The 72089-nt window shown below is 39.9% G+C and overlaps 1 protein-coding gene across 2 annotated transcripts; it reads left to right on the forward strand.

The window, feature by feature from the left end:
• The first annotated feature begins 942 nt into the window (after positions 1 to 942).
• Positions 943 to 7800, forward strand: LOC128640279 (uncharacterized). Of its 2 annotated transcripts, XM_053692746.1 has the most exons (3): positions 943 to 1297; positions 2279 to 2414; positions 7190 to 7800. In XM_053692746.1, the coding sequence occupies exons 1-3, from the start codon at positions 1076 to 1078 to the stop codon at positions 7204 to 7206; spliced, it is 375 nt and encodes a 124-aa protein (XP_053548721.1). In that variant the 5' UTR covers positions 943 to 1075; the 3' UTR covers positions 7207 to 7800. The 2 variants fall into 2 exon arrangements, with proteins under 2 accessions (XP_053548721.1, XP_053548719.1); XM_053692744.1 differs by lacking the exon at positions 7190 to 7800 and having other exon boundaries at positions 2279 to 6582.
• Positions 7801 to 72089: the final 64289 nt, after the last annotated feature.

The following is a 72089-nucleotide window of genomic DNA, read 5'->3' on the forward strand; positions in this document are numbered from 1 at the left end:
TATTAATAAAAATATATATTATAAAAACAGCACTTTTGGGATCAGGTTGCCCTTCTAACTATATTGTTATTAATAAGGTTATCAAATGCTTCATCCAATTAGATGACGTATAATGAGTTTTGACTGTGGTTAACCATTTTCAGGAGTGGAAAACACATCTGAAACGGTTATTTGTAGCTTAATGTTAAATTATTTACCTATGAGTCAAATCATCTCTTTTGCTCAATGCCATTTAATATAAGATGTTCTGGTTTCCTAGGGTAAGTAGCTTGTGTGCACATTTATTTTTTTGTAAATAGTTTTTTATTGAGGATTTTCAAACAATACAGCAATAGGTGATAGTCACAAAACATACACTCGTAAACTAAAAAAAAACCATTCCAAATACAAGTATAGAATATATTGACATTAGAAATTGAAATAAGAAGTGACATGAGCTTCTGAATCCTCCTTTTTATAATAATAAGAGCTTATTGGGGGACTACTGAGCAGACCACGTATGGGTCAAATAGCCATAAAAATGATGTAAGCATGGTAGTCACTAGGGGGGTCCCATCTGGCCCCTATGATGAATATATATAGGGGAAGTGGGAGTAGTCAGCGGGCAGAGAGCCGCTTTAAAATAGAGGGAAGTAAAAGAAAGTGAGGGGAGGCGGAGCCAACCATATCAGAACCGTAATATATCTGGGAAAATGGAAAAATGAGCTACTGACATGCGCAAAGGAGGGAATATATAAGGCATCATGAATGAGTAATGTATAATAAAATAGTAGAGTGAATTTGAAGTGCTACACTCAAGACTTCTCTTGAGATAAAAAATAGCGCAGGGATTGAATATGAACGGAGCGACATAAGGGCTGGGCTCCTGGCTGGAAGGGCAAGGGGGAAGGGAGAGGGGGGGGGGGGGGGGGGGGAAGGAGTTAGGTTAGAAAATAGGGAAGTATAAGATAAGAAGGAGAGGAGGGACTGAAAAGCAAGAGATAGGAAAGGGGGGTTGGAAAAGGTACATATAGGGGGAACAACAGGAAGTGGCTTTAGTACTAACCTTTTTTGTTTCAGGAGCTGCTTGTAGCTGATGCAGAAGAAGTTGCTGAAGATGACGGCCAGAAGCAGGAGAATTCCCAAACGGTTCCTTACAGATGATGAGACCCTCTGGAAGACGAGAGCAATCCGGGCTCAGAAGAGATTGAAGCTCCTGGAAAAAAGGCAGGGAGAGAAACAGAAGAAGCAGGAGACGGTCTTGGAGCAGAAGGCAGCGGTAACCCCCCCTGAGAGAGAGCGGATGCAAGAGGGTAACGTGAGTATGAAAGACAGGGCTGAGGCAGAGGAGGGGGCCAATTCTGATGTGAGTATGGGGGAAGTGGCGTTATTTAGTGAAACGGACCGGTCCAGCAGTCCGGAGATTCCCTTAGGCCAGGGGGGCAGTATGGGGTGCAGGCGGCGGCAGGCAATGGCGCCTCTAGGGGGCAGCAAGCAGGGCGCGCGGCGGCGTAATTGGGGCCTAGAAGATGAGGGCCATAGTAGTAGAGCAGGCGGCAGACAGTCCAGGGGCAGGGTCTGGCTTAGCAGTGAGCGGTCTGGTAGAGGCGCAGTTGCGGGCGCGAGTGGCCGCCATAGGCGCAGCAGTATACCCCCTTCCTCCCCCTCCCCCTCCCCCTCTTCTTCCCCAGTCAGTGAGCGCGATATGCGCATGCGCACGCCGATACGGCGTGCGCTACGTGATGACGTCATCATGAAGGGGGGGGCGGGGGCCGCACGGTGCGAAAGGGATGATTCCGTTGCAGCAGGGGTAGTGGAGAGAGGGCGTCAGTCGCCGGGAAGGGGAAATAAGCACAAGGTATCAAGCGGTGCGGGTGGGAAGACGAGCAGGGAACCAAGAAGGAGGGAGGAATTAAGGAATGCGGAGGCAGATTGCTGGGGACCCGGTGGTCCAGGCACACACACATGCGAGTCAGGGGAGGAGTGGGAAGGCCAGGACAGAGCTAGAGCAAGGGGTAAGGAAAGGAAAAAGTACTGTGAAGTGTACAGAAGAGGGGCGAATAGCAGGAGGGCAGCAAAAAGGGTCAGGTTAGAAGAGAATAGTGTGGAGCGCCCCAGGATGATTAGGGATACGGAGGGGTATACATATGTGAGGGTAGAGGAAGAAGGGGAGGATGAAAGGAGCATTAGGGATACAGGGAATGGGGGGCGCAGCAGTAAGAGGGCAGAGCACATGTCGGTGAAACAGGTTCAAAGAAAAGGGGGGGATGGTACTAATGTAAATATGAATATGTTGCAGAAGAGAGACAAAGTGGGTAAAGTGAACAATGGAGCAGGTGACAAAGAGGTCGAAGGGAGCACGACAGGGCCGCAGGGAATGGCGGCAGCAGACAAGGAAGGACAAGACGGGCATCGTGTGAGCCATAAGAAACACGGTAAGCAAATGTATTATAGTGACAGTAGTGAATCTTCGTCAGATAGTTCCACGGATGATGACTTTGAGGATGATAAGCGTAATGGGAGGGGGCATAGAAAAATCTTGAAAATTGTAAGAAAGTTATATGCTAAGCAAGAGAAAAATAAGGTGGTGAAGGAAGGGTATGAGGACGGGGACAGCAGTGATAATGTGGTGAATTTAGACGATGAAGTAGCAGCGACCAAGCTCTTACCCCTTCCCACACATTTAAAAGCGAAGGTTGTTAGGAAAGCGCAGAGAGGACGGTATGTGGATGTGTTTGAAATGACTAGGGAAGCTTTGGCGGTCAAATCTAATGAGGGAAGGGGGAGAAGGGCAAAGCAGACATTTCCAGAATGGGTGAAAGGGATGGTCATATATGCAGAATGTTTTCTAACGGCCAATCCAGATAAGATGAAAGGGGTGCTGAGATACATACATTTAATAGCGGAATGCTACACCACATACGGGGGTTTCGCATGGAAGGATTATGATAGGGAATTTAGGAAAGGAAATATACAATTGGGAGGTAAAGGTAGGAAGGATTTTGGGGTAAAAATACTAGATACATGGACGAGGGTGATGAAGGTCCCTGAAGCACAAGGTAGGCCCATAGGGCAAGGGAAAACATTCAGAACAGAGGCAAAGGAATGCTGGGCGTTTAATGACAAGAGGTGCGACAGGGGGAATTCATGTAAATATAAGCACGCATGTAGGCATTGTGGCGGAGCGCACCCAGGAGTGGATTGTAGGAAGGGTAATGCCAATAACAATAGCAAGTTTTCCTTTCGAGGGCACGGGGGCAACGGTAGCGGAGGAGGAATGGCGGGTAATGGCCAAAACACCGCTGAGGGTAGATAGGATCATTGAGGAATTGGCAATGTACCCGCTGAAAGAGGAAAGGATTTTGTTAACAAACGGTTTGCGTGTAGGTTTTGTGGTCCCAGTTAAAACAGAAGTTAAAGGGGCTATGCAGGCGAGAAATTTAAAATCTGCAGCAGAATTTCCAGGAGTACTAGCGGAAAAATTGAGGAAGGAGGTTAAATTGGGGAGAATGGCAGGGCCATTCAAAGAGAAGCCGTGTGCTGACTTGATTGTGTCCCCCCTGGGAGTAGTTCCCAAGAAAGAGAAGGGTAAATACAGGATGATACAGCACCTGTCCTACCCCAGGGGGAATTCAGTCAACGACGCAATTGACAAGTTGGATTCTTCAGTGCAATATCAATCATTTGATAGTGCGGTAAGAATAGTGAAACGGCTTGGAAAAGGGGCGTTGATGGCAAAGATAGATGTGGAATCTGCTTTTAGGTTATTGCCTTTGAACACAGCTAGTTTTAATTTAATGGGTTGTAAGTTTGATGGTGATTATTACATAGATAAGTGTTTGCCCATGGGGTGTTCGGTTTCTTGTTCAGTTTTTGAAAAGTTTAGTTCATTTTTGCATTGGTTGTTTACAGAAAAAACAGGATGTGAGAGTATGTCTCACTACTTAGATGATTTTTTGGTGGTAGGCAGGAAAGAGACAGGGGAATGTAGAATCTGGAAGGAAGAGCTAGAGGCAATGTTCAAACAGTTGGGAGTGCCAGTAGCAGCGGAAAAGTCGGAGGGGCCGGGTACGAGGCTGGTTTTCCTGGGTATCATGATAGATTCCGCAAAGGGGCAATGCGAGCTCCCTGCGGATAAGATTGAGAAGGCGAGACATATGATAAAAACGATGTTGAAAAGGAATAAGGTGACTCTTAGAGAAATGCAGAGATTGCTGGGGGTTTTGAATTTTGCGTGCCGGGTAATACCGGTGGGTAGATTATTTAAAAGAAGGTTGGAAATGGGGACAAAAGGGGCAAAGCTGCCCGAGCATATGGTGCGCGTCAATAAGGAAATGAAGGAAGACCTCAGAGTGTGGGAGGCATTTTTAGATGAATTTAATGGTATCAGGATATGGGAAGAGGCAAGGTCAGTGGAAGAATTGGAGTTGTTCACAGATGCAGCAGGCAGTGCGGGGTTTGGAGCGTATTTGCAAGGTAGATGGAGCGCGGGCGAATGGCCCGCAGATTGGAAGGAAAAAGGGTGGATAAAGAACATGACTTTGCTTGAATTGTTTCCCATTATAGTAGCGATAGAGCTGTGGGGCCATGTATTAGAGAACAAAAGAATCATCTGTTGGTCCGATAATAAGGCAGTAGTGGATGTAATGAATAATTTGTCGTCATCATCTAACCCGGTTATTAAGTATTTGAGATATTTTGTATTAAAGTGCCTTAAGCACAATATTTGTTTTAAAGCACAGCATATACCAGGGTACAGGAATATTGTAGCAGACGCACTGTCAAGGTTTAAATGGGAAATATTTAGGAAGGTGGCTCCAAGGGCAAGGAAGGAAGGTGAACCCTGCCCTGTTCTTCTTTGGCAGATTGGCAACAAATAGACGGAATCAGGGAGATGGTAGAGAAGTCCGTGGCGCCAAAAACGTGGGCCGTATACAAGAAGTATTGGGAGCGGTGGTGCGAATTTAACAAGATTATAGGTCGCGAGGAAGAAACGGTTTTTCTAGAATGGCTATGGGTATTGAAGCAAGGGGGGGTGAAGAAAGGGCAGTTGGGCACAGTACTGGCGGGGGTGTCGTATTTTGCGCAGTTATATGGGAGAAAGGATATAACAAAGAGATTTGTGGTAAGGAAAGTATTCAAGGGGTGGAGCGTAGGAGAGAAGAAGCAAGGCGATAGAAGGGAGCCGATAACAGAGGATAGGTTGGCGGTAATGTTAGCAGTGCTCAGCAAAGTATGTTTCAATGACGATGAGGCATTGGTATTCAGGGTAGCTTTCTCTTTGGCTTTCCATGGGGCATTGCGCATAGGGGAATTGCTGGCGAGGAATAGGAAAGACGTGGGCGGTGGTGTAAGGCGAGAAGATGTGAAATGGGGCGTGCGAGCAGTGCTAGTTTTAATTCGGAAATCAAAAACAGATACGGAAGGAAAAGGGGTATGGGTGTCAATGGGGAGGACAGGTGGCGCGACTTGCCCGGTGGCAGCAGTAAGGGATTATGAGCTAACAGCAAGGGCAGAGGGCCCGCAATTTGTTAGGCATAGGGACGGATCCGGCGTCACGGGTTTTCAGTTTAGGAAGGTATTGGAAAGAACGGTAGAAAGACTGGGTTGGTCAGATGCATACTATGCGCCGCACTCATTCAGAATAGGGGCAGCAACCAGTGCGGCATCTAGAGGATGTTCGATCGAGCAGATTAAAAAAATGGGAAGGTGGAAATCAGCAGCATACAAGTCCTACATCAGGCCAAAAGGGGGCGTTTGATTGCGATTAGGGATGCGAAGTCATGGCGCCAACCGGAATGAATTTAATTCTCCAATTTTCTTTGTGATTTGTTACAGGAAGAGCACTAAGGATATGGGTGGTAGGGCATTCATACGTATACTGGGCGCAAGTTAGGGCTGCGACATTGGCAAAAGGGACACATTTGGGATTTAGATACACCGAAGCCAGTGTTAGGTGGATAGGAAAGAGAGGAATGAGGTGGGAAGAGTTGGTAAGCACAATACAGCAGGCAAGGCAGAGATGGGGGCGCCCGGACGTAATGATAATACATTTAGGAGGGAATGATATTGGAGCATACCCTCTGAGGGAACTGGAAGAAAGTATAAAAAGTGTAATGGGGTGGTTGGCGATAACATGGCAAGGAGTAAAGATAGTATGGTCAAACATAATATCAAGGTTGGTTTGGAGGAACACTGACACGCAGAGAGCGGGCTACAGAGCAAGGAGGAAGATTAATTTGGTAGCGGCAAAAGCAGTCAGGGGGATAGGTGGAGCGGTGCTGGAGCACCCATTGTTGGCGGCAAAAAGGGAAGAGATATTCAGGCGCGACGGAGTTCACCTGAACGAGGCCGGTAATGACCAGTTTTTGGAGGACATCAGGAGAATGTTGGAGGAAATGATCAAGGTAAGGAAAGGTCACGGGAAAAGTTTAAAGGTGTTTGGCAGAAAGAGTATTCTTTGTTGGCGGTGAAATCGGGATCTGGCACGTAGGCAGGGCTTGCGAGGGGCGGAGGGGATCCTGTAGCATACCCAGTCTAAGTCGTGATTCGGTGGTCTAGCTAAAGGCTGGTATATGCTGCAGGTTCGCTCCTCCCCTTTTGCTCTGCCACAGGGGGGGTTTGTGGTCCCCCCCCTGACACGTGGGATCCAAGTTCAGGTTATGCAAATGCTGACGCATTTTTGAGTGTTATGTTGATTAAGGGTATGTTATTACCCAGGGTATGTTATTACCCAGGGTATGTTATTACCCAGGGTATGTTATTACCCAGTGAGAAATTTTTTGAATTTAAATTAAATTATTAAATGTGACCTTTCCATATTTAGCCAAACTCCTGTGTTGCGTCATTATTTCAGGTTGCCAGAATGGCAGAGGTGGTAATAGATGGTGGTGTTCAAAAGGTGTGTCATTTGGGTGGAAAGTATATGGAAGCTAAATGGAGCCTCTAAGACCTTAAAAATAGCGCAGGGATTGAATATGAACGGAGCGACATAAGGGCTGGGCTCCTGGCTGGAAGGGCAAGGGGGAAGGGAGAGGGGGGGGGGGGGGGAAGGAGTTAGGTTAGAAAATAGGGAAGTATAAGATAAGAAGGAGAGGAGGGACTGAAAAGCAAGAGATAGGAAAGGGGGGTTGGAAAAGGTACATATAGGGGGAACAACAGGAAGTGGCTTTAGTACTAACCTTTTTTGTTTCCCTCCCACCCTCCCTAGATTCAAGAGAGCAGTAAGGACAACTACGCGGAGAGGTCACAACCAGAGATATCGAGAGAAATTGGCATGGTTAGGGGCACGATGTCAGCTACTTAGTTGGATCGCAGTAAGACCGCCTGTGCCCCCTAATAAAGGGAATCGAGAGAGCTGCAGCTGGAAGCTAGCGGGTGACTCGAGCGGTCTATGCTAGCCGAAAGCGTTAAGATAAGCAAGCAGCCATATAAGAGAAAAATTGATAAGTTGTTGCGGTGAAATCGGGATCTGGCACGTAGGCAGGGCTTGCGAGGGGCGGAGGGGATCCTGTAGCATACCCAGTCTAAGTCGTGATTCGGTGGTCTAGCTAAAGGCTGGTATATGCTGCAGGTTCGCTCCTCCCCTTTTGCTCTGCCACAGGGGGGGTTTGTGGTCCCCCCCCCTGACACGTGGGATCCAAGTTCAGGTTATGCAAATGCTGACGCATTTTTGAGTGTTATGTTGATTAAGGGTATGTTATTACCCAGGGTATGTTATTACCCAGGGTATGTTATTACCCAGGGTATGTTATTACCCAGTGAGAAATTTTTTGAATTTAAATTAAATTATTAAATGTGACCTTTCCATATTTAGCCAAACTCCTGTGTTGCGTCATTATTTCAGGTTGCCAGAATGGCAGAGGTGGTAATAGATGGTGGTGTTCAAAAGGTGTGTCATTTGGGTGGAAAGTATATGGAAGCTAAATGGAGCCTCTAAGACCTTATGGCCGCAAGCTCCAATTAAAAGCGGCACTAAGGTATTATAGTATATAACATCAATAACAGGTTGACCGAACAATACATCTGCATCCTTTTATAAGCTATTACTATAGATAGATATAGTAGAATGTGATATTAAGCCTACATCTGAGTTATCGCATGAGTATACTAGAGAAGAATGCTTTAATGGATACCTAATCTTGACGTAATATTAGCGAGAGACTGATAGCATACTTGGATAGAATACAGAGGTATACAGCGCAAAAGAGGGAGTCTGAGAGAAATGCCCATATTAGTAGCAAAGTGGTACTTTACATAGATTTATAAATCTCTTATGTCATATATGTGAATTAGTAAAAGCTGGGGTTTTCTCCTAGGAGTACATTTTTGAGTTGACCCAGTATAAAGTCTGGGCTTTATCCATGTTGTGTGAAGGGATAAACCTATAGGCAATGAACATTAACTACAGATGACATAATCTATAAACATTATAACCGTGTAAACAGGAGGAGCATGGTAAATGTCCCAAAACAATAGCTTATGTAATGCATGCCAGGGGAAGCATTTGGGGATGGAGTTATAGATACCTAAGAATAAGGTAATATTGGTAATAGAACCTTATATATGGGAGGTTTGCCAAAATTTCAGCATGGCAAGCAGTATTCTCAATGGCAGGTTGAGGGTGCATTATCCTGACTACGGACAAAACTCTATCCAAACTAAGTATCTTAGGGTAACCACCCAAAGGACCCTAATCATAACACGGAGGTTAGTCCCAAACTAGCCTGAGGTTAGACTCGCTAAGTGCAGGAAACCCAGCCACAGCCTAGGCTTGAGGGACAACAACTAAACTATATGATAAGGGATGACAAATGTGCTAAGGACTTTCAGAGCAGTAGGGTATAAGCTTATCAGTATTTAGAGAACACAATATGCTTAAGACTGTTAGGGCTAAACATGCCAGGCTTAGGTCAGTACCAAATCACATATATGAGAACAAGATGGACAAGCGTATAAAACGTTTCATAGACCCACCTAACCTATAAGAGGTAAGTAGGAATTAAACATTAAAAAGTGGTACGACAAAATCCTCCAATTGTGCAAAATTTAAACATGGGCCTAACAGACAGGGGTTACTTTGTAAACTTATAAGGGCCTTGGAGAGATTGATTACCTTTATGAACTATTTTTAGGAACTAAGGTTGTGGAGCTTATAGTGAGAAAAGAGCAGTAAAGTGTCAACTGTCCTAAGTCTAAATTCCTCAGACTCAAGGGTCGTTTTTTTATGGCAATAAATGGCTGGCAAACAACATTACCTCAGATTGAGCTCCCTTAATCAATATCATGGTAAACTAGGTACAGAGTAAAACTATATTAGAATGAAAACTTAAAAAAAGTAAGTCTCTAAATTATATAGTTATCCTAGTACTCCTTTGTAGTATAGAGCCTATGTATTAATAGAACATCTGTATCATATGAAAAATAGAGAAATAAAAGTATTTTTGTTGAGACGTATTGGTCAGTGCATGTACTTTCCCTGAATAACAAGGGCATTATAAGGCTTTGTTGCAAGCAGGTAACCCTAGTCTCTAGGTGCAGGTATGACTAAAACATATAAATCTTAGGTAGAGTCTGTCTCCATAAAGCCAAATTATGCTTTTTGCAATAATACACTGGTTATTTCAATAAAAATAGTAACATCATAATACGTATTTTAACCTGTGCTAGTATAGTAAAATATAAAAAATGAAAAATAGGGTTAAGTAGCATTAAATGCCTGCATTACAGTGATATGTTAATGAGCTGGGTGGAGTAGGTTAAAGGTAACAGACAGACCAGGATAATTGTACTATACATCTCGAGTCACATCAGAGGCTTACAATCCCAGTTTCCATGTGGTATTGTATAAACATTGGTAATAGGCAGTACTATAGGTAAATATGTCCTAGCAAGGAAAAATTATGTACCAATATTTACATTAATAGAAGCAATTATAATAGTATGCAGAACAGAAACTGGGGTAGAATAGTTCAACATTTCAAACCTAGTGAAGAACAAAAATCAAGTCTTGTTAAACAATGTTCCCTAAGACCCCAAGTAGTAGAACAGTCTCTTTACTTCAGGTGGCAATGTAGTTTTAAGCCCAAAAGAAACCATATAGCCGAAATGAGCAGCAGCCTCCGCCTAACCCACTCCAGTAACATCAGTCTGATCCACTGGTTGCATGCAGCGAGACTGGAGCCCAAAGCAAAGAACTAGGACGCCACCCCGCAAATGCGTGTGGCCAAGTAGGTTACCGTCCTCAGTAGTGAAGAAATCACGATAGGTAAAGGTAAGTAGTTGCCGTAGGATCTCGCCAACAGTTAATGCCCCAGTGGATGAGTCTCCCCGACTCCTGTGAACATAGATACTCGTGGCTCGCTCTGATCCCCAAGTTCCTTCCTGCATAGGGATAAATACCTTAAGTGGCAGGCATATATTCTCTGTTAGTTGCCCGTAGCAGTCTCCTGTATCAGCCTGAATCCCGAGAGTGTTGGGTGTGAGAGTCACTGCCAGGCTTGGGTAAGGAGGGAGAGAGAGCTGGGGATTCTGCCTGGTGATGTTCTGGATAGATATTACTGCACCCGGTGTAGCGGTAGCAATGTGGGACAGGTCAGCTGTACTTGGCTGCATCAGGTCACCACTTGTAGTTCCAGGGAGAGTGCTGTTTAAGCCCAGTCTGAATTGTCTCTCTTGCGGTCGTTTAGGAGCATGTTGAATAGGCAGTGAGTCCTCTGTTTGTCTTGCCGCATGGGAGCCGTAGCTGGAAAGGAAAGAAACGCCATCTTTGTTGCGCATCTCTATATTAGTAGACCTCAGGCTGCAAAACTGACTGTCAGTCTTAGCAATTAGACCCTCCAGTAGAGAAACAAGGTGTGTAGAAAGCTCCTCCATCCTAAGGGCAATATAAGGAAAGTATATATAAGCTTCCAAAACGCCACAAATCCAGGTTATAGCGATCAAACTTCGGGAGCTCTGTAGAGGTATGTCTCGGTGCTTTAGTAGTTGGCTCCGCCCCCCGTGTGCATTTTTTTAAATATTGTGGATGTAAACCCCCAAACCAAATTAAAATAATATACCTTACAATGAGCTACAGTATAACAAGGTAAAAGCCTCAACAAACCACGTGCTTTTGTATTATCCCATACAGTAAGGGGAATTTCTAGAGTGGTCTAAATTACATTTTCCAGAAACAGGTTGAATGAAACATTAAATAATTGACTTGGAAAAGTCTCTCTTTCCCACAAGCAACAACATTTATTAAGCTGTTTTTATTTGTGACACAGCTTTTTTAAATGTGATCTCACAAAATGAATGAATACAGTAAAAAAAAGTCTACATGAAACTGTGCAGGACCCCTCCTGGTAAATCATTGTACAAACAACTAAATCATAACTACAGACATTACAAGCTAAGGAATTAATGTTAGATATACGGGTGGTGCTGTAACACAGGCTTATAGCTTTAGATCAGCTTTGAAAACCATATGGATAAATGTGTTTCACGGATGAGCTGACAGTGCTCGCCTGTTTTATTAAAGCAATGGAACTGAAGCAGACACACCAGTCAGTACACATGCGCCCCCACTGCCTGAAACAAATGTGTGTTGTTGGTTAGTTTTCAATAACCTGCAGCAACCATCACACAGTTATACTTTAGCATATGCAAATATCTGTACTATGTTTCTAATGAAGATTGCTATCAATAAGCAGCTGTCATGTAATAACTATGCTGCTCACTATTCACAGAAATTGAATACAATACAAAGTTTTTTTTCCCATAATAATTAATATTTTTTCATTGAGCCAATGATCCACTGTACAAAAGGAACATAATAAAAATAAATACACAGAATACTTACAGAGTTAATCTCTCAATATTACCACATGTATTAGACTATTTCATGGAAGGGTGTGAAATGATTGTATTTGGTTTACAACCATTATTGCTTGAAAATGCTTTAAAGACTTATTCTCCAGATTAATAGTGGACTGGTCTCACCATATTATCTATTGGAAGTATCACTGCTGTTCAGAGATAGTGAAAGGACTGAAATGTGACAGGAGTGTCATGTTATTTTAGCAATATGTAACTGGCAATCACAAATACAGAGGTCTTGCACCAGCTTGTTATTTCTAAGGTTAAAGTTCTACTTTATACGTTCATTAGCCAAATAGATGCCATATTACATGTGCACATTCTCAACAGTCACATTATTGTCCCCAGGCCTTGCTTGTACAACAGTAAGTTAAAAGAATATGAAACCCACATTTTTCTTTCAAGTGATTTTAAACAACTTTCTATATATTTCTATTATCACTGTATCTTTGTTCTATTTGTATCTTTTGTTGAAAAGCAGTGGCATAAGCTTTAGACCCGTCCATTGCATGAGCACTATATGGCAGCAGTTTTGCAAGAATGTTATCCACTTACAAGATCACTAGATGGCAGCACTGTAAGAATGTTATCCACTTACAAGATCACTAGATGGCAGCACTATAAGAATGTTATCCACTTACAAGAGCACTAGATGGCAGCACTATAAGAATGTTATCCACTTACAAGATCACTAGATGGCAGCACTATAAGAATGTTATCCATTTACAAGATCACTAGATGGCAGCACTATAAGAATGTTATCCACTTACAAGAGCACTAGATGGCAGCACTATAAGAATGTTATCCACTTACAAGATCACTAGATGGCAGCACTATAAGATTGTTATCCATTTACAAGATCACTAGATGGCAGCACTATAAGAATGTTATCCACTTACAAGATCACTAGATGGCAGCACTATAAGAATGTTATTCACTTACAAGATCACTAGATGGCAGCACTATAAGAATGTTATCCACTTACAAGATCACTAGATGGCAGCACTATAAGAATGTTATCCACTTACAAGATCACTAGATGGCAGCACTATAAGAATGTTATCCACTTACAAGATCACTAGATGGCAGCACTATAAGAATGTTATCCACTTACAAGATCACTAGATGGCAGCACTATAAGAATGTTATCCACTTACAAGATCACTAGATGGCAGCACTATAAGAATGTTATCCACTTACAAGAGCACTAGATGGCAGCACTATAAGAATGTTATCCACTTACAAGATCACTAGATGGCAGCACTATAAGAATGTTATCCACTTACAAGATCACTAGATGGCAGAACTATAAGAATGTTATCCACTTACAAGATCACTAGATGGCAGCACTATAAGAATGTTATCCACTTACAAGATCACTAGATGGCAGCACTATAAGAATGTTATCCACTTACAAGATCACTAGATGGCAGCACTATAAGAATGTTATCCACTTACAAGATCACTAGATGGCAGCACTATAAGAATGTTATCCACTTACAAGATCACTAGATGGCAGCACTATAAGAATGTTATCCATTTACAAGAGCAATAGATGGCAGCACTATAAGAATGTTATCCACTTACAAGATCACTAGATGGTAGCACTATAAGAATGTTATCCATTTACAAGAGCAATAGATGGCAGCACTATAAGAATGTTATCCATTTACAAGATCACTAGAGGGCAGCACTATAAGAATGTTATCAATTTTCAAGAGCAATAGATGGCAGCACTATAAGAATGTTATCCATTTACAAGAGCAATAGATGGCAGCACTATAAGAATGTTATCCACTTACAAGATCACTAGATGGCAGCACTATAAGAATGTTATCCACTTACAAGATCACTAGATGGCAGCACTATAAGAATGTTATCCATTTACAAGATCACTAGATGGCAGCACTATAAGAATGTTATCCATTTACAAGAGCAATAGATGGCAGCACTATCAGAATGTTATCCATTTACAAGATCACTAGATGGCAGCACTATAAGAATGTTATCCATTTACAAGATCACTAGATGGCAGCACTATAAGAATGTTATCCATTTACAAGATCACTAGATGGCAGCACTATAAGAATGTTATCCACTTACAAGATCACTAGATGGCAGCACTATAAGAATGTTATCCACTTACAAGATCACTAGATGGCAGCACTATAAGAATGTTATCCACTTACAAGATCACTAGATGGCAGCACTGTAAGAATGTTATCCATTTACAAGATCACTAGATGGCAGCACTATAAGAATGTTATCCATTTACAAGATCACTAAATGGCAGCACTATAAGAATGTTATCCATTTACAAGATCACTAGATGGCAGCACTATAAGAATGTTATCCACTTACAAGATCACTAGATGGCAGCACTATAAGAATGTTATCCATTTACAAGATCACTAAATGGCAGCACTATAAGAATGTTATCCATTTACAAGATCACTAAATGGCAGCACTATAAGAATGTTATCCATTTACAAGATCACTAAATGGCAGCACTATAAGAATGTTATCCACTTACAAGATCACTAGATGGCAGCACTATAAGAATGTTATCCACTTACAAGATCACTAGATGGCAGCACTATAAGAATGTTATCCATTTACAAGATCACTAAATGGCAGCACTATAAGAATGTTATCCATTTACAAGATAGATGGCAGCACTATAAGAATGTTATCCATTTACAAGAGCACTAGAGGGCAGCACTATAAGAATGTTATCCATTTGCAAGAGCACTAGATGGCAGCACTATAAGAATGTTATCCATTTGCAAGAGCACTAGATGGCAGCACTATAAGAATGTTATCCATTTACAAGAGCACTAGATGGCAGCACTATAAGATTGCTATCCACTTACAAGATCACTAAATGGCAGCACTATAAGAATGTTATCCATTTACAAGAGCACTAGAGGGCAGCACTATAAGAATGTTATCCATTTGCAACAGCACTAGATGGCAGCACTATAAGAATGTTATCCATTTACAAGATCACTAGATGGCAGCACTATAAGAATGTTATCCACTTACAAGATCACTAGATGGCAGCACTATAAGAATGTTATCCACTTACAAGATCACTAGATGGCAGCACTATAAGAATGTTATCCACTTACAAGATCACTAGATGGCAGCACTATAAGAATGTTATCCACTTACAAGATCACTAGATGGCAGCACTATAAGAATGTTATCCATTTACAAGAGCACTAGAGGGCAGCACTATAAGATTGTTATCCACTTACAAGATCACTAAATGGCAGCACTATAAGAATGTTATCCATTTACAAGAGCACTAGAGGGCAGCACTATAAGAATGTTATCCACTTACAAGATCACTAGATGGCAGCACTATAAGAATGTTATCCACTTACAAGATCACTAGATGGCAACACTATAAGAATGTTATCCACTTACAAGATCACTAGATGGCAGCACTATAAGAATGTTATCCACTTACAAGATCACTAGATGGCAGCACTATAAGAATGTTATCCAACCTTGACATATGTATTTTTTTCATGTAATTGGCAAGAGTCCATGAGCTAGTGACGTATGGGATATACAATCCTACCAGGAGGGGCAAAGTTTCCCAAACCTCAAAATGCCTATAAATACACCCCTCATCACACCCACAATTCAGTTTTTACAAACTTTGCCTCCTATGGAGGTGGTAAAGTAAGTTTGTGCTTAGATTCTAAGTTGATATGAGCTTCTCAGCATTTTGAAGCCCGATTCCTCTCAGAGTACAGTGAATGTCAGAGGGATGTGAAGGGAGTTTTTCTCACGGAAGACCTGTTTCATAGGTTCTCTGTTATCGGTCGTAGAGATTCATCTCCTACCTCCCTTATTCAGATCAACTATATATTCTCATATTCCATTACTTCTACTGATAACTGTTTCAGTACTTGTTTGGCTACCTGCTATATGTGTCTTTTGGTAAGTATGTTTTCATTATTTAAGACACTCTCAGCTATGGTTTGGCGATTTATGTATTAATATAAAGTTCTAAATATATGTATTGTACTTATATTTGCCATGAGTCAGGTTTATGTATATTTCCTTCTGCAGACTGTCAGTTTGATATTTAGGAAAACCATTTTTTAGGAAAAAAAATTTCTTACCTGGGGTATAGTCTTTTTTTTCAAATTAACTGTTTTTTCATTAAATTTCACTGGCAAAATTAGGCTCGCGAGGGAACAAAATACCAAAGTATATTGCGTCATTTTTGGCGCAAGATTTTTTGGCACAAAGTTACGTTCGATGACGCAAAATTCTTCATTTCCGGCGTCTTAGTTGACGCAGAGTTCCTTTCACAGGTTGCGTCTTCAATGACGCTAGTGTGTCATTTCCGGATGTTGTTAGCACCAAAAAAATGTCTGTTTGCGTTGTGCATCATACTTAGCGCCAAATATTTTCATTATTTAAAACCCCATTCCTATATGCCTCTTGCCTTTTTCTCTATCAGAGGGCTATGCTGTTTGCATTTTTTCTCATTCCTGAAACTGCCATATAAGGAAATTGATAATTTTGCTTTATATGTTGTTTTTTCTCTTACATTTGCAAGATGTCTCAATCTGATCCTGTCTCAGAAACCACTGTTGGAACCCTGCTGCCTGATAACAGTTCTACCAAAGCTAAGTGCATTTGTTGTAAATTTGTGGAGATTATATCTCCAGCTGTGGTATGTAATACTTGTCATGATAAGCTTTTACATGCAGAGAATGTGTCCATCAGTAATAGTACCTTGCCTGTTGTTCCTTCAACATTTAATGTACAAGATATACCTGTGAATTTAAAAGATTTTATTGCTGATGCAATTCAGAAGGCTTTGTCTGCCATTCCAAATAAACTTCAAATAAACGTAAAAGGTCTTTTAAAATTTCTCATAAAGTTGATGAAATTTGAAATGACCGACAACATACTGAATTATCCTCCTCTGACGAGGATATATCTGATTCAGAAGATCCTTCATCAGATATTGACACTGATAAATCTACTTATTTATTTAAAATGGAGTATATTCATTCTTTGTTAAAAGAAGTGTTGATTACATTGGATATTGAGGAAACTAGTCCTCTTGATGTTAAAATTAGTAGACGTTTAAATTCTGTTTATAAACCTCCTGTGGTTACTCCTGAGGTTTTTCCAGTTCCTGATGCTATTTCTGATATGATTTCTAAGGAATGGAATAGGCCTGGTACTTCTTTTATTCCTTCTTCAAGGTTTAAAAAATTGTATCCTTTGCCAGCAGTTAGATTGGAGTTTTGGGAAAAGATCCCCAAAGTTGATGGGGCTATTTCTACTCTTGCTAAACATACTACTATTCCTATGGAAGATAGTACTTCCTTTAAAGATCCTTTAGATAGGAAACTTGAATCCTATCTAAGGAAAGCCTATTTTGATTCTGGTCATCTGCTCAGGCCTGCAACTTCTTTGGCTGATGTTTCAGTTGCATCAACTTTTTGGTTGGAAAGTTTAGCGCAACAGGAAACGGATACTGATTTGTCTAGCATTGTTTGCTTGCTTCAACATGCTAATCATTTTATTTGTGATGCCATTTTTGATATCATCAAAATTGATGTTAAATCTATGTCTTTAGCAATTTTAGCTAGGAGAGCTTTGCGGCTTAAATATTGGAATGCTGACATGGTATCTAAGTCTAGATTACTATCTCTTTCTTTCCAAGGTAATAAGTTATTTGGTTCTCAGTTGGATTCAATAATTTCAACTGTCACTGGGGGAAAGGGAGTTTTTTTGCCTCAGGATAAAAGACCTAAGGGAAAATCTAAAGCATCTAACCATTTTCGTTCCTTTTGACAAAATAAGGAACAGAAAACTAATCCTGCCCCCAAAGAATCTGATTCCAATTGGAATCCTTCTTTAAGTTGGAGTAAATCCAAGCCATTTAAGAAATCAAAGCCAGCCCCCAAGTCTGCATGAAGGTGCGGCCCTCATTCCAGCTCAGCTGGTAGGGGGCAGATTAAGATTCTTCCAAAAAATTTGGGCAGATTCTGTCCAAAATCAATGGATTCAAAGTATTGTCTCTCAAGGGTGCCGAATAGAATTCAGAGTAAGACCTCCTGTGAGAAGATTTTTTTTCTCTCACGCATCCCAGCAAATACAGTAAAGGCTCTGGCTTTCCTGAAGTGTGTTTCAGGCCTGGAGCTTTCAGGGGTAATCATACCAGTTCCATTTAAGGAACAGGGTCTGGGGTTTTATTCAAATCTATTCATTGTCCCAAAGAAAGAAAATTCATTCAGGCCAGTTCTGGATCTGAAAATTTTGAATCGTTATGTAAGAGTGCCAACTTTCAAAATGGTGACTATAAGGACTATTCTGCCTTTTGTTCAGCAAGGGCATTATATGTCCACAATAGACTTACAAGATGCATATCCTCATATTCCGATTCATCCCGATCATTATCAGTTTCTGAGATTCTCTTATCTAGACAAGCATTACCAATTTGTCGCTCTTCCCTTTGGCCTAGCGACAGCTGCAAGAATCTTTTCAAAAGTTCTCGGTGCCCAACTCTCTGTAATCAGAGAACGGGGTATTGCAGTGTTTCCTTATTTGGACGATATCTTGGTACTAGCTCAGTCTTTATATTCTGCACAATCTCACACAAATCAACTTGTGTTGTTTCATCAAAGACATGGTTGGAGGATCAATTTACCAAAAAGTTCTTTGATTCCTCAGACAAGGGTCACCTTTTTAGGTTTCCAGATAGATTCAGTGTCCATGACTCTGTCTCTAACAGACAAGAGAAGATTAAAATTGATTTCAGCTTTTCGGAACCTTCAGTCTCAATCATTCCCTTCAGTAGCTATGTGCATGGAAGTTTTAGGTCTCATGACTGCAGCATTGGATGCGATCCCCTTTGCTCGTTTTCACATGAGACCTCTCCAGCTTTGTATGCTGAACCAGTGGTGCAGGGATTATACAAATATATCACAATTAATATCCTTAAATTCCAATGTTCGACTATCTCTGACTTGGTGGTTAGATCACCATCGTATAGTTCTAGGGGCCTCTTTTGTTCATCCAACCTGGACTGTAATCACAACAGATGCAAGTCTTTCAGGTTGGGGAGCTGTCTGGGGATCTCTGACAGCACAAGGGGTTTGGAAATCTCAAGAGGCGAGATTACCAATCAATATTTTGGAACTCCGTTCAATTTTCAGGGCTCTTCAGGTTTGGCCTCTGTTGAAGAGAGAACCATTCATTTGTTTTCAGACAGACAATATCACAACTGTGGCATATGTCAATCATCAGGGTGGGACTCACAGTCCCCAAGTTATGAAAGAAGTATCTCGGATACTTGCTTGGGCGGAATCCAGCTCCTGTCTAATTTCTGCAGTTCATATCCCAGGTATAGACAATTGGGAAGCGGACTATCTCAGCCATCAGACTTTACATCCGGGGGAGTGGTCCCTCCATCTGGATGTGTTTTCTCAGATTGTTCAGATGTGGGGTCTTCCAGAAATAGATCTGATGGCTTCTCATCTAAACAAGAAACTTCCCAGGTACCTGTCCAGGTCCAGGGATCCTCAGGCGGAAGCAGTGGATGCGTTGACAGTTCCTTGGTGTTACCAACCTGCTTATATTTTCCCGCCTCTAGTTCTTCTTCCAAGAGTGATCTCCAAAATCATCATGGAACAATCGTTTGTGTTGCTGGTAGCTCCAGAATGGCCTCACAGGTTTGGTATGCGGATCTTGTTCGAATGTCCAGTTGCCAACCTTGGCCACTTCCATTAAGGCTAGACCTTCTGTCTCAAGGTCCGTTTTTCCATCAGGATCTCAAATCATTAAAGGGACAGTCTAGGCCAAAAAAACTTTCATGATTCAGATAGAGCATGTAATTTTAAACAATTTTCCAATTTACTTTTATCACCAATTTTGCTTTGTTTTCTTGGTATTCTTAGTTGAAAGCTTAACCTAGGAGGTTCATATGCTATTTTTTTAGACCTTGAAGGCCCCCTCTTTTCAGAATGCATTTTAACAGTTTTTCACCACTAGAGGGTGTTAGTTCATGTATTTCCTATAGATAACACTGGGCTTGTGCACGTGAAGTTATCTGGGAGCAGGCACTTATTGGCTAAACTGCAAGTCTGTCAAAAGAACTGAAATAAAGGGGCAGTTTGCAGAGGCTTAGATACAAGTTAATCACAGAGGTTAAAAGTATATTAATATAACTGTGTTAGTTATGCAAAACTGAGGAATGGGTAATAAAGGGATTATCTATCTTTTAAAACAATAAAAATTCTGGTGTAGACTGTCCCTTTAAATTTGAAGGTATGGAAATTGAACGCCTAGTGCTTAGTCATAGAGGTTTCTCTGACCCAGTGATTAATACTATGTTACAGGCTCGTAAATCTGTTTCTAGGAAGATTTATTATCAAGTTTGGAAGACATATTTCATGGCGTTCTTCTTATAAATTCTCTTGGCATTCTTTTAGAATTCCTATAATTTTACAGTTTCTTCAGGATGGTTTGGATAAGGGTTTGTCTGCAAGTTCCTTGAAGGGACAAATCTCTGCTCTTTCTGTTTTATTTCACAGAAAGATTGCTAAGCTTCCTGATATTCACTGTTTTGTACAGGCTTTGGTCCGTATCAAGCCTGTCATTAAATCAATCTCTCCTCCTTGGAGTCTTAATTTGGTTTTGAAGGCTTTACAGGCTCCTCCGTTTGAGCCCATGCATTCTTTGGATATTAAACTACTTTCTTGGAAAGTGTTTTTGCTTTTGGCCATCTCTTCTGCTAGAAGAGTTTCTGAATTATCTGCTCTTTCTTGTGAATCTCCTTTTCTGATTCTTCATCAGGATAAGGCTTTTTTGCGGACTTCTTTTAAATTCTTACCTAAGGTTGTGGATTCTAACAACATTAATAGAGAAATTGTTGTCCCTTCTTTGTGTCCTAATCCTAAGAATTCTTTGGAGAGATCCTTACATTCTTTGAATGTGGTAAGAGCTTTGAAATATTATGTTAAAGCTACTAAAGATTTCAGGAAGACTTCTAGTCTATTTGTTATCTTTTCTGGTTCTAGGAAAGGTCAGAAGGCTTCTGCCATTTCCTTGGCATCTTGGTTAAAGCTTTTGATGCTTCAGGCTTATTTGGAGTCAGGTCAAGCCCCGCCTCAGAGAGTTACAGCTCATTCTACTAGATCAGTCTCTACTTTGTGGGCTTTTAAGAATGAAGCTTCAGTTGATCAGATTTGCAAAGCAGCAACTTGGTCTTCTTTGCATACATTTACTAAATTCTACCGTTTTGATGTATTTGCTTCTTCGGAAGCAGTTTTTGGTAGAAAAGTTCTTCAGACAGCTGTTTCAGTTTGATTCTTCTGCTTATGTTTTAAGTTTTTTTCTTTTATTTATGAGAAAAAAATAATTTTTTGGTTGTGGATTTATTTTTTTCAGCGGAAAATGGCTGTTTTTATTTTATCCCTCCCTCTCTAGTGACTCTTGCGTGGAGTTCCACATCTTGGGTATTGCTATCCCATATGTCACTAGCTCATGGACTCTTGCCAATTACATGAAAGAAAACATAATTTATGTAAGAACGTACCTGATAAATTAATTTCTTTCATATTGGCAAAAGTCCATGAGGCCCACCCTTTTTATGGTGGTTATTTTATTGTTTAGAGCACAATTATTTCCACATTCCTTTGTTGATGCTTTTTACTCCTTTCTTTATCATCCCACTTCTTGGTTATTTTTTAAACTGAATTGTGGGTGTGGTGATGGGTGTATTTATAGGCATTTTGGGGTTTGGGAAACTTTGCCCCTCCTGGTAGGATTGTATATCCCATACGTCACTAGCTCATGGACTCTTGCCAATATGAAAGAAATTAATTTTTCAGGTAAGTTCTTACATAAATTATGTTTTGTTATATGTATCCCTTTTTAAAGCGGCAATATGGTCACCCTACTAAATGGTGTCAGTGGTTAAAAAATAGTACACAAGAATTTCAAATGTGCAATAGCTACAAATAATAAAGATATTTGTGATTATATTTGGCAGCACCATTACTAAAAACTGCCCATTAATTATGATTTTACCCTTTGATTTTTGGTTCCATGCAAACATTAGATCTATAGTGTAATATTAGCGTTAGACCATAGGATGCACAGCTATAAAAGAACAGAAACTACAATAAGAAAATCTTTCAATGCATAAGAGCATTCCCTTAATACACTATTGCTTGCATAGGACTGTGTTTTAAACGATGCATTTTATTATTGCACTTTTACATCTAAAGATTGGACATTGTTCCAGCTGCAGGCGATGAGAAAGTCATTACCTCAGCGGGTTTGCAGTTTTAGGAATCTGTGTCTGTCACAGCTTATGTCTAGTTTTTGAAAGCATTTTGCTAATGTCTAGTGTGTAATTACCCTAGCACTGTGTCCTACAATTATTATTTCTAAATAGGTGAAATGAAAGCTGGTTTTAGGCTGTGAAAGCTCTGTGTTTTGTGCTGTAATTATTAAAAATATCAACTAGTGTTGCTTTTATAAATGTGTATTTACACTTCCAAAATTATGCAACAGACGCACTGTATATTCTTTTCATTGTATAATTAGTTATTTTTTTCTCTCCTTTAGATTTCCTGTACCTTATTAAGGTATTTGTTTTATTATTTATTTGTTATTGTGAAATTGTTCTCTGGTTTTCCATGCTGGGAGCAGTTAAACGAGTAGCATTTTGTTATCAAATATATATTCTTTATATTTAATAATTTTATTATCAAAAGCATTAGAGATGATTTGTTTACATTGCAAATAAGTCAGGAACAAAATAAATATAACAAAATCCATATTCAAATGAATTGTTAGGCGAGGGGTTAAAGGGACACTGAACCCAAATTTTTTCTTTCGTGATTCAGATAGAGCATGCAATTTTAAGCAACTTTCTGATTTACTCCTATTATTTATTTTTCTTCATTCTCTTGCTATTTTTATTTGAAAAAGATGGCATCTAAGGTTTTTTTTGGTTCAGCACTCTGGACAGCACTTCTTTATTGGTGGATAAATTTATCCACCAATCAGCAAGAACAACCCAGGTTGTTAACCAAAAATGGGCCGGCATCTAAACTTACATTCTTGCATTTCAAATAAAGATACCAAGAGAATGAAGAAAATTTGATAATAGGAGTAAATTAGAAAGTTGCTTAAAATTGCATGCTCTATCTGAATCACGAAAGAAAAAATTAGGGTTCAGTGTCCCTTTAAACTCATCATTTATGGTTTTAATTAACCATTTAGCTTCAATGGTTTACAGCAGTGTTTCTCAACCGCGGTCACCACTTACCCCTAACAGGCAAGATTTTCATGATATCTGAACAGGAGAACAGGTGAAAATCAGCTGATCAGTTGCCATGGTTACTAACCTGCTCTCACCCATCAGCTGATTATTTCACCTGTGCTCTAGTTCAGCTATAATGAAAATCTGACCTGTTAGGGGTACTTTTAGCCTCAGCAGACTGCCCCCTTATTTCAGTTCTTTAGACAGGCTTGCAGTTTAGCCAATCAGAGCTGTCTCCATGGTAAATTCATGTGCATGAGCTCAATGTTATCTATATGAAACACGTGAACTAATGCTCTCTAGTGGTGAAAAACTATCCAAATGCATTTAGATTAGAAGCGGCCTTCAAGGTCTAAGAAATTAGCATATGAACCTCCTAGGTTTAGTTTTCAACTAAGAATACCAAGAGAACAAAACAAAATTGGTGATAAAAGTAAATTGGAAAGTTGTTTAAAATGACATGCCCTATTTGAAACATGCTGAGTCAACCTTCTGATGAAAATCTTCGGGTAATAAATAGTCCTCACTCTGCTCTGTACATGTTTATTTTTTTGAATCACACATTATTTTGTAGCAGGTGGGACACGAGACGTTTTAGAGGATAGTTAATTTCCTTTGATATTTTCTCTAATTACATTTCTTGTAGTCCCTTTGTAATAACATCTTTGTAAAAAACATCTTTCTAATTTACTTATATTATCTAATTTGTTTTATTCTCTTGATATTCTTTGATGAAAAGCATATCTAGATATGCTCACTAGCTGCTGATTGGTTGCTGCACATAGAAGCCTCGTGTGATTGGCTTACCATGTGCATTGCTTTTTCTTCAACTAAGGATATCTAAAAAATGAAGCAAAATAAATAATGGAAGTAAATTGTAATGTTGTTTAAATTTCTATTCTCTATCTAAATCATGAAAGAAAGATTTTGGGTTTAGTGGCCCTTTAAGAGGTATAAATTCCAATACTGCCAATATCAAATGCTAGCACTGTCCGGTCAGCACAGCCTCTGTTTAGAAAATAAAAAAAACCTGGGCATGCTTCTTATCTCCAATCCTTTTGTACAAGCCAGATTTTAACAAAGTAATTCAAATATTTTACTTTTTCTACTAAAGTGATCAATTCAATTTACGTCTTAAAGGACCAGTCAACACTGTAGAATTGCATAATCAACAAATGCATGATAAGAAGACAATGCAATAGCACTTAGTCTGAACTTCAAATGAGTAGTAGATTTTTTTTCTGACAATTTTAAAAGTTATGTTTATTTCCACTCTCCCTGTACCATGTGACAGCCATCAGCCAATCACAAATGCATACACGTATATTCTGTGAATTCATGCACAGGCTCAGTAGGAGTTGGTGACTCAAAAAGTGTAAATATAAAAAGACTGTGCACATTTTATTAATGGTAAATTGGAAAGTTGTTTTAAATTGCATGCTCTGTCTGAATCATGAACTTTAATTTTGACTTGAGTGTCCCTTTAAATAGATTGAAACAATAGAACTGCTTCAGTAGAAATTCCAGCAACCCTGACATGTTTGCATCCCTGGGGGTTAACACTGTGAATTTGTAACTGCAATAGCTCTTCTAACAGTTTAGGTTAATTACATTAATTGTAAAGTTTGGCAAAATATATTAAATGCATTTATTGTTTTATACTTTTTTTTACAACTTTTTATAGTGTGATCCACTAAAATAAATTTTATGGCTTTGGGCCATGATTGTATAGAAAGGTGACATTGGCACCAAACATTACAAGATAGAACAAGAAAAGATTTAGCATCAAATCTAGCCCCCCCCCCCCCCTAACTTTTGAGTAATACATAAATTGTAGTACAATCTAATGTACTATGACTATATAGGAATATATTAACCTTTAAAAACATGAGAGGGATGATTATCATTTGATTCTCGCTCCAGCACAGCATCAACAAACCATCTTCATATTACCAAGGCTGTGGTTGCTAAAATGATCTAGAAATAGGTTTTTAGTTTGTCTGTAATTCAAGGATTTATGGGAACCAACATGATTCCAATGCATTTCACAGCTTGCACTGATTTTACGCGCACTGTTAATCCAGGTGTTTATCCATTAAAAGAACCAGAACAGATAAAAACAAGACTTGGTGTGATCTGCAAAGTACATTTTTATTAAACTTGCAATTGTATTGAAAAACAGAACTAATAGGGGGTGGACAGGAAGGGGTGGTGCTTGTAGGGTTAGGTTTGGGCTCCATCCTATTGAACCACCACTCCTAAATGGGGAAACAAGGAATCTGTATTTGTAATGTGGTATAAAGCAACAAAGAAGTACAGTAACATTATTTGGTTAGAGGGTTGTAATACTGCACCCACACACTGAAAGTGACGAGGAGTGCATTGTTAATATATTAACTTATTCAAAATGTGAAAGGAATTAGAACTGGACATACCATTCCTTGATAGTATGTAGGAATAATCAAGATGTTACTCCTCTATTTTCTTCTGTGTTCCCACAGCTTTTATCCCATTATATATTATTTTTGTTCTTATTATTGATAACCTACCACCAGATTCTGTAGCTTCTTTCTTCTCTTCCTTTCACACTCTCTCTGTGTCACTTCCTCTTCACCCTTTGCTACTTGCTAATATGATTGTTTACAATATTTCTCTTTCTTGGAAACACCAGTGGAATTACTTTTTACTGTCACACATTTTAAATTCATATCTGTGACTACCGAAAGTTCCCCGTAATAAAATATAATACAATTGTACATAAGCAAAAATGACACACTGAGACGGTGGAGTCTATTCATAATGAGGTGAATTTAAACATTTCAATCCTTGCCATTAAAGGAATATTATACCCAAAAATTGTCTTTTAGTATTCAGACAAAGCAAACAATTAATAATAATAATAAAAAAAAAAGATTCCAAACACCACTATTTTCCAAGTAGTATATGGTTCCCCTATTTGTTGAGAGTCCCCTCTGAGATGACTTGGAGACCAATTACCATAACTTGATTTCTCTATAGGAAGTCACTGTTATCACTGTAGTTGAGACGGTTTAATATGTTGTCATGGAGCCTCCCGGCTCTATATTGTTTCACTCCCCATTTCCCCCCCCCCCCCCCCGTGGCCCTCATTTGCACCATACGATTGGTCACTGTGTGGTATATGCTCTAAAGTTACGCTCTGTACTCTCTCCCCCCCCCCCCCTATTTATATTGTTCATTTTGATGAGCTCAAGGAATCAATTTACCCTTGGTAGGTACACTGACTCCTTGTTAAGCGGTGTATAGTGCCGCTAGTTTTATCTTATACAGTATAGACTTGGTTTAATATAAGTTTCTATTTATAACCTGTGCTGCCTTTAATACCTGTGTTATCCAGATACCTGGCCTATCTCTGCCCTTACTGGGAATATCCACCCATTGGACATCTCAAGTATTGACTACACGTGGTCGCCTTCAGGTAGGCGGAGAGAGATCTCATTCTTTCCTCATACTTTTCTCTACCTTACTGCTCCTTATTCCACTTCTCCCCGCTCCGCACCTTAACCTTTTCCCCACCCTCCTCACCATGGAATCAGCTCCGACTACCCTAACTTCTGGTTCAATAAATTGTAAAGGCCTTAACTCCCATAACAAACGCAGCCTCCTGAATAACTTTATGCACGCTAATAGAATCAAAGTTATCTTTGCGCAAGAGACCCATTGGATTTCTACCTCACCTCAATTTTTAAATCCTCCCTTTATACTCACATCGTTTCGGCATCATACTCGGACAAGTCGAGAGGTGTGGCCATTTTCATTCACAAAAAGGTTAGTTTTGAAAACATCTTTCTAGAAACAGACCCGGAAGGTAGGTTCCTTGTCTTAATTTGTAAAATAGACGGACAACTCTTCACACTTGGTAATATGTATGCCCCGAATCACAGCCAACCTAGCTTCCTGAAATCCTTGCTACGGAGTATTGACAAACTTAATAAGATCCGGGAGACTGCGATTAAACCCTGCTCCTGGTCAGATCATGACACTCTAATACTTTCCCTAGACTCTACCTTGAGTACGTCAGCCCGCCCGAGTTGGAGACGGTCAGACCGTCTCTGGTCTGACCCGGAATTTATATCCCTAATCCAAAACTCTATCCAAGAATATTTGACTTTTAATTCTGACTCTCCTACATCTCAGCAGACTATTTGGGAACCCTAAAAGCTTATATTAGAGGAGTTTGCATCCATAAGCAGGCCTGCATCACAAAAGAGAAGGGCTCCCCAATGGGCCTTCTTGCGGCTAAACTGCGAACTAAGGAAACGCTAAATAAAGCTAATCCCACCCCTGAGATTTCCCTAGAGATAGAAACCCTCTGTAACCAGCTTAACCAGAACTCTCTTAGCGTGTAAACTTCGAGGTAGGTGCTTGAGTTCCCATATCATGTCTATAAACTGGAGAGGTCACTAGGTCACCTCGCCTAAAGATATTGGTGAAGCTTTCTCGTCCTATTACTCTGAACTATACAACCTCCATAAAAAGGAACCTGGAAACCCCCTTTTTTGAACCAAAATAAAAAGTTTTCTGGTAAAGCTGGACCTCCCAGCCTTAACTGAGGATAAGGTGAGTTTGCTTATGGCTCCCCTGTCCGTGACAGAGTTAAAGGGAGCTATCGACCAGCTTAAAAATGGTAAAGCCCCTGGACCAGATGGTTTCCCGGCCATGTTTTACAAAACTTTCCGAACCATCCTCACACCACTCCTTCTTAAAATGTTCTCAGAAGCTAGAGACAGCGGAGCTTTTAGAAAAGAGTTACTAGAGGCCACAATACTGACCGTACCCAAGCCAAATAAAGACCCTTCCCAGTATGGCAGCTACCGCCCTATTTCACTCATAAATATAGATGTGAAACTGTATTCCAAAATATGGGCCAATCGGTTGCGTCTTCTTACCCCTGATCTACTTAACCTGGATCAAGTGGGATTTAAGGGGGCAGAGAAGGCCCAGACAATACTAGAAAGATTCTGAACATCTTCTCAGAGGCTAATAGGCAGAAGGTACCCATGCTGGCCCTGTCTCTTGATGCAGAGAAAGCTTTTGACAGGGTCAGGTGGGAGTATCTTTGGGAGGTCTTTTTACAGTTTGGGTTCCCTAATGAAATTATCAAAGCCATCCAAGCCCTGTACAGCTCTCCATATGTTAAAGTTAAGGGGTTAGGTTTCTGCTCTCCGGTTTTCCCCATATCCAATGGGACTAGACAAGGCTGCCCATTGTCCCCTATCATTTTTGCATTGGCAATTGAACCTCTGGCTCAGGCCATCAGACAATCGCCCCTAATTCAAGGTGTTCGCCTAAGTAGCTCCGGCGCAATTCAGGGAAGAGGAGGGGGAGAAAAAAATAGCACTATTCGCGGATGATATTACCCTTTTTTTGACGTACCCATTGGGCTCACTTCCTGCCCTATTCGATCTTATTACTCAATTTGGCTCTTTGAGCTATTATAAGATTAACTTCTCCAAAACATAAGCATTACCTATACATATTCCGCAATTTGAACTAGAAACCCTTTGCAAGGCTTACCCATTTACCTGGGCGTCTGAGACTCTCACCCATCTAGGAGTCCAATTGGGACCAGACTTAAACATAGTAAAAGATAAGATCTACAATAAACTACGGGAGATCAGGAGTTCATTAAATTCCTGGAACTTTCGCGAGGTCTCCTGGCTGGGAAGAATTGCATCCGTCAAGATGTCAATCCTCCTAAAGATTCTTTATTACTTTAGATGCTTACCAATAAACCTACCCAAGGAGTGCCTAGAGAAATTTAATGCCCTAAACATGAAATATGTGTGGCAGGGGAAAAAACTACGCCTAGATTACGAGTTTTTGACGGTAAGGCTGTGCGGTGCTAACAAGCCTTTTTTTCTTACCGCTCACTTAAGCCAACGCTGGTATTATAAGTTTTCTTCAAGCCGGCGTTAGCCTCAGAAAAGTGAGCGTTGAGCAAAATTTAGCTCCACATTTCACTGTACACCAGCGTTGCTTACGGTAAGCTGGCAAAACGTGCTTGTGCGCGATTTCCCCATAGGAAACAGTGGGGCTGAGCTGGCTGAAAAATAACAGAGCCCCATTGTTTCCAATGGGGAAATGAATGTTATGTCTGCACCTAACACTCTAACATGAACCCCCGAGTCTAAACACCCCTAATCTTACACTTATTAACCCCTAATCTGCCACCCCCGCTATCGCTGACACCTACATTATATTATTAACCCCTAATCTGCCGCTTCGGACACCCCCACCTACATTATACTTATGAAGATAGAAGATGCCGCCTGGATGAAGCCTTCTGCCGGTCTGGATGTCCTCTTCTGGCTGGATAGGATGAAGACTTCGGACCCTCTGGAGGACCACTTGTGCCCGGCTGGGTGAAGACGTCTCAAGGTAGGGTGATCTTCAAGGGGGTAGTGTTAGGTTTTTTTTAAGGGGGGATTGGGTGGGTTTTAGAGTAGGGTTGGGTGTGTGGGTGGTGAGTTTTAATGTTGGGGGGGTATTGTATTTTTTTTTACAGGTGAAAGAGCGGATTACTTTGGGGCAATGCCCTGCAAAAGGCCCTTTTAAGGGCTATTTATAATTTAGTATAGGGTAGGGAATTTTATTATTTTAGGGGGCTTTTTTATTTTATCAGGGGGATTAGATTAGGTGTAATTAGTTTAAAAAATTGTAATTCTTTTTATTTTCTGTAATTTAGTGTTTGTTTTTTTCATAAATTTAGTTTATTTAATTTAATTGTAATTAATTTTAGGTAGTTTAGGTAATTAGTTTAATTATAGTGTAGTGTTAGGTGTAATTGTAACTTAGGTTAGGGTTTATTTTACAGGTAAATTTGAATTTATTTTAACTATGAAGTTAATAACTATTTAATAACTATTATACCTAGTTTAAATAAATACAAAGTTGCCTGTAAAATAAATATAAATTCTAAAATAGCTACAATGTAACTATTAGTTATATTGTAGCTAGGTTAGGGTTTATTTTACAGGTAAGTATGTAGTTTTAAATAGGAATAATTTATTTAATTGTAGTAAATTTATTTAGATGTATTTAAATTATATTTAAGTTAGGGGGTGTTAGGGTTAGGTTTAGGGGTTAATAAATGTATTATAGTGGCGGCGACAGATTATGGATTAATAAATTTAATATAGTTGCGGCGACGTTGGGGGGGCAAATTAGGGGTTAATAAATATAATGTAGGTGTCGGCGATGTTGGGGGCAGTAGATTAGGGGTTCATAAGTATAATGTAGGTGGCCGCGGTGGCCGGAGCGGCAGATTAGGGGTTAATAATATAATGTAGGTGTCAGCGATAGCGGGGGCGGCAGATTAGGGGTTAATAAGCATAAGATTAGGGGTGTTTAGACTCGTGGTTCATGTTAGAGTGTTAGGTGCAGACATAACATTCATTTCCCCATAGGAAACAATGGGGCTCCGTTTTTTTTTCAGCCAGCTCAGCCCCACTGTTTCCTATGGGGAAATCACGCACAAGCACTTTTGCCAGCTTACTGCTACCGTAAGCAATGCTGGTGTACAGTGAGATGTGGAGCTAAATTTTGCTCAACGCTCACTTTTCTGAGGCTAACGCCGGCTTGAAGAAAACTTATAATACCAGCATTGGCTTAAGTTAGCGGTAAGGAAAAAAAAAAAGGCTTGTTAGCACCGCACAGCCTTACCGACAAAAACTCGTAATCTAGGCATAGTTTTTTTCCCCTGCCACACATATTTCATGATTAGGGCTTTAAATTTCTCTAGGCACTCGGGTAGGTTTATTGGTAAGCATCTAAAGTAATAAAGAATCTTTGGGAGGATTGACATCTTGACAGATGCAATTCTTCCCAGCCAGGAGACCTCGCGAAAGTTCCAGGAATTTAATGAACTCCTGATCTCCCGTAGGAGTTTATCGTAGTTCTTCTCTTTTACTATGTTTAAGTCTGGTCCCAATTGGACTCCTAGATGGGTGAGAGTCTCAGACACCCAGGTAAATGGGTAAGCCTCGCGAAGGGTTTCTAGTTCAAATTGCGGAATATGTATAGGTAATGCTTATGATATTACCCCTTTTTTTGACGTACCCATTGGGCTCACTTCCTGCCCTATTCGATCTTATTACTCAATTTGGCTCTTTGAGCTATTAGAAGATTAATTTCTCCAAAACATAAGCATTACCTATACATATTCCGCAATTTGAACAAGAAACCCATCGCGAGGCTTACCCATTTACCTGGGCGTCTGAGACTCTCACCCATCAAGGAGTCCAATTGGGACCAGACTTAAACATAGTAAAAGAGAAGAACTACGATAAACTCCAACGGGAGATCAGGAGTTCATTAAATTTCTGGAACTTTCGCGAAGTCTCCTGGCTGATTAGGGGTTAATAAATGTAGATAGGTGTCGGCGATGTTAGGGATGGCAGATTAGGGGTATAATAAAATTTAACTAGTGTTTGCGAGGCGGGAGTGCGGCGGTTTAGGGGTTAATACATTTATTAAAGTGGCGGTGATGTCCGGTCGGCAGATTAGGGGTTAAACATTTTAGTTAAGTGTTTCCGATGTGGGGAGGGGCCTCGGTGTAGGGGTTAATAGGTAGTTTATGGGTGTTAATGTACTTTTTTAGCACTTTTGTTAAGAGTTTTATGTTCCGGCGTTAGCTTTAACTATTGACTTTTATATGCGGTAGGAGTCTTGCCAGGAGAGGGTCTACCGCTCACTTTTTCAGGCGATTGTAATACCGGCGTTAGACAAATTCCATTAAAAATATGGGATACGCAATTGACGTAAGGGGATTTGCGGTAAGCTAAAATCACGGGAAAAAGTGAGGGGTAGACCCTCTCCTGCCTGACTCATAATACCAGCGGGCATTAATAAGCAGCGTTGGGACCCCTCAATGCTGCTTTTTAAGGCTAATGCAAGACTCGTAATCTAGGTGCTAGTCTCTAAGAAAACACTACAAAAACTCTTCCACCTAGGATGAGTTGCCCTCCCTAACTTATTTATCTATTATGAAGTAGCCCGCCTAACACATATCTCTTTTTGGGGTTCCACAAGTAGTCCCAAGGATTGGAAAAAACTAGAACAATTTTCCCTTCCTCCGGGACTTCTCCTGGAAGACCTGCCATGGCTTCTGGACTATCATGTCAAGCACCTTAATATTCAAAACTCCATCATTAGACAGAACTTAGACATTTGGAAGTCTATCAGGCATTACACTGAGATAGCCCCTCACCCGTCCCCAATACACTCAGTTCTTGGGCTTATACGGGGACTACCGAACTCTCATGCTATGCAATGGAGGAGGTGGGAACTATCCTGTGTCGCAGACTTATACTCACAGAACACTTTACAACTAGCTGACACGATCCCAAGGCGGGCGTGATCTTATACCACCTTGGTTCCAATTCAAAAGTATCCAACTACATAAGTTCCTCATCAGTTGGGGTTTTTCTACCTCAAACTTGCGGCAATGCTCTAGTTGGGAGAGAAGTTGGCAGTCAGGCCTCACCCTCTATCTGTATACTATAGCTTGATCATGAGAAATGTCGTCTCTGGAGATATGTGGCAACTGAAGGCCTGGGCACAGGACCTAAAATGCATCATTACTGGAAAAACCTGGGCAACCGCCCTCTCCCTAAGTCTACACTACACTGCGCTAACTCAGTAGAGTTGCAAGTCAAGATTTCACTTAGATGGCACTATACTCCCCTGAGACTGGCACAAATGTTTCCATACCACTCCCCTCTATGCTGGAGAAAATGTGGACAAATGGGAAATGATCTTCACATATGGTGGGCATGCCCATGTCTAGATAGTCTATGGGATGAGGTGTTCAGGCTGTGAGGTTCTGCTGGAATACTACTCCCGAAAGACCCTAAAATTGCTCTGCTACACATTTTTCCCACAAAAATACCAAAACCCATGAAACAATTAGCCATTTTCATTTTTGTGGCAACCAAGGTCTCGATAGCTAGAGCCTGGCGACGACCGGAACCCCCAAGTATTGCTTCTATTAAGAAAATCTTGGAGACATTTGCCGTTATGGAACAAGGCTTCTTTTGGCATCTGAACAAAAACGTGACTCCTATTGGAGGATCTGGGATTTATGGCTCCATAGACAGGAACCAGCATCAGAATGATAGAGATCTATATAGATCTAGGACATGTGATCTGTCTGCCCAATAGCTGTAATGAAATTCCACCCTGCTAGCTGAACCTATCCCCCACCCCTTCACCCACACTCCCTTCTGCTCTCCTGCTAACATGCTTCTCTCACTCTCTTTTGGTTTCCTCTCTTCCTCTCTCTCCGCCTGTCGACTGTTGAGGACTGACTCGGTGGGGGTGCGACTGGGCCCCCGGTGTTCTCTCATATGACCCTACACTATATAAAATGTTTCGTATCCCGAGAGGCATCTTCCTAGACTTGGGCTGTGGTGACTCAAGCAAAGTCAGTTAACAAACTTGCTACATATTGACCTACAACACAGGACCATTTTAATTGGACTAAGTCTATTTATACACAGTTCAGTTGTAAAATGAGGTACCTAAGATTCATGCACAGTAAAAATGCCACATTTGTTCATTGCTCAGTATTTAATGTTCTACTACTACTTGGTACCTATAACTAATGTAACACCCGTCCCAACCTGTAACCTTTTGGGTTTGACGGGAACTGTATCTGCATGCATATTTGTACTTCAATTTTACCTATATAAAATTGATATATATATAAAAAAAAAAAAAGATTCCATTTTACTTCTATTATCAAATTAGCTTCGTTCCCATGATATTCTGTGTTGAAGAGATACCTAGGTAGCATCTGGAGTACTACATGACAGGAAATAGCACTGCCCTCTAGTGCTCTTGCAAATGGATAACATTCTTGTAAAACTGATGCCATATAGTGCTCCAGAAATGGGCCGGCTCCTAAGCATCCGTAACTGCTTTTCAACAAAAGTTAGAAAGAGAAAATAATATACATTAATACTAGAAGAAAATTAGAACGTTGCTTAAACTTGCATGCTCGATCTGAATCATGAAAGGAAAAAAAAATTGGGTTTCATATCCCTTTAAATTATACATTGTGAAGGACTAAATCCAGTGAGTATCTCCTGCAAGAAGAGCCTAGTTAATGCTGCATACAATTCATCTGCAGTTCTCCTATTTTAGATGAATTGTACACATCATTAACTATGCAATGTGAAGGGCAAACTCTGTTCTTCTTGCAGCTCTAGGCCTCCTTGTTACCTTTTTTTTCTCTTGCACTTGTATTCTTGGTACACATTCACAGTTTATTGTACTTTATCACACTCCTCTCTCCTACTCATCAGTCTCCACCGTTGTTTTCTGCACTGTTGGTCTGGTTTATTTCTTCTTATCACCTCTTTTGCTTTCTTGTAGACATGGGCATTTGGCAGTTTTGTTAGCTGCTGAATGCGGAAGTAGAGGGCCCCTCGGACAACAGAACCGGATCTGTATACCAAATACTGCCGGGACAAGCTGAAGCAAAACAGAATCACCAAAACTCTTCCTGCCAAATCTTGACAATAACCCTGGGAAAAACATAAATTATACTTACCTGATAATTTTCTTTTATTCTGTGGGAAAGAGTCCACAGCCGCATTCATTACTTATGGGAAATAAGAACCTGGATACCAGGAAAAGGCAAAGACTAAAAGGGTCAGTCAATTCCAAAAAAAACTTTCATTTTTCAAATAGGGCATGTAAGTTTAAACAACTTTCCAATTTATTATTATCAACACTTTTGCTGTGTTCTCTTGGTATTCTAGTTGAAAGCAAACCTAGGGAGGCACATATGATAATTTCTAAGCCCTTGAAGACCGCCTCTATTTCATTTACTTTTTACAGCAGGGGAGAGCAAGCTCATGTAGGCCATATAGATAGCATTGTGATCACGCCCGTGGCTAGTGGCAGACACTGCACTAATTGGCTAAAATGCAAGTCAATAGATAATAACTAAAAGTCATATGATTAGGGGCGGTCAGAAGATGCTTAGATACAAGTTAGTCACAGAAGTAAAAAGTGTATTAATATAACAGTGTTGGTTTTGCAAAACTGAGGAATGGGTAATAAAGGGCTTATCTATCTTTTTAAACAACATTCTGGTGTTGACAGTCCCTTTAAATACTCCTCCCACCTCCCCTATCCCCCAGTCATTCAGTCGAGGACAAGGAACAGTGGAAGAAGCATCAAGGTGAAAGGGTACCAGAAGATAAAAAAAATAACAACAATGCCTCAAAAACAAGCGGGGGGTTGTGGACTCTTTCCTATGGAAGAAAAGAAAATGATCAGGTAAGCATAATTTATGTTTTTCTTCCTAATGGGAAAGAGTCCACAGCCACATTCATTACTTATGGGAAATTTATACCCAAGGCAAAGAGGACACAGAATGTCAAAACGGTAGGATAAGAGGCAGACCACAAGAAGGCACCACCCAAAAAACACATTCCCTTCCTTCAAGGTTGTATCAAACAAACTAGACCATGACAACAAGTCAAAAAACTTCTCGAATGTCAGAACCGCTACAAGTAGCAAGGACCACAGCCCTCCACTGAGGCTGCAAAAGAACACAGTGATACACCCCCGGCCCGATGTCTGAAGCAGAACTGCCATGGACCAGCCCAAGCGCTTCCGACATACAGACCCTCAGGTCTAAATGAAGTATGTGTTTTTTTTTTTTTTTTTTTTTTTTAAAAATGAACAACTGAACCAGCAAGTCGCACTAGACCAGCCAGGCAAAACGTACGTCACTAACAAGTACACAAGCAACTCCGGACAAAATCCGGAAACAATTTCTATAAAAGAAAGTAAGTCGAGCAATCCCAGAATTCCCATAGGGAAGAAAAAAACAGAAGTAAATAATCCGGACCGGATAAAAAAAAACAAAACACAAAAATGGGCATCCGCCCAGAAGGAACTATGTCTCTGTAGTACCTGACAGACAGAGACCTTAACCTTCAGAAAAATGACTGGGAAAGCTCGCATTAGACTGACCGGGGAGAAAAAACGTACTCCATTAGCCTACTGCACAGAACCCTGAGAAGATCCCTGATGATACAGTAAAGGATCCCCCAATAAATCAAACAGACGTCGCAATAGGACGCGCAACTGCACTTTCCTGTAGCAAAAAGAACATGGGGGCACAATCAATCCCGGGGGAAACACAATGATGCCATTCACGGTCTGAACACCCGGGATAGGCAGACAAGCACATAAATGCAATGAAACCTCAGGATACTACAGGCGAATCAACTTCATTAAAATGAAAATGTCCCGCCATCTCCGGGGTAAAAAATCCATCGCGCGGAGGACACATTAACATTAGGGTCACCCGCAAAGGTAAAAGGAGTGTTCGGTGGGGAAGGCACCTCCTGAGGAACAGAGCCCCCAGGAGCCAATGGCTGACAAGGTCCAGGGTCCCCCGAGCCAGAGGGACCCGACACCATGCAGGCACGAGAGACAAGATTGGCAGACTTGCGATAACAGGACCAAATTACAGTCCTCATCAAAGGACGAATCTAAATCAGATATGAAAATAGTCTCTGCATTAGAATCCTCCATGGCTAAGACTTTAAATATAACAACGCAATATGGAAAAGAAACTGGTACCTGACACCCACGATGGCTGGGGCACTCAACACCTCCTATGGCCAGGCCTTAGGGAGCAGACTCTTTCCTCTGTCGCCACTCGGTCAGGGATGCAGAAGGGAGAGAAGACCCACTCAAGCATAAACACTCATGGTTACCAGATGCACCACAAAATCCAAAAAGCAGGCCACTCACAAGGCGGCAAAACTAGGCCCCTGAAAAAACTAGCAAGTCTGAGAAAAGGAAAACCGTAACTCAAGGTCAAGTCTAGCAAAACGATAAATTCCCGCACACACACACAGAATGATCACATAAGAAATATGATAAACCCCATCCCATTCCCTAATCCCCCTGATAAGGAAGATAATCCCTTGATTCCCAGAACAAAAGCAGAATGAGCCTCAATGAGGCCCATACTGAACTGTCATAACAAATTACATTACAGCAATGTAATAAAATGAAACAATCTTACCAGAATCCACGCTGTGGAACAGGAACACGGCCCTTCAAGTGTGACGAATTAGTAGCAGCGCCTCCGCCATGGACTTGAGAGAGAGGACAGCAGGTAGCAAAGCAAAGTTCGGCAATGCCAAGTGCTGAAAAGGAACTGTGAATACGAGTCGGGATGGTGTTGCAGGGGAAGCTCCCACTGCATCTCCAGAATCTCACTTTCGCCCAGGCCCTCAGCCAAGAGACCAACCAGACTACTTCAAACTCCCGTCTCATGTTGAAGGGTAGCACCCTCCATAAGAGACAAAATATAAAAATAAATTAAATACATTGAATTAAAGTATAATAAAAAACTTCTGACACTTCTCTGCCAACCTCCTGGGACGAAAGGCAAAGAATGACTGGGGGACAGGGGAGGTGGGAGGAGTATTTAAGCCTTTGGCAGGTGGGTCTTTGCCTCCTCCTGGTGGTCAGGTTCTTATTTCCCATAAGTAATGAATGCGGCTGTGGACTCTTTCCCATTAGGAAGAAAAGACCAGAGCATCCATAAACAGAGTTCAAAGATCCATGGATCTTACCTGGGAAAATTGAGATTCCACCGGGAAGCCATCAGAAGTATCTCTGGGCAACCTCAAAGATTTATTATCTGATAGAACATAACCAGATGAAGAGACCACTCTTCCAGACGTAAAAATTAAAGACTAAGAAAAAACTGCTTACCAATGAAACATGTATAGCAGAAATCATACAGCAATAAGCTCCTGCACAGGAAAGAAATAGAGATACTAACTTCATAGCTAGGGAACTGAAAGTTTCCCCCTGATGATTGATATAAGATACAGATGTAACAGTCTTTAAATTTCTGTTTCATGTTAAACTAAGAAGCTAACTGTACAGAAAAAAAAGCTGCGCTAACCTGATGAGCATATATCAGCGCTGAGAGCCCGGTGCGCAAAAACGTAAAATTACGCACGCAAAAGCAAGGGGAATAATGTGAATCTGTCCCAGGGCCATATATATATATATATATATATATATATATATATATATATATATATATATATATATATATATATATATATACTGTATACACAATATATACAGATAGTAAAATTATACAAGTGTCTCTATATAGAATAAAAACATACCCATAGACACTCGTCCACTAACGAGCCAGTAGTAGACAGCCAAACCAGTACTGAAATATATAAGCAGAGGTAATAGAAACAGGAGTATAACGAAGATTCATAAAGGAAGGCAGAAGTCCCTGCGAGAGAATTTAGAGAGGACCTATGAAGGATTTCCTATGCGGCGAAACCATTGTATCACGAACCATACTCCAATACATCCCTCTGACAAGCACTTTACTCTGAGGGGAACCAGGCCTCAACATAGACTGAAAACCACCTTCGCTGAAGAACACCTCCAACGGAGGCAAAGTATAGACTGAGGTATGCGTGAGGGGTTTTATAGAGTCTGTGCGTGCACTTAACGGTAGAGAAGTAATTCCCATGAGTAAAGGATTGTAGACTCTTACCACCGGTATGAAAGAAATTCCCTTTCAAAAGAGGCCAACTCAGAAAGGCCCTGAATAATGCACACTTTTTAGAACATCAACAGGTAATCTCGCCTCCTAAGGAAACCAACTCCTTATGCCTTCTGAGACCCCAGACTGCCTTGCATCCTGAAAAAAAAACTTGCGTCTGTAGAGATTACAGACAAAAAAAAAAAAAACATGCATAAAGAGCTAATAGCTCATTTACCAAGACAAAAACAGACTTGTTCTGGAATGTAAATAAATCCTCAGAGACAACTGAGACAGGTTCCTGTATCATAGGAAAAAAGATACAAAGCTGAAGAGGACTCATATGGAAGGAAGTAAACGGAATAGTAACAAAGGCTAAAAACATGAGACCTGACACCTCCATGCAAAGAGCATCAGAAGAAAAGAAAAAAACAGGCAAACCCCAGCTTCAACCATCTTTGTTCTGCCAAAGTCTCATAGAAACTAAATTTATAAGACTTCCAGAAAAAAAAATATGCTTACCTGATCATTTTCTTTTCTTCTGTACATGTAGAGTCCACAGCTGCATTCATTACTTTTAAGAATGACAGAACCTGGCCACCAGGAGGAGACAAAGACACCACAGCCAAAGGCTTAAATACCTCCCCCTCACTTCCATCATCCCCCAGTCATTCTGCCATGGGAACAAGGAACAGTAGGAGAAACATCAGGGTGAAAAAAGGTGCCAGAAGAGAAAAAAATAATTTAAGGCCGCCCACAGAAAAAAATGGGCGGGGAGCTGTGGACTCTCCTCATACAGAAGAAAAGAAAATTATCAGGTAAGCATAATTTAAATTTTTCTTCTTAAAACTGTGAGGCGTTCACAGCTGCATTCATTACTTTTGGTAAATCAATACCCAAACTTATAGAGGACACTGAATGCAAAGATGTTCGAACAAAAAGGCGGCCCATTCTTATGGCACCACAGCCTGACACAACACTGATAAAAAACTACTTCAACAGAAGCAGGAAGAACAAAAATATGGAAAGAGGACAAGGTAATTGCCCATCAATTAGAACCATAAGGATCGTATTTAAAGATTACTCTAAATTCTGGACTCCACTGAGCACAAAATCCTCTGAAGAGACTAAAGTCCCCCTCTCTAGAAGCACACAAACAAAAACCTCTCCATGAACAATGGCAAGGAAAACAACAAAAACTCCCACACCACATTCTCCCCAACTAAAAGAAGGGAAGAATTAGATAAGGTCTGAAAGAACCTCCAGAAACGAACCCCGAAGATTCAAGGACAAAACAGAGAGAAGCCCCTAGCATAACTCGAAAAAGAGCTGCTACCAGGCTTCAAGAGGACAAAGTCGTGTAGAAAATACTGACAGAGAAGCGCAAAGAAAGGAAAAATTCCAGATCACCTCCTACATGGATCCAAAAGGAACCAAAGTAAAGCCCTAACCCGGAACTGAAGTCCCGGAAGGAGAAAGGTAAAACAAGACTACCTTAACAGACAGCTAACTAGCACAGAGAAACTGAACAGCCGTTAAGTCAGAAAATAATCCAGGAGCAGAACAGGAACGGAATAGTAACATCCGTTTACATCACAAACAAAAGCCACAGGCTTCCATCGGCTAGGCAGTCAGACTAAACGTCAAACCATAGTAACTAGCCAACCAAGTAGCTAGCAAACTTGCACCAGGACATTCCTGGAAAGGAACAAGAGAAAAAACTCAGAAAGCAGAGCGGACCAACACCCCCCCCTACTAGAAAAAGGGGTAAGGGAGGAAAACACCCTGACCAATAGGGAAGAACCAACTACCCGCTAAGGGAAGGTTCTCGAACAAACTGCAAGGTCTCCCAACCTAATTAAGGATCCTTTGGAAGACAAGATAAGTGGTCGATGCCCAAACAGAGCAGTCAGATTTTCTGACCCCTACTACGATCAAACAGTCCTATCACAGAAGTGACTGTCAATGTCCCAAGGACAAAAGAGATTAAAAAATACCAGCATTGCCAAGGATCAGAAATCAGATAATGAATCTGCAACCACGAGTTCCTAAGGAAAAAAAGCAGGAAGGAGGCACCGACACCCAGAAAGACTAACTCTGGATCCAGAATACCTATCCTTATTACCCCTCAGAAACCAGAAGGGAGGGTACACTGCAGACAAGAGAAACCCTCAACCCACTGACCTCCTAGAGTCAGATGAGGAAAACCACCTCAGGAGGAGCCAACTGGATATGCGCAGTAAACAGATCCTTTCAAATAGAAGGAAAACAAAGAAACCCAGGAATATTCTAGTAAAGAAAATCCAATGAAAACATCCTCCGCTTTTCCAGAAGAGAGAAAAAGAACCTCCCCGGTAGGAACAAGGAGATTCCCCCAGGACAATGAAAAAAAGCCTGCTACTGATGCCAAACAGATCCAAGACTAATAAAATCTTGAAAACAGAGTAACCAAAGGGCCTAGGTTAAAAAACCTGACCTCCAAAAACCAGGTGCTGGATCCAGACCAAAAACCTTGCAGAACAATCAGAAAAGTTACCTGGATATGAAATTTGCACCAAAATTGATGCATGCCTTACCCCCATTGGGTCTTGAACTCTGATCTCTTATGATGATCCCAGCGGCTGTCCACTCAGCCCCAAAAGGTCTCTAAGATAACACCTACAAAGTCCAAAGATAAATGAAGGGCCGAAAAGAGATCAGAACTCAATGATTTGAGAGAATATGACAGTCTCTATAGATCCAGTCTGGATCAACCCTCAGAAAACTTACAGTCCAAGGAATTAACAAACGAACGAGCATCCTAAAACCTCCTATCGGTTGATGGCAAGAGAGACTGCATAACAATCTCCCAGATCCCCATATATAGGAGCCAAAAGGGAAAACTACAGAACAAAAACAGTCCCTAAGTACCTAGTCTCCACAACCAGATGACTGAAAGTCCCAAAAAAAATGCATAGCAATCCTCAAAAAAGAGGATAGAAACACTGGGGAGAGAGATCTGAAAAAACATAATTTATGTAAGAACTTACCTGATAAACGCATTTATTTCATATTGACAAGAGTCCATGAGCTAGTGACGTATGGGATATACAATCCTACTAGGAGGGGCAAAGTTTCCCAAACCTCAAAATGCCTATAAATGCACCCCTCACCACACCCACAATTCAGTTTAATGAATAGCCAAGAAGTGGGGTGATAAAGAAAGGAGTAAAAAGCATCAACAAAGGAATTTGGAAATAATTGTGCTTTATACAAAAAAATCATAACCACCATAAAAAGGGTGGGCCTCATGGACTCTTGCCAATATGAAAGAAATGAATTTATCAGGTAAGTTCTTACATAAATTATGTTTTCTTTCATGTAATTGGCAAGAGTCCATGAGCTAGTGACGTATGGGATAGCAATACCCAAGATGTGGAACTCCACGCCAGAGTCACTAGAGAGGGAGGGATAAAAATAAAAACAGCCATTTTCCGCTGAAAAAAAGCAAATACATTAAAATGGTAGAATTTAGTAAATGTATGCAAAGAAGACCAAGTATCAGCTTTGGAAATCTTATCAACTGAAACTTCATTCTTAAAAACCCAGGAAGTGGAGACTGATCTAGTATAATGAGCTGTAATTCTCTGAATCAGGGCTTGACCCAACTCCAAATAGGCTTGATGAATCAAAAGTTTTAACCACGAAGCCAAGGAAACGGCAGAAGCCTTCTGACCTTTCCTGGAACCAGAAAAGATAACAAATAGACTAGAAGTCTTCCTGAAATCTTTAGTAGCTTCAACATATTTCAAAGCTCTCATCACATCCAAAGAATGTAAAGATCTCTCCAAAGAATTATTAGGACATAAGGAAGGAACAACAATTTCTCCATTAATGTTGTTAGAATGTACAACCTTAGGTAGGAATTTAAATGAAGTCCGCAAAACTGCCTTATCCTGATGAAAAATCAGAAAAGAAGATTCACAAGAGAGAGCGGATAATTAAGAAACTCTTCTAGCAGAAAAGATGGCCAAAAGAAACAACACTTTCCAAGAAAGTAGTTTAATGTCCAAAGAATGCATAGGCTCAAACGGAGGAGTCTGTAAAGCCTTCAAAACTAAATTAAGACTCCAAGGAAGAGAAATTGATTTATTGAAAGGCTTGATACGAACCAAAGCCTGCACAATACAATGAATATCAGGAAGTCTAGCAATCTTTCTGTGAAATAAAACAGAAAGATCAGAGATTTGTCCTTTCAAGGAACATGCAGACAAACCTTTATCCAAACCATCCTGAAGAAACTGTAAAATTCTAGGAATTCTAAAAGAATGCCAAGAGAATTTACATATCCTTGTATAATCCCTGCACCATTGGTTCAGCATACAAAGCTGGAGAGGTCTCATATGAAATGTAAGTCTTCCAAACTCGATAATAAATATTTCTAGAAACAGATTTATGAGCCTGCAACATAGTAATAATCACTGAGTCAGAGAAACCTCTATGACTAAGCACTAAGCGTTCAATTTCCATACCTTCAAATTTAATGATTTGAGATCCTGATGGAAAAAACATAATTTATGTAAGAACTTACCTGATAAATTCATTTCTTTCATATTAGCAAGAGTCCATGAGCTAGTGACGTATGGGGATATACATTCCTACCAGGAGGGGCAAAGTTTCCCAAACCTCAAAATGCCTACAAATACACCCCTCACCACACCCACATATCAGTTTAACGAATAGCCAAGAAGTGGGGTGATAAGAAAAAAGTGCGAAAGCATATAAAATAAGGAATTGGAATAATTGTGCTTTATACAAAAAAAATCATAACCACCACAAAAAAGGGCGGGCCTCATGGACTCTTGCTAATATGAAAGAAATGAATTTATCAGGTAAGTTCTTACATAAATTATGTTTTCTTTCATGTAATTAGCAAGAGTCCATGAGCTAGTGACGTATGGGATAATGACTACCCAAGATGTGGATCTTTCCACGCAAGAGTCACTAGAGAGGGAGGGATAAAATAAAGACAGCCAATTCCTGCTGAAAATAATCCACACCCAAAATAAAGTTTAAATGAAAACATAAGCAGAAGATTCAAACTGAAACAGCTGCCTGAAGTACTTTTCTACCAAAAACTGCTTCAGAAGAAGAAAACACATCAAAATGGTAGAATTTAGTAAAAATATGCAAAGAAGACCAAGTTGCTGCTTTGCAAATTTGATCAACCGAAGCTTCATTCCTAAACGCCCAGGAAGTAGAAACTGACCTAGTAGAATGAGCTGTAATCCTCTGAGGCGGAGTTATACCCGACTCAACATAGGCATGATGAATTAAAGATTTCAACCAAGATGCAAAAGAAATGGCAGAAGCTTTCTGGCCTTTTCTAGAACCGGAAAAGATGACAAATAGACTAGAAGTCTTTCGGAAAGTCTTAGTAGCTTCAACATAATATTTCAAAGCTCTAACAACATCCAAAGAATGCAATGATTTCTCCTTAGAATTCTTAGGATTAGGGCATAATGAAGGAACTACAATTTCTCTACTAATGTTGTTGGAATTCACAACCTTAGGTAAAAATTCAAAAGAAGTTCGCAACACTGCCTTATCCTGATGAAAAATCAGAAAAGGAGACTCACAAGAAAGAGCAGACAATTCAGAGACTCTTCTGGCAGAAGAGATGGCCAAAAGGAGCAAAACTTTCCAAGAAAGTAATTTAATGTCCAATGAATGCATAGGTTCAAACGGAGGAGCTTGAAGAGCCCCCAGAACCAAATTCAAACTCCAAGGAGGAGAAATTGACTTAATGACAGGTTTAATACGAACCAAGGCTTGTACAAAACAATGAATATCAGGAAGATTAGCAATCTTTCTGTGAAAAAGAACAGAAAGAGCAGAGATTTGACCTTTCAAGGAACTTGCGGACAAACCTTTATCTAAACCATCCTGAAGAAACTGTAAAATTCTCGGAATTCTAAAAGAATGCCAGGAAAAAATGATGAGAAAGACACCAAGAAATATAAGTCTTCCAGACTCTATAATATATCTCTCTAGATACAGATTTACCAGCCTGTAACATAGTATTAATCACAGAGTCAGAGAAACCTCTTTGACCAAGAATCAAGCGTTCAATCTCCATACCTTTAAATTTAAGGATTTGAGATCCTGATGGAAAAAAGGACCTTGCGACAGAAGGTCTGGTCTTAACGGAAGAGTCCACTGTTGGCAAGAGGCCATCCGGACAAGATCCGCATACCAAAACCTGTGAGGCCATGTTGGAGCTACCATCAGAACGAGCATTCCTTCAGAATCTTGGAGATTACTCTTGGAAGAAGAACTAGAGACGGAAAGATATAGGCAGGATGATACTTCCAAGGAAGTGATAATGCATCCACTGCCTCCGCCTGAGGATCCCGGGATCTGGACAGATACCTGGGAAGTTTCTTGTTTAGATGAGAAGCCATCAGATCTATTTCTGGAAGTTCCCACATTTGAACAATCTGAAGAAATACCTCTGGGTGAAGAGACCATTCGCCCAGATGCAACGTTTGGCGACTGAGATAATCCGCTTCCCAATTGTCTATTCCTGGAATATGAACCGCAGAGATTAGACAGGAGCTGGATTCCGCCCAAACCAGAATTCGAGATACTTCTTTCATAGCCAGAGGACTGTGAGTCCCTCCTTGATGATTGATGTATGCCACAGTTGTGACATTGTCTGTCTGAAAACAAATGAACGATTCTCTCTTCAGAAGAGGCCAAGACTGAAGAGCTCTGAAAATTGCACGGAGTTCCAAAATATTGATCAGTAATCTCACCTCCTGAGATTCCCAAACTCCTTGTGCCGTCAGAGATCCCCACACAGCTCCCCAACCTGTAAGACTTGCATCTGTTGAAATTACAGTCCAGGTCGGAAGAACAAAAGAAGCCCCCTGAATTAAACGATGGTGATCTGTCCACCACGTTAGAGAGTGTCGTACAATCGGATTTAAAGATATTAATTGAGATATCTTTGTGTAATCCCTGCACCACTGATTCAGCATACAGAGCTGAAGAGGTCGCATGTGAAAACGAGCAAAGGGGATCGCGTCCGATGCAGCAGTCATAAGACCTAGAATTTCCATGCATAAGGCTACCGAAGGGAATGATTGTGACTGAAGGTTTCGACAAGATGAAATCAATTTTAGACGTCTCTTGTCTGTCAAAGACAGAGTTATGGACACTGAATCTATCTGGAAACCCAGAAAGGGTACCCTTGTCTGAGGAATCAATGAACTTTTTAGTGAATTGATCCTCCAACCATGATCTTGAAGAAACAACACAAGTCGATTTGTATGAGATTCTGCTAAATGTAAAGACTGAGCAAGTACCAAGATATCGTCCAAATAAGGAAATGCCACAATACCCTGTTCTCTGATTACAGACAGAAGGGCAAGAGAACCTTTGTAAAAATTCTTGGAGCTGTAGCTAGGCCAAACGGCAGAGCCACAAACTGGTAATGCTTGTCCAGAAAAGAGAATCTCAGGAACTGATAATGATCTGGATGAATCGGAATATGCAGATATGCATCCTGTAAATCTATTGTGGACATATAATGCCCTTGCTGAACAAAAGGCAAGATAGTCCTTACAGTTACCATTTTGAACGTTGGTATCCTTACATAACGATTCAATATTTTTAGATCCAGAACTGGTCTGAAGGAATTCTCCTTCTTTGGTACAATGAAGAGATTCGAATAAAACCCCAGCCCCTGTTCCAGAACTGGAACTGGCATAATTACTCCAGCCAACTCTAGATCTGAAACACATTTCAGAAATGCTTGAGCTTTCACTGGATTTACTGGGACACGGGAAAGAAAAAATCTCTTTGCAGGAGGTCTTATCTTGAAACCAATTCTGTACCCTTCTGAAACAATGTTCTGAATCCAAAGATTGCGAACAGAATTGATCCAAATTTCTTTGAAAAAACTTAACCTGCCCCCTACCAGCTGAGCTGGAATGAGGGCCGCACCTTCATGTGGACTTAGAAGCTGGCTTTGCTTTTCTAGAAGGCTTGGATTTATTCCAGACTGGAGATGGTTTCCAAACTGAAACTGCTCCTGAGGATGAAGGATCAGGTTTTTGTTTGTTTTCGTTCCTTTCGTTTCAACAAAGATTATTAGCCCTGTTTTTACCCTTAGATTTTTTATCCTGTGGTAAAAAAGTTCCTTTCCCACCAGTAACAGTTGAGATAATAGAATCCAACTGAGAACCAAATAATTTGTTACCCTGGAAAGAAATGGAAAGTAGAGTCGATTTAGAAGACATATCAGCATTCCAAGTTTTAAGCCATAAAGCTCTTCTAGCTAAAATAGCTAGAGACATAAACCTGACATCAACTCTGATAATATCAAAAATGGCATCACAGATAAAATTATTAGCATGTTGAAGAAGAATAATAATATTATGAGAATCATGATCTGTTACTTGTTGCGCTAAAGTTTCCAACCAAAAAGTTGAAGCTGCAGCAACATCAGCCAATGATATAGCAGGTCTAAGAAGATTACCTGAACACAGATAAGCTTTTCTTAGAAAGGATTCAATTTTCCTATCTAAAGGATCCTTAAACGAAGTACCATCTGACGTAGGAATAGTAGTAAGTTTAGCAAGGGTAGAAATAGCCCCATCAACTTTAGGGATTTTGTCCCAAAATTCTAATCTGTCAGACGGCACAGGATATAATTGCTTAAAACGTTTAGAAGGAGTAAATGAATTACCCAAATTATTCCATTCTCTGGAAATTACTTCAGAAATAGCACCAGGAACAGGAAAAACTTCTGGAATAACCACAGGAGATTTAAAGACCTTATCTAAACGTTTAGATTTAGTATCAAGAGGACCAGAATCCTCAATTTCTAAAGCAATTAGTACTTCTTTAAGTAAAGAACGAATAAATTCCATTTTAAATAAATATGAAGATTTATCAGCATCAACCTCTGAGACAGAATCCTCTGAACCAGAAGAGTCATTAGAATCAGAATGATGATGTTCATTTAAAAATTCATCTGTATAAAGAGAAGTTTTAAAAGATTTTTTATGTTTACTAGAAGGAGGAATAACAGACATAGCATTCTTGATGGATTCAGAAACAAAATCTCTTATGTTATCAGGAACATTCTGAACATTAGATGTTGATGGAACTGCAACAGGTAATGGTACATTACTAAAGGAAATATTATCTGCATTAATAAGTTTGTCATGACAATTAATACAAACAACAGCTGGAGGAACAGCTACCAAAAGTTTACAGCAGATACACTTAGCTTTGGTAGTTCCAGCACCAGACAGCGATTTTCCTGAAGTATCTTCTGACTCAGATGCAACGTGAGACATCTTGCAATATGTAAGAGAAAAAACAACATATAAAGCAAAATTGATCAAATTCCTTAAATGACAGTTTCAGGAATGGGAAAAAATGCCAAGGAACAAGCTTCTAGCAACCAGAAGCAAAGAAAAATGAGACTTAAATAATGTGGAGACAAAAGCGACGCCCATATTTTTTTAGCGCCAAATAAGACGCCCACATTATTTGGCGCCTAAATGCTTTTGGCGCCAAAAATGACGCCACGTCCGGAACGCCGACATTTTTGGCGCAAAAGAACGTCAAAAATGACGCAACTTCCGGGGACACGTATGACGCCGGAAACGGAAAAGATTTTTTGCGCCAAAAAAGTCCGCGCCAAGAATGACGCAATAAAATGAAGCATTTTCAGCCCCCGCGAGCCTAACAGCCCACAGGAAAAAAGTCAAATTTTTAAGGTAAGAAAAATAATTGATTCAAGTGCATTATCCCAAATATGAAACTGACTGTCTGAAAATAAGGAATGTTGAACATCCTGAGTCAAGGCAAATAAATGTTTGAATACATATATTTAGAACTTTATTAAAAAAAGTGCCCAACCATAGCTTAGAGTGTCACAGAAAATAAGACTTACTTACCCCAGGACACTCATCTACATGTTTGTAGAAAGCCAAACCAGTACTGAAACGAAAATCAGCAGAGGTAATGGTATATATATAAGAGTATATCGTCGATCTGAAAAGGGAGGTAAGAGATGAATCTCTACGACCGATAACAGAGAACCTATGAAATAGACCCCGTAGAAGGAAATCATTGAATTCAAACAGGCAATACTCTCCTCACATCCCTCTGACATTCACTGCACGCTGAGAGGAAAACCGGGCTCCAACCTGCTGCGGAGCGCATATCAACGTAGAATCTAGCACAAACTTACTTCACCACCTCCATAGGAGGCAAAGTTTGTAAAAACTGATTTGTGGGTGTGGTGAGGGGTGTATTTGTAGGCATTTTGAGGTTTGGGAAACTTTGCCCCTCCTGGTAGGAATGTATATCCCATACGTCACTAGCTCATGGACTCTTGCTAATTACATGAAAGAAACCTACATTGCTACCTTCAGCTAGAGACACTGCAAAGCCTAGAAGAGACCTTGTTACTTTTACTTGGCTGGAGACTCCCCGACAAAGGAGAATTACATTTATGGGGCACAAGGCTTTTTTTTTACCTACTGGAGGGTGAGGGTCGGCTAAGGCATATGTGTTCTGCCCCTGTACTGGTCTTGGCGGGGGAAGGTTAATATAGACTTTCATATTTCCATTAATACAACTGCTCCCCAGACCTATGTCACATATCCTAAGGATTTTAACTATTTTGGAGATACTGCTTACTACAGCGCAGCAGCATTTATGGGGCCATTCTGGGAATCTTCCTCCATGGCAGCTATGTGTTGAATCATTCCAAACCACTCTGAAAATCTGGTTGATTGTATAGTGTGAGTGTTAGTTCCAGTATTTAACACTATATTTGCACCCTAAAGCATTTCAAACCTTTGGCACTCAAATGTTCCCCCTTCAGTATAATAGGCGCATTACACATGCACTAAAGTAGGTTACGAGGAGGATCGCAAAGTGACTGCTATTCCATTATGATAATGATGTAGGCAATGATGAAATAGGGGAGGGGCCAAACGGACATTTTCAAACGGCAGCGGCACGAACAGTAGGTGCTTTTACTTGCAAACGATAAAGATCACAAAACTGGGCTACATTTGTACATAATGATCGATTTTACACTTTATATATATCACTTAGCAAAATTATTAGGTTCACTGTCCCTTTAACACTGGTAGAAAAATGTTCACATGACCCAGTTTCAAAGGTATATTTAAGGACAGAATTACAAAGCTCCACAACTGCAAAAAAAATAAAGTTAAATGCAGAAAATGTAAAATTATATAATTCCCTTTAAAAGAGCTCTTGAATAAAGAGAGACACTTACCCCTTATGGGGGGGGAAAAAAAATTACAAATTTAAAAAAATCACTAGTACAAGATAAGTACATCTTGCATTCAGACAGCACACTTGTAAAGTGAGGCGCGCCACAAACTTATATCATATATAATACAAAAGGGTGCCAAAAGGTATACACACTATCACACCGGCGCACGCAGACCTAAAGGCCAGCGTGAGTCAACATGTGTCAAATGTACGCAAATGGAAAAACTAGCATGCATGAATATGCCTTAGTGGCAAAAGTACAAACATTAAAAAAAAAGGCACTCTGCTACTGGAGGAAACCAGTAGGAAACCAAGACCATTGCTAAAACATAACAGCAGAGGAATTGGAATAGGAGTAAATCCCTACAAGCCCCATGGCAAGGATTGTGACTAAATGCCCACACTCAAAATACATCCCTTTAACAAACACTGTACTCTGAGGGGAAACGGGCCTCAACTTGATCTGGGAACCCCCCTCTCTGAAGAATCAAATGCGCATCTTCATTCTTCGACCACCTCCAGCAGAGGAAAAAACAAGACTGAGGTACTGGTGAGGTGGGAGGGGTTTTATAGAGTTCTTAGGGTTTGGGAATATTTGCATACTCCTAGTGGTAGGGAAGAGTAATTCCCAGGAGTAATGGATCGTATGACAGAGGCTAGCTCAGAATCATGATGAGAAACAGACTCCTGATCATCAGAAAATCTCACCTTCCGAGAACAAATCCACTGAACCAGGATCCAGAACACTGTCTAATAGAGCTAGTAGAAGGTAAATCATGATCTGACCTTTTACATTTCGGATACAAGTGAAGCGTACAAAATTCTTGAATCCTGGTGAGAAATATGTGGAACTCCGATGTGTTGAATAAACATTAGGAGAGCAGATAACTTTAAAAGCAAAATCAGCATTCAAATGTATAATATTAAAACAAGGATTGCACAGCTAAGCTGGAGGCAATACATCAGCAAGTTTACAATATACACACTTCACATTGGTAGGAAAGTGATCAGAGGAATTAGTTTATAAAGAAGTTTCAGGGACAGACACAGAAGGCCCCATCATTAGTGAGGACTATAACAAAGTAGAAAACACAACCATAAGGCTATATCCCCCTAAAAAGGGGCTCTAGAAGCAAGGGAAAATGTATCCTAGCTGAAAAAAGGCAGTAAGAAAACAGCAAGGCTGCAGAGCGCTAACTTGACATCAAACAAAAAAACAACTTGTGGATAAAACTTGCACATAAACATGAGCAAAAAGACAAAATACTGATAAGCACTATCTGACTAGCCAATGTGCGCTAACCTGGCAAACCATCATGAGCAATCTAGACAAGCTAGCGTGTGCAAGCTAAAAAATTCTGACAAGTGCACAAAAAACTATTTAAAGGGTTATAGAGAAATTTAAAATATACACACTAAATATTGTCCCTAGGCTACAGAGTACAATAAAATACAAACTAAATAGCCCAATTGGCTTAAATGAGTGCCAGAAATCTATATAAAAATGTATTTACCCATAGGCACCAAATTACAGTAAGATAAAGCCAAACTAGTGCTGAAACATAATAGCAGAAGATGTGGAATAGGAGTATACAAATGGCCCAACAGGAAGAGGCAAAGGACAGGTCCCCCCGACACCTATGGCTTTCTTTTGACTAACTCCCATAATGTGTAATTGTGCCAGTACCTAATCCCCCTAATACATTCTTTTGTCAATCAGCAGCACTCCAGGGGAAAATGGGTCGCAACACAGTCTTACAAAAGAACACCAGGAGCACCATCATTATTTACCTACCTCCAGCGGAGGCAATGACAAGACTGACAACCAGTAAAGTGTGAGGGTTTTTTTATAGAGCTCTTAGGGTTTGCAAATCTTTGTCTCCTGCTAGTGGTCAAGTAATGGATAGTGGACTCTCACCACTTGTATGAAATACATGGTAAAGTGATCAAGAAAAATACATTGTAATGTGATCTAGAGATCAGTTTTTGTTCCAAGGAGTTGGAACCAACCTGTGCTGAGATATTGAGGTTTCCGTAGACATCTGTATACCCAAATATACAGATAAACAGCCACAAAGTAAAATAAAAAACTGATGGTTGTGCAATACCAATACATAGAGGTAATCTGTGGACCACTTGAGATGGATTCCCAGGAGGCCTGATTTAGCTTCTTCCAGTATAAGGGGCAACTAATGTCAATTGTTTAGTATATTCTCTTTAAAGCCAAACATAATATGGTATTGTGCCAATATTTCCCCCTCTTTTCTTTGTAAATATATATATTTTTTTTCTTATTAGAGGTCTCCAGAATGCAGAAGCAGATTTTCAGAGCCACCCAAAAAAATCAATTGTGGGAATGTCTTCTCAATTATGTTTTTCTGGATAATTTCCCAAAGTATTAAAGAGACAGTAAACACCTTGAGATTTGTGTGTGTATATAATATACATATATATATATATATATATATATATATATATATATATATATAATACTTTATAAACTCATTTTTTATTCTCATAACTTGAAATGCACCTGCTGACTTATCAAGGCTAGCTCTGCTACATATATGTCCCTAATTGGATTTAATGGAAAACAACTGCAGAACAATGTACTTTATTACTAACTTTATGACCATCATGACTAACCTTGTTGTCTGTAGACTCAAGACAGATTGGTTTCTCCAAATAAGGCAAATGGTGGATGGCTATTGAAAAATAATTGCAGTAAAAAGGATGTTAATTTGATTTAAAAACGCTATGCTTATATATGTTATTCTAGAGCAGCACAACAGAAATGTCTTGTAATTACAAGGTTTTACTGTCCTTTTAAGCACAAAATGAAAAAAAGGAAGGCAGGAAGAGACATCCATAATGTTTTGTTGCGTTGTGGATGAAACTGGGATTCTCTAGCATTTTGTCTCATTACACTGATGATCCACTGGAGATCGATACTGGTTTAGCTCTTACCTCACATTACCTGCTTCATCATGTGAAAATCTCAAGTAGCAAACAGAAAATGATCTAACTAATCCCAGTGTAGGCCAGGAAGAGAGGCTTTTGATACTGTGTGGCAGAGCAGAACTATTAGTTACTTCTACAGATTCAGAATCTTTTGCCACAATAATGTTTCTTTACCACAACTTGATATTGCTGGTCTTGATAGTTTGGTTACTAAGACCCTAACAGCAAATAACAGGTTTTGGATCATTTTTACTAATCTTCTGCAGACCGTAAAGCATGTTACAGCTCTGAGTTTTTTAAATATACAAATCGTATAATATAGCTGAAGAACTTGCATTGTGTTTCATGGTCAGTTCCACAGATCTTGTATTTTTGCTAAGTGAGCATTGATGAGGAATTATCCATTAGGTCTCCGGAAGGTCTTCACTTAAAGTTCTGCTTATATAGTTTCTCTCCAAGCAGGTTCTATGAAATATAAATATAATAATGTTATATTCAATATCTGCTGGGCCTGCTGAGAAGGAAGAAAAAAAAAACACACAACCCAAAATATAAATTTGTGTGGGTCACTCACTGAAATTTGACACAATAGTGCTTAAATGTTAGTGACAGGGTGTGATAATGTCTTGAATGCGAATGCAAAGAAAGGGACTTATTCTTTGAGGTACATGTTCCTATCCAAGCTGCATGGCAGACCACCTTTTTATTAGTTTTTTTTAGTCTTGATAATAAAACAAATAACTTTTTCTAGGCTAGTAAAATAGAATTGGGTGCTTCAAGATTTCTCTAAAAATGTAGGCATGAAGGGCTGACCAAGAGTAGCTAAATGTTCACTGAATCTGTGCCTTCTCTAAGAGATGTGAGAAAGTTTGCTACATTTGTGCAAGCAGAGAGAACAAGATACTTTCTGCTTCCTCATTTGTTGTTGAATGCAACAAGTTTCATTCTTAAATCTTATCTGTTAATCATCATCTTACATTACCAATTTAATTTATATGGGGAAACGTGAAACCAGTTCTGCACTTTAAAGTGAATCCTAGTGTTGTACAAACGCTAGGATTGATTATTGAAACAAAGGGGACTTTCATTCATGAAGTATAAGATAAGTATAAGATACTTCATGTAGAAAGCTCCTTTATTTGTTCCAATAGATCGTTGTTTTTAGCTGCAACAGCAGCCCATGGCTAAAACTTTTTTGCTTAGGTGACATTTTCACCTCTTAGCCAATAGCCGTGCGGTAAATCTGGCTTGGCACCCATGGGAGCCGGATTTACCGCACGGCTATTGGCTAAGAGGTGAAAATGTCACCTCTTGGAAAAAATTTTTTTTTTAGTCGTGGGCTGCTGTAGCAGCTGAGAATGGCGATCGGTTGAAACAAATAAAGGAGCTTTCTACATGAAGTATCTTATACTTATCTTATACTTCATGAATGAAAGTCCCCTTTATTTGTTTTAACGTACAACGCTAGGATTTACTTTCACTTTGAGTCAATGTATAACTATGTGCAAATATATGATTACATACTCTGTCTTGACCGCTAAATGGTGACATTACACAAGGAATCATTTTAAACGTCTTCTAGCAGTAACCATGAAGACTTATTTAGTAAATACAATTTAAGAGTTCTGTAGTTTGTTTTTTACTTCAAACACATGCAATATACTTTATTTTGCCTCCTTTTCCTGTAATTTATATTTGAAATCTGTGGGCTTTTCATTTCCTCTGAGTTTCTATAAATGTAATGGGCACTCTCAGGTTGTAACTTAAAGTTGTTAAATCTAGGTTATATCATATCCCCTGCAGATGCCAGTCAGAATTATAAATAAGTTAAAGTAACAAACTATCTTACAGGATTTAAATTACCTTTAAACAATGCTACTCCACACAGCCATTGATTGCACACTTTAGTATCTTCTACATCTCTCTCTAAATGTTCTCAGCAGAAGAAACTAGATAAAGGAACCTTAGGATTTCAACATGGCAGTCCCCATGACTTTATAAAACTAAAACATTACACTGATTTCTTTAAATTAAAAAAAATACCATGATTATGGTTAATCTTTGCTTCAAATACATCATATCTATTTGTTGAATATCCAATGTCCCTTTTAGTGTCACTTTATATTAAAGGGACAGTCGAGTCCAAAAAAAATTCATGATTCAGATAGGGCATGTCATTTTAAACAAATTTCCAATTTACTTTTATCACCAATTGTGTTTGTGCTCTTGGTATTCTTAGTTGAAAGCTAAACCTAGGAGGTTCATATGCTAATTTCTTAGACCTTGAAGGCCACCTCTAATCTGAATGCATTTTTTAAGTTTTTCCCCACTAGAGGGCATTAGTTCATATGTTTCATATAGATAACATTGAGCTCATGCACATGAATTTACCATGGAGTGAGCACTGATTGGCTAAAATGCAAGTCTGTCCAAAGAACTGAAATAAGGTGGCAGTCTGCAGAGGCTTAGATATAAGGTAATTTCAGAGGTAAAACGTGCATTATTATAACTGTTTGTTATGCAAAACTGGGGAATGGGTAATTAAAGGGACATTAAACACTTGACTGCTAAAAATCATTCAAACTAACCTCTACTGTGTAATAATAAAAAACTGAGTACAGCTCTTTATGCTGTAACTTCAGCTTACACAAAACATTTCAAGAAAATTGTTTCTATTAGTATACATATCCAGGGCTTGATGCAGCTATGTATGCCGCCATATTTTAAAAGCACAGGAGTCACATGACACACACTTCATATCTCCCTACAGTCCCTATAATTTGTGCATATAAAAAACATAGCAGCAGCACTCAATGTTATGCAGACAAAGCTTGTGCTGCAGTTTATGTTACAAATCTGTTACAGGAATAAAACATTTTATTATTATGCTTTTCTATGTAAATAAAACTTACTTTTTCAAACGTTAACATTCCTAAGGTGTGTGAATGCACAGCACTTGGCAGGGTTATAAATGTAAATCATTCTCATTTCTGACAAGCTCCGGTCTGGAGAGGGAGGGGCCAAGGGGGGAGAGAGCGCAGAGAGACTGAGACTCCAGTCAGTGGGAGAAAATAGACTGAATAACTCATGCTGCAAATACTTTTTCCTGGAGATTTGTTCTATACAATATTTTATTTTCATACATCTACATTACATATATTACTGTATTATATGTAATGTAGATGTATGAAAATAAAATATTGTATAGAACAAATCTCCAGGAAAAAGTATTTGCAGCATGAGTTATTCAGTCTATTTTCTCCCACTGACTGGAGTCTCAGTCTCTCTGCTCTCTCTCCCCCCTCGGCCCCTCCCTCTCCAGACCGGAGCTTGTCAGAGAATGATTTACATTTATAACCCTGCCGAGTGCCAAGTATTCACACACATTAGGAATGTCAGAGTGTCAGTGGTAACGTTTGAAAAAGTAAGTTTTATTTACATAGAAAAGCATAATAATAAAATGTTTTATTCCTGTAACAGATTTGTAACAAACTGCAGCACAAGCTCTGTCTGCATAACATTGAGTGCTGCTGCTATGTTTTTTATATGCACAAATTATAGGGACTCTAGGGAAATATGAAGTGTGTGTCATGTGACTCTGCATTGAGTCACATGACTGCTGTGACCCAGTGTAACGTGCGTTCTAAGATGGCACCTTACATAGGAGAATCAAGCACCTTATTAGCATTCATCTTCTAATCGATTTTTTTTCAACACTTAGGGGTAAGGTGAACAAATAAACTAGACAGTAGTGATTACTTGATTTTAATTCATAATAAAACATTTTTAATGATTTTTATCAGGCGTTAAGTGTCCCTTTAACGGAATTATCTATCTTTTAAAACAACAAAAGTTATGGTGTTGACTGTCCCATTAAAAAACTTAAAGGACATTAGAATTTAAATAAATCAATAGCAGAAAATGCTATATCTTGGCCTAACACCTAGATTATGCTTAGCAGATGAATGTCTATCATAGGATGAAAAAGCAACCGGCGGGAACCCTGGTAAGCATTATTTTAAGGGAAATAATACTCATATGCTAAATCACTTGAAACTGATGCAGTATAACTGTAAAAAGCTGACAAGAAAATATCACCTGAGCATCTCTATGTAAAAAAGGAAGATATTTTACCTCACAATCTCCTCAGCTCAGCAGAGTAAGTTTTCTGTAAAAAACAGAATTTATGTTTACCTGATAAATTACTTTCTCCAACGGTGTGTCCGGTCCACGGCGTCATCCTTACTTGTGGGATATTCTCTTCCCCAACAGGAAATGGCAAAGAGCCCAGCAAAGCTGGTCACATGATCCCTCCTAGGCTCCGCCTACCCCAGTCATTCGACTGACGTTAAGGAGGAATATTTGCATAGGAGAAACCATATGGTACCGTGGTGACTGTAGTTAAAGAAAATAAATTATCAGACCTGATTAAAAAACCAGGGCGGGCCGTGGACCGGACACACCGTTGGAGAAAGTAATTTATCAGGTAAACATAAATTCTGTTTTCTCCAACATAGGTGTGTCCGGTCCACGGCGTCATCCTTACTTGTGGGAACCAATACCAAAGCTTTAGGACACGGATGAAGGGAGGGAGCAAATCAGGTCACCTAAATGGAAGGCACCACGGCTTGCAAAACCTTTCTCCCAAAAATAGCCTCAGAAGAAGCAAAAGTATCAAACTTGTAAAATTTGGTAAAAGTGTGCAGTGAAGACCAAGTCGCTGCCCTACATATCTGATCAACAGAAGCCTCGTTCTTGAAGGCCCATGTGGAAGCCACAGCCCTAGTGGAATGAGCTGTGATTCTTTCGGGAGGCTGCCGACCGGCAGTCTCGTAAGCCAATCTGATGATGCTTTTAATCCAAAAAGAGAGAGAGGTAGAAGTTGCTTTTTGACCTCTCCTTTTACCGGAATAAACAACAAACAAGGAAGATGTTTGTCTAAAATCCTTTGTAGCATCTAAATAGAATTTTAGAGCGCGAACAACATCCAAATTGTGCAACAAACGTTCCTTCTTTGAAACTGGTTTCGGACACAGAGAAGGTACGATAATCTCTTGGTTAATGTTTTTGTTAGAAACAACTTTTGGAAGAAAACCAGGTTTAGTACGTAAAACCACCTTATCTGCATGGAACACCAGATAAGGAGGAGAACACTGCAGAGCAGATAATTCTGAAACTCTTCTAGCAGAAGAAATTGCAACTAAAAACAAAACTTTCCAAGATAATAACTTAATATCAACGGAATGTAAGGGTTCAAACGGAACCCCCTGAAGAACTGAAAGAACTAAATTGAGACTCCAAGGAGGAGTCAAAGGTTTGTAAACAGGCTTAATTCTAACCAGAGCCTGAACAAAGGCTTGAACATCTGGCACAGCTGCCAGCTTTTTGTGAAGTAACACAGACAAGGCAGAAATCTGTCCCTTCAGGGAACTTGCAGATAATCCTTTTTCCAATCCTTCTTGAAGGAAGGATAGAATCTTAGGAATCTTAACCTTGTCCCAAGGGAATCCTTTAGATTCACACCAACAGATATATTTTCTCCAAATTTTGTGGTAAATCTTTCTAGTTACAGGCTTTCTGGCCTGAACAAGAGTATCGATAACAGAATCCGAGAACCCTCGCTTCGATAAGATCAAGCGTTCAATCTCCAAGCAGTCAGCTGGAGTGAAACCAGATTCGGATGTTCGAACGGACCCTGAACAAGAAGGTCTCGTCTCAAAGGTAGCTTCCCAGGTGGAGCCGATGACATATTCACCAGATCTGCATACCAAGTCCTGCGTGGCCACGCAGGAGCTATCAAGATCACCGACGCCCTCTCCTGATTGATCCTGGCTACCAGCCTGGGGATGAGAGGAAACGGCGGGAACACATAAGCTAGTTTGAAGGTCCAAGGTGCTACTAGTGCATCCACTAGAGCCGCCTTGGGATCCCTGGATCTGGACCCGTAGCAAGGAACTTTGAAGTTCTGACGAGAGGCCATCAGATCCATGTCTGGAATGCCCCACAGCTGAGTGACTTGGGCAAAGATTTCCGGATGGAGTTCCCACTCCCCCGGATGCAATGTCTGACGACTCAGAAAATCCGCTTCCCAATTTTCCACTCCTGGGATGTGGATAGCAGACAGGTGGCAGGAGTGAGACTCCGCCCATAGAATGATTTTGGTCACTTCTTCCATCGCTAGGGAACTCCTTGTTCCCCCCTGATGGTTGATGTACGCAACAGTTGTCATGTTGTCTGATTGAAACCGTATGAACTTGGTCCTCGCTAGCTGAGGCCAAGCCTTGAGAGCATTGAATATCGCTCTCAGTTCCAGAATATTTATCGGTAGAAGAGATTCTTCCCGAGACCAAAGACCCTGAGCTTTCAGGGATCCCCAGACCGCGCCCCAGCCCATCAGACTGGCGTCGGTCGTGACAATGACCCACTCTGGTCTGCGGAATGTCATCCCTTGTGACAGGTTGTCCAGGGACAGCCACCAACGGAGTGAGTCTCTGGTCCTCTGATTTACTTGTATCTTCGGAGACAAGTCTGTATAGTCCCCATTCCACTGACTGAGCATGCACAGTTGTAATGGTCGCAGATGAATGCGCGCAAAAGGAACTATGTCCATTGCCGCTACCATCAACCCGATCACTTCCATGCACTGAGCTATGGAAGGAAGAGGAACGGAATGAAGTATCCGACAAGAGTCTAGAAGTTTTGTTTTTCTGGCCTCTGTCAGAAAAATCCTCATTTCTAAGGAGTCTATTATTGTTCCCAAGAAGGGAACCCTTGTTGACGGAGATAGAGAACTCTTTTCCACGTTCACTTTCCATCCGTGAGATCTGAGAAAGGCCAGGACAATGTCCGTGTGAGCCTTTGCTTGAGGAAGGGACGACGCTTGAATCAGAATGTCGTCCAAGTAAGGTACTACAGCAATGCCCCTTGGTCTTAGCACAGCTAGAAGGGACCCTAGTACCTTTGTGAAAATCCTTGGAGCAGTGGCTAATCCGAAAGGAAGCGGCACGAACTGGTAATGCTTGTCCAGGAATGCGAACCTTAGGAACCGATGATGTTCCTTGTGGATAGGAATATGTAGATACGCATCCTTTAAATCCACTGTGGTCATGAATTGACCTTCCTGGATGGAAGGAAGAATAGTTCGAATGGTTTCCATCTTGAACGATGGAACCTTGAGAAACTTGTTTAAGATCTTGAGATCTAAGATTGGTCTGAACGTTCCCTCTTTTTTGGGAACTATGAACAGATTGGAGTAGAACCCCATCCCTTGTTCTCTTAATGGAACAGGATGAATCACTCCCATTTTTAACAGGTCTTCTACACAATGTAAGAATGCCTGTTTTTTTATGTGGTCTGAAGACAACTGAGACCTGTGGAACCTCCCCCTTGGGGGAAGTCCTTTGAATTCCAGAAGATAACCTTGGGAGACTATTTCTAGCGCCCAAGGATCCAGAACATCTCTTGCCCAAGCCTGAGCGAAGAGAGAGAGTCTGCCCCCCACCAGATCCGGTCCCGGATCGGGGGCCAACATTTCATGCTGTCTTGGTAGCAGTGGCAGGTTTCTTGGCCTGCTTTCCCTTGTTCCAGCCTTGCATTGGTCTCCAAGCTGGCTTGGCTTGAGAAGTATTACCCTCTTGCTTAGAGGACGTAGCACTTTGGGCTGGTCCGTTTCTACGAAAGGGACGAAAATTAGGTTTATTTTTCGCCTTGAAAGGCCGATCCTGAGGAAGGGCGTGGCCCTTACCCCCAGTGATATCAGAGATAATCTCTTTCAAGTCAGGGCCAAACAGCGTTTTCCCCTTGAAAGGAATGTTAAGTAGCTTGTTCTTGGAAGACGCATCAGCCGACCAAGATTTCAACCAAAGCGCTCTGCGCGCCACAATAGCAAACCCAGAATTCTTAGCCGCTAACCTAGCCAATTGCAAAGTGGCGTCTAGGGTGAAAGAATTAGCCAATTTAAGAGCATTGATTCTGTCCATAATCTCCTCATAAGGAGGAGAATCACTATCGACCGCCTTTGTCAGCTCATCGAACCAGAAACATGCGGCTGTAGCGACAGGGACAATGCATGAAATTGGTTGTAGAAGGTAACCCTGCTGAACAAACATCTTTTTAAGCAAACCTTCTAATTTTTTATCCATAGGATCTTTGAAAGCACAACTATCCTCTATGGGTATAGTGGTGCGTTTGTTTAAAGTGGAAACCGCTCCCTCGACCTTGGGGACTGTCTGCCATAAGTCCTTTCTGGGGTCGACCATAGGAAACAATTTTTTAAATATGGGGGGAGGGACGAAAGGAATACCGGGCCTTTCCCATTCTTTATTAACAATGTCCGCCACCCGCTTGGGTATAGGAAAAGCTTCTGGGAGCCCCGGCACCTCTAGGAACTTGTCCATTTTACATAGTTTCTCTGGGATGACCAACTTGTCACAATCATCCAGAGTGGATAATACCTCCTTAAGCAGAATGCGGAGATGTTCCAACTTAAATTTAAATGTAATCACATCAGGTTCAGCTTGTTGAGAAATGTTCCCTGAATCAGTAATTTCTCCCTCAGACAAAACCTCCCTGGCCCCATCAGACTGGGTTAGGGGCCCTTCAGAAACATTAATATCAGCGTCGTCATGCTCTTCAGTATCTAAAACAGAGCAGTCGCGCTTACGCTGATAAGTGTTCATTTTGGCTAAAATGTTTTTGACAGAATTATCCATTACAGCCGTTAATTGTTGCATAGTAAGGAGTATTGGCGCGCTAGATGTACTAGGGGCCTCCTGAGTGGGCAAGACTCGTGTAGACGAAGGAGGGAATGATGCAGTACCATGCTTACTCCCCTCACTTGAGGAATCATCTTGGGCATCATTGTCATTATCACATAAATCACATTTATTTAAATGAATAGGAATTCTGGCTTCCCCACATTCAGAACACAGTCTATCTGGAGAAAGTCTTTTCTAAGTATCAGAGCTCCTCTCACATGCGACTGCATGCCATGCCTCTCAAAAACAAGTGCGCCACACCGGCGCGAAAATGAGGCTCTGCCTATGCTTTGGGAAAGCCCCTAAAGAATAAGGTGTCTAAAACAGTGCCTGCCGATATTATTATATCAAAATACCCAGATAAAATGATTCCTCAAGGCTAAATATGTGTTAATAATGAATCGATTTAGCCCAGAAAAAGTCTACAGTCTTAATAAGCCCTTGTGAAGCCCTTATTTACGATCGTAATAAACATGGCTTACCGGATCCCATAGGGAAAATGACAGCTTCCAGCATTACATCGTCTTGTTAGAATGTGTCATACCTCAAGCAGCAAGAGACTGCTCACTGTTCCCCCAACTGAAGTTAATTGCTCTCAACAGTCCTGTGTGGAACAGCCATGGATTTTAGTGACGGTTGCTAAAATCATTTTCCTCATACAAACAGAAATCTTCATCTCTTTTCTGTTTCTGAGTAAATAGTACATACCAGCACTATTTCAAAATAACAAACTCTTGATTGAATAATAAAAACTACAGTTAAACACTAAAAAACTCTAAGCCATCTCCGTGGAGATGTTGCCTGTACAACGGCAAAGAGAATGACTGGGGTAGGCGGAGCCTAGGAGGGATCATGTGACCAGCTTTGCTGGGCTCTTTGCCATTTCCTGTTGGGGAAGAGAATATCCCACAAGTAAGGATGACGCCGTGGACCGGACACACCTATGTTGGAGAAAGTTATACACAGCTGCTGTTTAGCTGCAGGTAAAAAATAAAGAAATAAACAGCAGCCAATCAGGATCAGCAGTGCTGAGGTCATGAACTCTTTTACTGTGATCTCATGAGATTTCATAGAAAACTTCCTTAAACTGAATAGGGAAATAACATGAGTGTGCACTAAGCTCACTCCCTTGGCAGTCCTGGGACAGACATACCAATTTGCTGCTTAAAGTCCTTTGCAATGGGGTTTGAATACTTAGCACATTTTGAGGTAAAATATCTTTCTTTTTAACATAGAGATGTTCAGGTGATATTTTCTAGTCAGCTTTTTACAGCTATGCTGTATCAGTTTCAAGTGTTTCAACATTTGGGTATCATGGCCCTTTAAGTATTAGATCAAGATATATAATTTTCTGATGTTGATTATTTAAATTCTAACAATGTTGGCCCTACCTAGCTAATGCTTACCAAATGAGATGTATACTAAGCAGTACCTCTTAATAGAAGGGTGGGCAAAAAAAACCTGAAATAGAAATACATACCAAAATTCAGCATTACAACCTCTGATCCTTTCAAATTAAATAAATTTTACTGCACATACAGCATGACCTGACAATGGATCATGGCATGATATTAGGTTAACACAATGGCGTCCTATGAAAGATTCCAATCAAGAACTGCCAGCCTGAAAAGGCATGCCTCCTGATTTCTCACCTGGTGAGTAGACAGAGATAGTGCAAGTGGTGGGATAATATAGCTTAAACAGGCACCATCAATACTTACTTAGGTTCAGCAAGGGAACCAAGCTGGAAATGGAGGAAGTGAGGTCACCTTCAAATATGTAAAAGGGATGTGGTTATTGTGCATGCCCCCCTTCTGAGAGGGGATCTAATCTGGAAAGCATTAGCTAGGTAGAACCAAGATAGAGCGGTAATGAGGGTCACTTTTCCACTAAACAAACAGGTTGATTTTATTAAACAATTTCAAAAACCCAAAAGGTTCTTTAGAAAAGTATGAGTGAGCACGAGTAACACACACAGACTAAGAAATATTTTCCACAGTTTGACCATTTGTTTAATGTGATACTTGCTGACATTTATATTTACAATGATAAAAGGCAAACCGAAAAGTGCAGTGTCTGCCGAAAAATAAAAAAAGGAAGAAAAACAATTCCAGTGAGTGACAATCACAACATTCCCAGGTTTACTACATGTGCCTGTTATTTTAACTGTTTCACATAAGATACACAGGGTTTAGTAAATAAAATTTAACAAAGAGCCAATATTTCAGAACTTTTCAGTAAACTACAATTATACGTGGTTAGAACTGCCACAGGTAAATGTTTATATTTTGCAGGAGGGTTACTGTTAAACACAAGTTATCGTCAGTAATAGCCTGATAATGAAAATAATTTATTCTATGCCAGCAAAATGACAAACATTTAAACTGATTTTTTAGTTAATGGGTAAGAATTTCTATGCAAACTACATTTGTTTGTTTTTTTATCGCTACTAGTGTTTGGTTCTTGATCGTTTTAACTTTCAAATAAGTTTATATTTTAAGTTCAGAAAGCTTAAATGTGATCCATTGATAGAAAGCTTGCCCTCCAAACAACCCTTTTCTAGTTAGAAAAACTAGAATACCATTTGTGCCTTAAATATTAAAGACATCAGTCATGTATTTGTAATAAGGTGATTTGGGACCTTTCATTTCAAGCTAAATCTTTTGCAGCAATACACAACCCAACAATATGCCTGTGAGAATAAGTATTAATGTAAACTTATTTTTCAGCTATATAATTAATGCATGTGTCCACATGGCCATATTTAACACACCAATGGCAAAGAATAATAATAAAAAACACACAAAATGATCCTTAACACTACAGCATGGTGTATAAAAATGTACAGAACCCACTATCAAACTGAAAGTGGGGTGGGATAAAAAAAACAACAACACATACCATTCAAAATATCATCAGAATCTACAGTAACATTAGTATTTGCATGGCCAAAATCATAATATGTAAATCCAAGTCAAAATGAGCATGTTCACTGACATTCTGCTGTGACATCTACGATTTGTGTGTATATTATATTTTATATTTGCAATTTCTTAATCGTCTGGGACTAGTGGAAATATGAGTTTAAAAAAATATAATTCATGCCAATTTCTTTAATGGTGGTTAGAGTCCACAAGTCACTGCTCCTGGGAAATACCTCTCCTAACCACTAGGAGGCGGCAAAGATTCCCAAAACTCCAAGAGTCCTTAAAAAACCCTCCCACCTTACTGAAAACTAGTCTGAAGTATAGAGCAAGGAGAAGCAGAAAGGTAGAGGGGAAAAAAAGGTGCATACTTAAACTGTTGCCAGAAAAAAATACAATAAAAAATAATCAAAAAAATTGGTGGGGTCTCATGGACTCACCACCATGAAATTAATTTATCAGGTAAGCATAAATATTAGATTTTTAAATAACATTGTGCTGATTTTCAGATTCCTAACCAAGCCCCAAAGTTTAAGATGTATACTTATGTCTACAGATTCCAGCTTACTCCTATTTGTGCAAAGAGTATTTTCATATGCAGGGGAGGGGGAATGTCTGCTGTTCACTATGAGTCCAAGCCTAAAGTCATCAGCAGTGCTAAACTGGGAGCTTGGAAGTACATTTTTAAACTGTTTTATACTGGATTTTTATATCAGTATCTGTGCATATTCTTCTTTATAGTATTGTCTATTACATGTATTTATATGAAAATTGGTTTATACTGTCCCTTTAATAACTAGAAACAGCTGCCTGAAACTCTTCCTACCAAAGGCTGCTTCAGAAGAAGCAAAAAACATTGAAAAGAATTTTGAAAAATTATACAAGTTAGACCAAGTCCAGGATGTAGCCACTGGCCTAGTAAAATGGGCCGTAATATGTTTAGGAGGAAACTGTCCTTGTAAATCAAAAGCGTTAACCAAGAGGCTAATCAAACAGCTGCAACCTTCTCATCCTTCATGGAACCGGAAAAAATGAACTAACAAACTAGAGGATTTATTAAAATCTTAGTAATCTGCAAATAAAACTTAAAAGCTCTGACAGCATCCAGGTTATTTTGAAGCCTCTCCTTAGAATTCTTTGGATTAGGACAAAAAGGAGGAACAATAATCTCATTAATACCAATTTAGGGTTGAAAAAGAAAAAAAAAAAATCAAACTTCATTCTCAAAACTGCCTTATCCTGATAAAAACAAGATAAGCAGGATCGCAAGAGAGCAGACAGTTAAAGGGACTGTCTAGTATAAATTAAACTTTCATTATTCAGATAGGACTTTTAATTTTAATCAACTTTCCAATTTACTTTTATCATCAAATTTGCTTTTTTTCTCTTGGTATTCTTAGTTTAAACTAAACATAGGTAGGCTCATATGCTTATTTCTAAGCCTTTGAGGGCTGCCTCTTATCACAGGCTTTTTAAATCTCTTTTCAGCACAAAGACAGAAAGTACACGTGGGCCATATAGATAACACTGTGTTCAGGCACAGGGGGTTATTTAAGATTTAGCACAAAACAATGCTAAATGCAAGACAATAGATAATAAACGGTCACAGTCATGTGATCAGGGGGCTGGAAGAAGGTTCCTAGATACAAGGTTATCACAGAGGTAAAAAGTGTATTAATATAACTGTGTTTATGCAAAACTGGGGAATGGGTAATAAAGGGATTATCTATCTTTTAAAACAATAACAATTCTATGGTAGACTGTCCCTTTAAACTCTTCTAGCAGAAAAAATGGTCAAAAGAAACATCCTTCTAGGACAAAAGCTGAATATCCAAATTATGCATATGCTCAGAAGGGGGAACCTGCAAAACTCTTAGAATCAAATTAAGATTCCAAGTAGTAGAAATTCAAATTAAGATTCCAAGTAGTAGAAATTGGCTTAATCCTGACTAAAGCCTGAACAAAACTGAATATCAGAAAATTAACCCCTGAACGACCAACGTCGTACCCTGTACAACGGGGATTGTTATGCCCTTAAGGACCAGTCCTGGGCTTCTCTCTGCCGCAATCTTGCTCAAAATAGCTAGATTGCGCTATTTCTGCATGCCACACGAGAGGGGCACTGCAGAAATAGAGTTGCAGAGTTGTCTATGCAGAGAGGACCCCTCTGTGGCCTCTCTGCATCGGCCAGCGATCGTGCCGTTCATTGGTGGGTGGAAGCAGTAGCAGGGAGGCGGGCCCATCGCTGCAGTGCGCGCAGTACATCAGGAGCTTGCGGGGGCTGGGGTGTGCGCACGCACGCTACATTGATGAGGGATGGAGGGAAATTCATTTTTGTAAAGGGATTAGGGAGGAGGGTAGGGTGTTGAGGGGGTGCACTACAGAAAATGATTAGGGGGTAAAAAAAAAAACAAAAACAAAAAAAAAACATGTATTATGGCAAAATGGGTACCCAAGATGGTGGAATATAGGTTGAGGGGGATGGTTAGAGAGCTGTATGGGAGGGGATCAGGAAGGCTGGGGTCTGAGGGGGGATCCATCACTGCAAAATAAATATACTAAACAAAAAAAAAGATAAAAAATAAATAAAAAAATTGCCTTTTATTTTAGTACTGGCAGAAAGTCATGAAACCCAATTTTTTTTCTTTCATGATTTAGAACGAGTATACAATTTTAAACAACTTTCTAATTTACTTCTATTATCTAATTTGCTTAATTCTCTTGATATTCTTTGTTGAAAAGCATATCTAGATAGGCTCAGTAGCTGCTGATGGGTGGGCTGCACATAGATGCCTTATGTGATTGGCTCACCCATGTGCATTGCTATTTCTTCAACAAATGATATCTAAAGAATGAAACAAATTAGATAACAGACGTAAATTGGAATGTTGTTTAAAATTGTATTCTCTACCTGAATCAATTTTTTTGGGGGGTTTAGTGTCCCTTTAAGATGGTGGTGACAATTGTGAGGTGGGGGAGAGAAAAGAGCTGTTTGAGGGGGGTCAGGAAGGGAACAATTTTTTTATTTGATCGCATTTGGCTGTGAAATGGTGGCATGAAATATACCAAAATGGGCCTAGATCAATACTTTGGGTTGTCTACTAAAAAAAAAATATATACACATGTTTAGGGTTATTCAGGGTTTCCTGGCACATATCAATGTTCCAATGTAACTATCGCTAATTTTGGAGAAAAAAAAAAAAATGGTTTGGAAATAGCAAAGTGCTACTTGTACATATTGCTCTATAACTTGCAAAAAAGCAAACAACATGTAAACATTGGGTATTTCTAAACAAAGGACAAAATTTAGAAACTATTTAGCATGGGTGTTTTTTGGTGGCTGTAGATGTGCAACAGATTTTGGGGGTCAAAGTTAGAAATTGATTTTTTTTTTTTTACATTTTTTCATCATTTTATATTTTTTTTATAATAAAATATAAGATATGATAAAAATTATATATATATATATATATATATATATATATAGTCCATTTAATGGCGAGAAAAACGGTATATAATGTGTGTTAGTACAGTAAATGAGTAGGAGGAAAATAACAGCTAAACACAAACACAGCAGAAATGCAAAAATAGCCCTGGTCCTTAAAGTGAATGTAAATTTTGATGCTAAAGTGCCCGTTTTTTAATTTTTTTTATTAAAAACAGGGGCACTTTAATCAGAATTTACATTTCACTCGTGTTGTGAAAAAAACAAAAAAACATAATTTATGTAAGAACTTACCTGATAAATTCATTTCTTTCATATTAGCAAGAGTCCATGAGCTAGTGACGTATGGGATATACATTCCTACCAGGAGGGGCAAAGTTTCCCAAACCTCAAAATGCCTATAAATACACCCCTCACCACACCCACAATTCAGTTTAACGAATAGCCAAGAAGTGGGGTGATAAAAAAGTGCAAAAGAATATAAAATAAGGAATTGGAATAATTGTGCTTTATACAAAAATCATGACCACCACCAAAAAAAGGGCGGGCCTCATGGACTCTTGCTAATATGAAAGAAATGAATTTATCAGGTAAGTTCTTACATAAATTATGTTTTCTTTCATGTAATTAGCAAGAGTCCATGAGCTAGTGACGTATGGGATAATGATTACCCAAGATGTGGATCTTTCCACACAAGAGTCACTAGAGAGGGAGGGATAAAATAAAGACAGCCAATTCCTGCTGAAAATAATCCACACCCAAAATAAAGTTTAATGAAAAACATAAGCAGAAGATTCAAACTGAAACCGCTGCCTGAAGTACTTTTCTACCAAAAACTGCTTCAGAAGAAGAAAATACATCAAAATGGTAGAATTTAGTAAAAGTATGCAAAGAGGACCAAGTTGCTGCTTTGCAAATCTGATCAACCGAAGCTTCATTCCTAAACGCCCAGGAAGTAGAAACTGACCTAGTAGAATGAGCTGTAATCCTTTGAGGCGGAGTTTTACCCGACTCAACATAGGCAAGATGAATTAAAGATTTCAACCAAGATGCCAAAGAAATGGCAGAAGCTTTCTGGCCTTTTCTAGAACCGGAAAAGATAACAAATAAACTAGAAGTCTTTCGGAAAGACTTAGTAGCTTCAACATAATATTTCAAAGCTCTAACAACATCCAAAGAATGTAACGATTTCTCCTTAGAATTCTTAGGATTAGGACATAATGAAGGAACCACAATTTCTCTACTAATGTTGTTGGAATTCACAACTTTAGGTAAAAATTCAAAAGAAGTTCGCAACACTGCCTTATCCTGATGAAAAATCAGAAAAGGAGACTCACAAGAAAGAGCAGATAATTCAGAAACTCTTCTGGCAGAAGAGATTGCCAAAAGGAACAAAACTTTCCAAGAAAGTAATTTAATGTCCAATGAATGCATAGGTTCAAACGGAGGAGCTTGAAGAGCCCCTAGAACCAAGTTCAAACTCCAAGGAGGAGAAATTGACTTAATGACAGGTTTTATACGAACCAAAGCTTGTACAAAACAAAGAATATCAGGAAGATTAGCAATCTTTCTGTGAAAAAGAACAGAAAGAGCAGAGATTTGACCTTTCAAGGAACTTGCGGACAAACCCTTATCTAAACCATCCTGAAGAAACTGTAAAATTCTCGGTATTCTAAAAGAATGCCAAGAAAAATGATGAGAAAGACACCAAGAAATATAAGTCTTCCAGACTCTATAATATATCTCTCTAGATACAGATTTACGCGCCTGTAACATAGTATTAATCACAGAGTCAGAGAAACCTCTTTGACCAAGAATCAAGCGTTCAATCTCCATACCTTTAAATTTAAGGATTTCAGATCCTGATGGAAAAAAGGACCTTGCGACAGAAGGTCTGGTCTTAACGGAAGAGTCCACGGTTGGCAAGAGGCCATCCGGACCAGATCCGCATACCAAAACCTGTGAGGCCATGCCGGAGCTACCAGCAGAACAAACGAGCATTCCTTCAGAATCTTGGAGATTACTCTTGGAAGAAGAACTAGAGGCGGAAAGATATAGGCAGGATGATACTTCCAAGGAAGCGATAATGCATCCACTGCCTCCGCCTGAGGATCCCGGGATCTGGACAGATACCTGGGAAGTTTCTTGTTTAAATGAGACGCCATCAGATTTTTTTCTGGAAGTTCCCACATTTGAACAATCTGAAGAAATACCTCTGGGTGAAGAGACCATTCGCCCGGATGCAACGTTTGGCGACCGAGATAATCCGCTTCCCAATTGTCTATACCTGGGATATGAACCGCAGAGATTAGACAGGAGCTGGATTCCGCCCAAACCAGAATTCGAGATACTTCTTTCATAGCCAGAGGACTGTGAGTCCCTCCTTGATGATTGATGTATGCCAACAGCATCTGTTGAAATTACAGTCCAGGTCGGAAGCACAAAAGAAGCCCCCTGAATTAAACGATGGTGATCTGTCCACCACGTTAGAGAGTGTCGTACAATCGGATTTAAAGATATTATTTGAGATATCTTTGTGTAATCCTTGCACCATTGATTCAGCATACAGAGCTGTAGAGGTCGCATGTGAAAACGAGCAAAGGGGATCGCGTCCGATGCAGCAGTCATAAGACCTAGAATTTCCATGCATAAGGCTACCGAAGGGAATGATTGTGACTGAAGGTTTCGACAAGCTGAAATAAATTTTAGACGTCTCTTGTCTGTTAAAGACAGAGTCATGGACACTGAATCTATCTGGAAACCCAGAAAGGTCACCCTTGTCTGAGGAATCAATGAACTTTTTGGTAAATTGATCCTCCAACCATGATCTTGAAGAAACAACACAAGTCGATTCGTATGAGATTCTGCTAAATGTAAAGACTGAGCAAGTACCAAGATATCGTCCAAATAAGGAAATACCACAATACCCTGTTCTCTGATTACAGACAGAAGGGCACCGAGAACCTTTGTAAAAATTCTTGGAGCGGTAGCTAGGCCAAACGGCAGAGCCACAAACTGGTAATGCTTGTCCAGAAAAGAGAATCTCAGGAACTGATAATGATCTGGATGAATCGGAATATGCAGATATGCATCCTGTAAATCTATCGTGGACATATAATGCCCTTGCTGAACAAAAGGCAAGATAGTCCTTACAGTTACCATTTTGAACGTAGGTATCCTTACATAACAATTCAATATTTTTAGATCCAGAACTGGTCTGAAGGAATTCTCCTTCTTTGGTACAATGAAGAGATTTGAATAAAACCCCATCCCCTGTTCCGGAACTGGAACTGGCATAATTACTCCAGCCAACTCTAGATCTGAAACACAATTCAGAAATGCTTGAGCTTTCACTGGATTTACTGGGACACGGGAAAGAAAAAATCTCTTTGCAGGAGGTCTCATCTTGAAACCAATTCTGTACCCCTCTGAAACAATATTCTGAATCCAAAGATTGTGAACAGAATTGAACCAAATTTCTTTGAAAAAACGTAACCTGCCCCCTACCAGCTGAGCTGGAATGAGGGCCGCACCTTCATGTGGACTTAGAAGCAGGCTTTGCCTTTCTAGCAGGCTTGGATTTATTCCAGACTGGAGATGGTTTCCAAACTGAAACTGCTCCTGAGGATGAAGGATCAGGCTTTTGTTCTTTGTTGAAACGAAAGGAACGAAAACTATTATTAGCCCTGTTTTTACCCTTAGATTTTTTATCCTGTGGTAAAAAAGTTCCTTTCCCACCAGTAACAGTTGAGATAATAGAATCCAACTGAGAACCAAATAATTTGTTACCCTGGAAAGAAATGGAAAGTAGAGTTGATTTAGAAGCCATATCAGCATTCCAAGTCTTAAGCCATAAAGCTCTTCAAGCTAAAATAGCTAGAGACATAAACCTGACATCAACTCTAATAATATCAAAAATGGCATCACAGATAAA

This window comes from Bombina bombina, chromosome 9, assembly GCF_027579735.1.
Source record: "Bombina bombina isolate aBomBom1 chromosome 9, aBomBom1.pri, whole genome shotgun sequence".
Lineage (NCBI taxonomy): Eukaryota > Metazoa > Chordata > Amphibia > Anura > Bombinatoridae > Bombina > Bombina bombina.

Coding starts and splice junctions, on each gene's coding strand:
- LOC128640279 (XM_053692744.1), top strand. CDS start 1,076: ATGCAGAAGAAGTTGCTGAAGATGACGGCCAGAAGCAGGAGAATTCCC. Junction 1,298..2,278: donor AGCGGATGCAAGAGGGTAAC/GTGAGTATGAAA, acceptor AATATGTTGCAG/AAGAGAGACAAAGTGGGTAA.